General features: G+C 44.1%; 1 long non-coding RNA gene across 1 annotated transcript; it reads left to right on the top strand.

Annotated features, from left to right (window-relative positions):
- Positions 1–7935: 7935 nt before the first annotated feature.
- Positions 7936–13138, top strand: LOC144330990 (uncharacterized). Its single transcript, XR_013397779.1, has 2 exons — positions 7936–8755; positions 9363–13138. It is a non-coding gene; the product is annotated as an uncharacterized LOC144330990 (long non-coding RNA).
- The last annotated feature ends 58951 nt before the right edge of the window (positions 13139–72089 follow it).

The raw sequence follows: 72089 nt of genomic DNA on the forward strand, positions 1-72089 counted from the left end.
GTGCATTGCTCCGAGAAATGCCTGGGCGTCAGCACACCCCTTCCCTCCTGGGTGGCCAGAGCAAAAGGCTTCTCTTTTTCTATTTTCACCAAGGAAGAAGGCTCCATTCCATGTGGCACTGTGGCTCTTGGTGGCTGTTTTAAAGCCATTTCCTATCTTCCGAAGCCTAAGTAAGGAAGAGCAGGGGTTTAAGAAGACCTGAGGCTACAGCCGAGCTTGTCCCAGTTTGCTGGGTGGTGGAGGCCCATGTGGGCTGTGCTTCTGGCACGTTCTCCCGAGCCACAGTGGGAATAGGACCTGGCCACGGGAGTTGGGAGCCATGGAAGACGTATTCCACTGGTCTAGAAGCCGAATCGAATGCTGTGACATTGTATCCCGGCCCACAGCGAAACGAGTTGGCTCAAATAAGAATATGGATGCCGTATCCTAAATCTTCCCATTTCAATAGCTTAAGTTGGGCTGGTTGGGGTTGGATTGGCCAGTTCCTGATGCAGAGCAAATGACAGACCTTTCAGGACTGTTTTCTGATTCTACCAAGTGACCGTAAGAGAGGGGAGAGGAAACAGGTAAAAATCCGTTTTACGATTATAATCAACCCCTCTCCTAAAGGACAGGGCTGCTTTTCTGAGAAATACATCATCCTCTGGAACATCCAAAGATATTTTCTCAGTAAGAAAGAGAAATGGGGCCAGAGTGAATCCAAAGAAGGTGGGAAAAGCAATACCAAGATTCAGTCCTTACGACTTTGGGAATATTGCAAAGTTAAACAGAACGTGACTACCTGGGGCTGTCGGACACATTTAGTCTCTGACTCCGGTAAGTTCTCCACCTGCTTCCTCTCTCTCTTTATGGGGTAAGGGAAGGGGGTGGGAGGGTGCAGGGCACAGAGGTGGGGGTATAAGCCTCCTGCTCTCGGGAAGCACAGACAGTAACACCAAGTGACTCCAGCAGACAGCTGGAAACTCTATTAATAAATATCAGAGACCTATTCAGACGTGCCCGTGTTCTGGCCTAGGACCTTTTGGAGGGTAGACGGCTGATTCCTTGGAACCTACAAACTAAAGAAACAGAAGCTGCCTCGGAACCCAGACTCCGGGCCCTGCGGGGGTCAGCCTTCTACCTTTCCTGCTGTGCAGTTTCCTCAAAGCTGTCGGAAGCAGGGAGACTCCAAAATCACCATCGCGCTCGAGTCCAGCGCTGTAGCGGGAAGCTCTAATGGACCTACCGAGACATTTCTTTCTAACCTCTGCGAACCCTGACGCTCATTTCTCAGTGTCTTCTATTAGCATCTTTTTGCTTCATGAGAGTAAGTCATGTCCCTGCAACGTAATTACAGACTCCTTAAAGGGACAGGTGTGTCTTATATGCAAATCCTAACACATACAGGGAATTGGTTAATCACTCAGATAACGTTGCTATCATATATTATTATAGATTAATATTATAGTGATACTAATATTATTATATGTTAATAATTATATTATATGATCTGAATGATTAATTCCTCATATGTGTTAGGATTAGCATATAAGACAAATTAACAGTGGCCAGTTAATCTAAGTAATTAGTTAAATTATTAATGAATGAATGAATTATTATATATTACTATTAAACAATGAATAATTATTTATTATTTATAAATAGTAAATATTTGTACATTATTCATTGGTATTAACGATATAAATTATTGTTTATTAAATTATTAATCAAAATAATTAAATATTTAATGCTATAAATATTTTCTTCATACTTTGTAAAGGAGTAGCTAATCAGATTTCTCTCACAGACTTTAAAAACAGCTGTGAAGAATAACGTGAAAAGACACGTGTGTACGCGGGGCTGTGAAGTAGGTCTCTGATATCTATTAATAGGAACACTGAATAAGGCAGTCTGAGGAGAAATGGGAACCCATGCATTAGAAGCGAAAGAGCTGGGCTGGAGAGAGATTGTGGAGGTAGAGACAAATGGCTTTGCGCTACGGAGGGCAAGGAAGAAAAGAGGGAATTAGGAATGACTCCCGTGCTCACGGTTTGAGCTGGCGGCGCCATGGGGATGGATTTTGTCATGATAAGGCCACTTTTCCCGAGAGCGTCGTTCAGTTCAGTTTCTGGGGAATGGAAAGCCAGAGTGGAGATGTCAAATTACAAAACAAATGCTCTCCTCTTCCCCACCCAGGCGAATATCTACTTTACATTTAACAGGCTTTTGAAAACTTCATCTATGTCGATTCTGAGTAGCTGAGCAAAGGAATTTCTTCTGAAATCCCGCTTGTTCTTACGGCCTTCACTTCTAATGAAGTCTATGCAGTCCATTTCAGTAACTTATAAAGCTATTGAAAATTCCCCTAGCTTTAATAGTAAAAACCAAGATACGAGTAAAAAAAGCAAGATAAGACTTGATGGATAGTTTAGGCATGAAGTCAACAGGTATTCATTCCATTTAATCTTTTCTCTCTTGTTCCCTGGAACTTAAAAAGCTAATAATTTACTTGCGCAGTCTCTCCTCCTGCAAGAACGCCATCCCAGCCAAGCAAAACATATGGCAGGTCAGGATGACTGGCACATAAATCAGAGTCAAACAGAGTTTCACTTCAATTCAGCAAAAACTGTGGAATTTGCTTTTTCTGACTTCTTTCTTTCTCTCCCTTCCTTCCTTCCTTCCTTCCTTCCTTCCTTCCTTCCTTCCTTCCTTCCTTCCTTCCTTCCTTTCTTTCTTTCTTTCTTTCTTTCTTTCTTTCTTTCTTTCTTTCTTTCTTTCTTTCTTTCTTTCTTTCTTTCTTTCCTTTTTTGCACTAAGTCTTCTCCAAAATGATGCTCAAAAAAACTGGTACTATCATTATTACACTTTACTGTGTCTATTTTTTGGCATTTTTTCAGGAATGGATCTAAAACTATTTTTGGCCTGAGCCATGCCTTGTTAAGATGCAGATCCTGAGCTGGTGGGTCTGCAGTGAGGCCTGAGGTTTGCATTTGTAAGGAGCTCATGGACGCTGCCCTTGCTGCTGGTCTGCGGGAACACTTTGGGTAGCCATATCCAGGGGCACCTGGGGGGCCGGGAAGCCCTGCACAGCTGTTCCACTGAGGCAGGGCTGGTTTTGTGCCCCCTCAACCCACATCAAGGGATAACTGGGTAACTGGATGGGGGCTGCCCTGGCGAGGCTGCTCCTCAATTCTGTATGCCACCCAACTGGGCACGGCCAGTTAATTCCATTCAAATCCATTCAGAGCGCAGCTGAGGCGAGGCCTGGTGTGGTGGAAGGAGAATGGCATTTGGAGCCAACAGACAGGAGTTTGGGTCCCAACTCTACCACTTAGAGGCAGCAGCACCATTTGTTCAACTTTACATTTCTTATGCGAAATCCACAGTATATATCACCTCAACCATATAATTTTCGAAACAGCAAGTGAGATATTATGTTTGCAAAGATTTTGCCAAGAATTCTTAGTTGGTTCTCATGACCTTAAGTTGTGATCAAATTCAAAACTCATACTATATTTTGTATAGTTCTATTTTTGTAACACAGCTATTACATAAATGCAAAATGCTGTTGAATGTACGTATATGTGTAGATAGAGGATAGATGATAGATAATTAGACGATAGGTAATAGATAACACATAGATGATAGATGAAATAGTTATAGGTTAGGTAGATGATGGCGAAATTGATGATAGATCATTCAGATTGATAACACATATATAGATAATAGATATAGATAATCGATAAATGACAGATTTGGAAAGATAATAGATAGCTAATAGATAGATGATAGATAAAGATAAATGGATGATAACTAATCAGGGGTAATTTCCTTATTCCCTTCTACAGTTTGGCCTATCCATCTGGGCTGTGGGTGTGGTCCAAGCCACGTACCTGTGCTGAGTCAGCGTCTCTCACTGTACAAGCTCAAGGGGAGCTGGTGACCTGGGCAGGTGGCCCTGAAGGTGAGCGGGTCTCCATGCTGCAGCCCACTCTCTCTGCCTCTCCTTTTCACTCGCTCTGCTTATTCTGGCTGAGGAAGGAACAGGAAGGGACAGGAAGGGCTGATAGGTTAACCACACAAGTGAAGTTTGATGGGTACTCTTGTGGTTGGGTTTCCTGGAAAAAGACCAAGGCAGAGGTTCTGGGGAGTCTCTTGTAGAGGGGAGACAATGCCCACAAGGGAGCCCCGACAGCTTCGCATGAAGGCTCAGGACCAGAAGAGCCCTTCAGAGAAGCCCTCACTGAAGCAGAGGAGGGGGGCTTGTGCCCCCAGACTCAGTGGTAGCAGGGCAGGGCTCCCCTGCAGGGCTACCCCCACGCACTGCATGGAGGCACTTGCCATCAGCCTCAGCAGCCCACAGTCCTGGGAGTTGGACGCCAGGACCTTGGTCCTGAATGGGCACCACCTTACATGGCACAGGAGGAGACAAAATCTCCAGGCATTGATGGGCATCATGCTGCAGCTGCTGCAGAAAGCACAGAGTCCTCAAAATCTCTAGGCACTGATGGGCATCACGCTGCGGCTGCTGCAGAAGACATGGCCTCCTCAGAGCTCCACGGCAAGGCAGGGGACCCAGCTCCTCGGCACTGTCATCCGGGACTGAGCGGTGTGCGTCAGGACTACAGGAGCTTCTCTTGAGTGGGCACTGCTGGTCTCTAGGTACCATGGAATCTTGCTCTTGAATTAGCTCTTACCAGGCGTGAGGCAGGAAGAGGTGTCTGCAGGCAGTCAGTGTGATTGGTGTGATTGGCGCATTTTGTGTGATTGGTGTGTTCAGTGTGATTGGCATAGCTGTTGTCCATTCTAGGAGAGAACCACAGGGGAGTCCCAGGGCCACATCCTGTTGTGCAAGGATGGCGTCCTGCAGCACAGCACAGAGCCACAGTTAGGATGTAGGTGGGACACAGGTAGGATGCAAGTGGCATCCAAGTGGGACGCAGGTGGGATGCAGGTGGGGTGCAGGTAGGACTTAGGTAGGACACAGGTAGGACTCAGGTGGGACGCAGGTAGGACTCAGGTGGGACACAGGTAGGACTCAGGTGGGACGCAGGTGGGACGCAGGTGGGACTCAGGTGGGACACAGGTGGGACGCAGGTGGGACGCAGGTGGGACGCAGGTAGGACTCAGGTGGGACGCAGGTGGGACACAGGTGGGACGTAGGTGGGATGCAGGTGGGACTCAGGTGGGATGCAGGTAGGACTCAGGTGGGATGCAGGTAGGACTCAGGTGGGACGCAGGTGGGATGCAGGTGGTACGCAGGTGGGACGCAGGTGGGATGCAGGTGGTACGCAGGTGGAATGCAAGTGGGATGCAGGTGGTACGCAGGTGGGATGCAGGTGGGATGCAGGTAGGACTCAGGTGGGATGCAGGTAGGACTCAGGTGGGACGCAGGTGGGATGCAGGTGGGACGCAGGTGGGATGCAAGTGGGCTGCAGGTAGGGTGCAGCTGGGATGCTGGTAGGACTCAGGTGGGACGCAGGTGGGACGCAGGTGGAATGCAAGTGGGATGCAGGTGGTACGCAGGTGGGATGCAGGTGGGATGCAGGTAGGACTCAGGTGGGATGCAGGTAGGACTCAGGTGGGATGCAGGTAGGGTGCAGGTGGGATGCAGGTAGGATGCAAGTGGAATCCAGGAGGGATGCAGGTGGGAATGCAAGTGGGGTGCAGGTACGACTCAGGTGGGACACAGGTGAGATGCAGGTGGGATGCAGGTGAGACGCAGGTGGGACTTAGGTGGGACACAGGTGAGATGCAGGTGAGATGCAGGTGAGATGCAGGTGAGACGCAGGTGGGACGCAGGTGGGATGCACATGGGATGCAGGTAGATGTTGAGATAGTTGGGTGCACTCAGCTGTGTCAATAGCTCTGGACCTCAGTGCTGTGCCTGGAGTGCCAGAATATGATGGGTCCCAGAGGGAGGGCCGCGTTCAGATGAAGACTGTGAATGTCCACATGTGCATAGCCCCAGGGCTGTGGCCCTGTAAGGACCAGGGATGCCACCTGGAAAATCCTGTAGTGTCCTGTGTCAGCTGGTCTGTGAGGGTGTGAACGTGCAGCCCTACAGGGCATGCTCCCGGGACAGATGCACCTGTGAATGAATCCACGTGGATGTCAGAGGGGCTGAGCCCTGAGCCCAAAGCCCAGCTCCTTCACTGAACTGTTGGGCAGCTTTGTGCCCTTCCTCAATCTCTCTGAGCCTTAGTTCTCTCCTTGTAGGCAAAATATCTGTGCAATAATAATTCCTGACTTGATGGTCATGGAAAGATTGAATAAGATCTAGCTCCCAACATCACCCAATTAGGTTCCTTTCCTTCCTTTTCCTTTCTAATCTTAGAGAGAAAGAGATAGGAAAAGCAAGAGGGAGAAAAATGCTGGCAAAGCAGACAATAGTGTGTAGCACCTGGTGCCCTCACAGCGAGCGTGACCATGGCCTGCAGCAGCAGGGAGCCATATAGCTATGCCCAGCTCCCGGAGAGGGGCCAGCATGGGCCCTGGGCTCTGAGCCCCTGTGGCTAGCATAGCACTTACATCTCTTGGTATAATCAGGACACCTTGGCATGGAGGGAGGCCACACTGTGCCCCCAACCTCTGCCATCTTTCCACCCCAGCAGACTCCAGGGACTGGGCCTGACTTTGCTCAGAAGCCTGAAAAACCCAGAGGCAGCCTCCTCCTCCCAGGTATGATGCCTGCACACAAGGGACTTGGGTCCAGGCTGTGGACGTGGCCACCGCGGTCCCCTGCAGCAGTGGAGAAGGGCAGCAGCTACCTGGTGGCCTCTTAGTCTCTCTGAAGCCAACTCTTGCAGCTTCCTCTTGTTCAACTTCCTGCCCGGAAGCTTGTGGGGCAGGTGGTTATTACCCATAACGAAAAGGTGTGAAAAGGAGTGACTTGGTTCTCAGTCCCGCCCCAAATGAGTCACCTTTTTTTTTTTTTTTTTCCTCCTTTAAAATTGAAAGTCAATGGATGGCTTTGGTGTTATAAGGGCCGTTCTTACCTGATTGTTGCATTAATATGATCCTCAAAATCGACTAAAGGAGGATTAGGATAAATATTTTGTATTAAAAAAGGCACTCATTTCAGTTGAGATAGGGTTTTAAGTTTTAGAGCAGAGGGAAGAGAAAAATGGTAATACAAAAATGAAAATGTAAATAAAGATTTTAATCCCAGCGAGCCTGGAATATGCAGGTCTTGCCCTTGGAAGGGGCTGAGCCATGTACTGCCTCAGCGGAGCGGCGTGCAGATCCCCCCAACCCCCCATCCCCGGGCCGCTCTCGAGGAGTGTTCTGGGTAGATGCTCTACTCTTGCGGGGTTCCTGTGTTTGCCTTCCTTGCTGTCAGCGTGGCCTCACGTCCCTGAAGAAGCAGGGCTCCCAGGGCCCCCCAACCAGCGTAAATGTTAGCACCGTTGCAGGGATGATAGCTGCTGGTTTTCAATCGTGCCTTTACACACACTCCAGATCTGTTTGAGTCTTATTTTAACTATATTGCCTAGATAAAGGGACTCTCCTAAGAAATAGGGTGTCCTAGGTTCACTACCAACCCCACACTCCTTGGGTTTCTGTTGTTTGTTTGTTTTTGAGACGGAGTCTCTTGCCCAGGCTGGAGTGCAGTGGGGTGACCTGGCTCACTGCAACCTCTGCCTCCCAGGTTCAAGCAATTCTCCTGCCTCAGCCTCCCAAGTAGCAGAGATTACAGGCATGCGCCACCACACCCGGCTAATTTTGTATTTTCAGTAGAGACAGGGTTTCACCATATTGGCCAGGCTGGTCTCGAACTCCTGACCTTGCGATCCACCTGCCTTGGCCTCCCAAAGTGCTGGAATTACAGGCGTGAGCCACCCCGCCCAGCCTATTTGTTTTAATATTTACCTAAGGTCACAGTCACATTTTATAATTTATTGTATCTGAATTTAGAGTGATTATGCACTGTGGATCTCAAGGCCTAATGTGAATTAACACTTCGGGGAAATGGAGAGTATGATAAATTCAGGCCGATGCAGGCACCTCCCTGCTTTTATGCATGGTTTGAGAATTGACCCAGCAGTTCAGTCCAGTTTTGTGTAAGGAAAGCTCACAGTGGCCAGGTGAGGAAGCCAGGGGCTGAACACTGAAACTACACAAAGCGTGGACTCAGTCTCTCCGCAGGAGACAAAAGATGGATATGGTGGACGAGAGGTGGCCTTGACATCGTTCAGTGAGTGGTTAGCGCTTTAGTGGCAGCAAAGCCCGCAGCTCTGCAGAGCTGCAGAGGGGAGGCAGATCCCAGCGATTCTGAGAAAGCCCGGCTTCAGGAGGAAGAGTGAGAGAGCAGGGACTCGAGTGGACCAGGGAGTGCAGAGGATGGGAAAGGAGGTGACTCCAGGGGAAGCGTGGGACCAGCTGGTTGTGGTGGGGGTGTAGTGTCCCATGTGTCCGTGCCCTGGCCAGGCGTGGCTCACCGTGTACCGTGTCCTCAGTGCTGGCGGTGGCTCACTCTGTGTGTCAGCTTTGTGTGTGTCTTCCTTTTTGAGCAACTGTTGAGCCTGGGATCTCCAGCCCCTTTGCATTCGTGGTTCTGGCCCTGACTGCCATCCTGCTGTTCCTGTTTGAAACTGTGTGTGGGTTTCCTGATGAACTCCCCATCCCAAGCAGACACCCATAGGAAACCAGCTCTGCTCAGGGCTCGTGGCCCTGAAGAAGGCGGCGAGGAGGCTGTGTTACAACCCTGGACCCCGTCACAAATTAAATGAGCTCCCTTAAGCTGCTTCATCCGCTGTGGCCTCTGTGCTGTGAGGTAAGAAGAGCAGAGTTTGATCGAGGGCTGCTTGAGATGGCTTAACTCTCCAGAGTGATGAATGCTTTCTTATTGCCCCCAGATGGGCAGTTTTCTCTGACTGCCAACAAAATGTAGGAAGGTAAAGGAGAATTAGCAGACAAAGGAAGCACCTCCAAAAGCTGCCCTAGGACACAGAAACCCCGTGCTGGACCCACAGGCTTTCTGGGAGAGCAGGACCCTGAGGGCTTTGAAATGAGCGGCCTCATTGTTCCTGCGGGGTGGGGTAGGGGGAGGGGGGGCGTGCTCCACCTGCACTACCGCTTCCCCCCACACTCCTGTCTATCACCCATATAGACTGACAGCTACAGCCTATTTTCCTTCCCGTAATATCTGCCACACCCATGGTCACCCAAGCCAGGAGTCCTAGAGTGAGCCTTGGGGAGAAAGGCCCCACAGGTGTTGCTGAGACCCACGCACCCGCGGGGAGACACGAACCCCCGTGGACCCACTTCCTATCCTCATGACCTTCCAGGATCTCTGCCTGGTTCTTTGTACAATCACGGAGGAGGCAGCTGAAATGTTCCCTTCGGGGCATTTGTAAACCGAGGTTACTTCCTGTTTTCAGGAGGAAATGCGCCTGGAGCTGGGAGGGCTGTGCTGCCAGGCGAGGCTCCCATCCTCTGAGTCACCCGCCCGCTGTCTCCCCTGGGGACCACACGCTGTGCAAATCCGCCATCCATCCATTACCGTCCATTATCAGATGGAAACCTTCCAGCCCCTAGTGAGAAGCCGGAGAGCACTAATGTCCACATGGGGACAAAGTTATTGACCATGAACTGAGGAAATGTATTTTTTTTTTCCTCCTTTCCCCTGTGATTGGAATTACTAATTAGAACAACATGAAACTAAAATGGTTCCAAGGCTGAAACACTTGGAGAAGAATCTCTTGAAGTCCGTTTTTTTAATCACTGGGCTGAGACTAAAGTATGCTGCCAACATGCCAGATTATTGCAAATTAGCCAAATTAATTAATCTAACTCAGTCCTTGGCTCTATTAATCATGTGTTTTAGGTTTTTATGACAGAAAGAATATGTGACTGTTTCAGCATAGTGCATAGCGATGAAGTTCACAGGCAGGTGGCTTTTCTTCGGCTCAAAGCTGGTATCTTGAAATCTAAGCAGTAAATAGGGTTCCCTCAAATACACTCAGTAAATTTCAGTTTCTTATTTTATTTTGTTTGCGTTTGAAAATATCTACCTTTCTGCTGTTAAGATTGTAAGAAGTGAGTGTTATTTTTTCCTTGAGTACTGAAATGTGTTAAAAGACTGGCTCATATGGAACCCATTTTTTTTTTTTTTTTTTTTTTTTTTTTGAGACGGAGTCTCGCTCTGTCGCCCAGGCTGGAGTGCAGTGGCGCGATCTCAGCTCACTGCAAGCTCCGCCTCCCGGGTTGACGCCTTTCTCCTGCCTCAGCCTCCCGAGTAGCTGGGACCACAGGCGCCCGCCACCTCGCCCGGCTAGTTTTTTGTATTTTTTAGTAGAGATGGGGTTTCACCGTGTTAGTCAGGATGGTCTCGATCTCCTGACCTCGTGATCCGCCCGTCTCGGCCTCCCAAAGTGCTGGGATTACAGGCTTGAGCCACCGCGCCCGGCCTGGAACCCATTTTTATGATCATTCTCTTTTAAATGCCAGAAATCCAGAAGTATATACCTAAGAAGAGATTTCTGTTGAAGTCATTTATGGGCTAGAGTAATTCTAGATTCTCCGGAAACGTCCCAAGCCGAGCCGTTGGTGAGGAAGTGATGTGAATCACACCCAGTCCACCTACCAACGCCTCACTCATTGTCTGGAATGAATCCGAGACCATGGGCTCTTCCTGCGCCGTGAGTGATGATGCACATTGAACTTGCATTCTCGATGTGTTCCTCACAATTTATCAGGAAATGCTTTGCGTGGAAAAACAATGATGGTGGAGAGATCAGGCACCGTGGTAGGACATGCAGCCTGTGTGACGTAGGGCCCATTGTTTACACCATCCTACAGATAAGAAAATTAAGGCGAGGTGTCCCAGTTCACAGTCATCTCATCATGATGGAGCAGTGGGGTGCTCACAGGGAAACACGTTGCTGCCCCGGAACGCTGAATTTCTACGAGACCGGGTAAAGGGGAGGAGCCATGCAGAGGGGCAAGAGCTGCTGGAGCGCAGCTGCGTCTGGTCCTCAGTCCTGGGCTCCTGGCAGAGTCTGAGCTGGGCGCTAAGTGCAGTCGTGGAAAATGGCCTGGACTCTGAGCCAGGAGCTCTGACCTCTTCCCTGGCCTGGTTACCATCTTGAGTCAACATCTCTGGGCCTCTGTGTTCTCAGAATGAGTGATGTGGACTCCGCCACCCGCAAAGCCCCGGATGCCGGGCGTGCAGTTTGCTGGAGCAAGTGAAAGAGGCACTTTTTTTTTTTTTTGCACTTTTCCCAGCCATCCTGGTTCATAGGACACTGGCAATGAAAGCCATTATTACCATTCCTGTTAGTGATGCTAATGAGAATAATTTGAATTCATTTGACACGTTTCCTGGAAGGGGCCCAGATTTTATGATTATTGCTCATCTCTGCACTTCGAGAATCTGGCTGAGTCCCAGAGAAGTGGAAAAATACTGTGAGAAAGGTTGAACTTGTATTATTTCTGGGTTGACTGGATACAGGAAGTACAGCAATCTTAGGAAAAACATGTTTACATATTTCTCTGGATATGTATCTATATATCCTTTTTAGGGCTGGGAGGGTTGATGTTTACCGAAAGGTTTGAACTTCAGCCTCAACTAGCTGATCCCTGACCCACATTAGGTTTTGCAAAATTGGTTCAGCGCCCCGCCCCCAAGCAGTTCCTGTAACAATTTGGGAGCCGGAGAAGGTAAGGTAGCCTCCACTTCAGTCCCCAGGGACCATGAAGAAGGCATTTCTGGGAGGCAATGGACTAGAACAGGGACTTTGCAAAGTCCTGTAGAGAAGCAATGCTCACATGTTTCCCACTGCTTGTCAATATTTGTCTCGGCAACGACTAGACAATGAAATGCACAAATATTATGAAGTATTTGGGGATTTTGTTTAAATTACTTCAGGAAGAGAAGTTGGCTTTTCAGGACATTGGCAGATGGGATTTAGAATGGTCCCAGATGGAATTATCCCAGCTCAGAGGTGCCTCTCCAAACCCTCAACCTCAATTTTCTTTTAATTAGTGACCACCATTTTTTATCATATCTAGCTCAAAAACTTTTTGGTTATTCTTGTATTTATCCTGACCTCAGCATGTGCTTGACTTTCTGTGTTATGTTATCTTGTACTTAATTCAGTCCTGCTTCGTGTACATTTTTTTTGACAAAGAATTGATTGCAGGCATGGACTTAGCGTTAGTTCCTGCTTTCTAATAAAAGCCTCCCTTTGTAACCCAGGTCAGGCATTTCAGAGATGTGCACAAAATCAACACTTCCTATAGAGATTACGTGCACATTTTCTTTTGGTGGAATAATGCTTTCACTGGAATAATAACGTTATCTTTTTTAAAAGTATGTTAAAAAGTTTAAAACGTTAGGAATCTAGGTTCTCCCTTTAGACTGCACAGCTGATGCTGAGATTGGAAGTAATATGAGAGACATAAATAGGGCCTCAATATGCCTTTGTTTAAAGATATTAGGATCATTTTGGCCACCTACAGCAATCACAAAAAATCACAGGACATCTGTGAAGCATCCCTACAGTTGGCTCACACTTCACAGCCAAGCACACATTTTTATTAGATGACTTTGCTTTATTCCATCTATTTGAACAGCTATATGCTCCATGGCTTCATAAATCTTATTCCTGTGAAACACACAGGTTTTACCAGCTGGTGTATTCATGACCAAGATTTTTACCTTAAAGCAATCTTCTTTTACATGGCAATGGATTTAAATGCTAGGCTGGCTTCTGTAATGTATACACTAATGCACACACTACATACACTGACACACACAAACAAACATGTATGGACAATTCTGACTACTAATGTCCTGGGTAAAATTGGTTCCCCACTAAAATCCATGTGTTGACATCCTAGTCTCCAGTCCCTGAGAATGTGACCTTATTTGGGACAGGATCATTATGGAGGTAATCCATTTAAAATGTGGTCTTTAAAGTGGGTCCTAACTCCCTATGGCTGGTGTCCTTATAAAAAGAAAAAGTTTGGGCACAGAGACAAGAGGGAAAATAATGTGAAGAGACACAGGGAGAAGACAGCCATCTACCAGCCACAGGAGAGGCCTGGAACAGATTCCTCCTCACAGCTGGGAAGGAGCCAATGCTGCCGGCACCTTGGTCTCTGCCTTCCAGGCTCCAGAGTTTTGAGAAAATAAATTGCTGCTGTGAACGCCTGCCAGTCTGTGGTACTTTGTTCTAGAAGCCTGAGCCGACTCACAACTAGTGGCACAAAGCTGCCAGCCGGTGGAGAATGGCTTTCAGCAGTTGCAGAGGCCGAGGTGGGGATGGTCAGTGCCAGGGTCTCTTACCCCAGCAGCCGGGTGTGACCTGCCTCTGGTGCTGGACACATAGGATTTGGACTCCGGGCAGCCATGGTGTCAGCAGAATCTCTGTAAACCTGCCTGTGGGGTGATTCATCTCTGTTTGTCTTTACCCATTTTGGTTTTTTTTTATTTTTTATTTTTGAGATGAAGTCTCACTGTTGCCCAGGCTGGAGTGCATTGGCATGATCTCAGCTCACTGCAACCTCCGCCTCCCAAGTTCAAGTGATTCTCCTGCCTCAGCCTTTCAAGCAGCTGGGATTACAGGCATGCACCACCATGCCTGGCTAATTTTTCTATTTTTAGTAGAGATGCCGTTTCACCATGTTGGATAGGTTGCTTTCGAACTCCTGACCTCAGGTGATCTGCCCACCTCGGCCTCCCAAAGTGCTGGGATTACAGGTGTGAGCCACTGCACCTGGCCTGTCTTTACCCATTTTCTAAGCCAAGCAATGGCTCTTCACAGATATATTTTCTTCTTAGATCATTTGAAGTTACTGTGGGTTGCAACTGACAATCTTGACTGATACAGAAATTGGTACCAAGATTGGTTGTAGCCAGGAGGCTCTGGAAATTTGAGATGGTTCTAAGAATTTTCTAAATGTTAAGTACCTAATTTAAGTTTTAAGTACCTAAATTGTAGGAACAACAAAGAACCATACAAAATAAATTTCAATCGCCAGGAAGTTCTTCATATTGAAGCCGTCCTCACAGAGTTAGCAAGAATTCTGGACAGAAATGTAGTTATAGTTAAGTATTAATCACGCTGCACTGTGGCCCAGTTTCTTGTAAAGAGAAGTCACTGAGCACTAGGTACTGACCGTTCACATTCCTATAGATAGGAGTCCTATAAATAGGATTTCTGTAAGGCTTTTGTTTCAGAATTGCTTCAGATGTTTTTCAGATCTCAAATTCCAGAAAAATAGCTGAGCCCACCAATCTGAAATCTCCAAAGAGCAATGGAATCAGTCTGAGAATACAGCTTCTTCCTCTCTCTGTCTCATGATGTCACCCTGCACTCTTCAACCAATGGAATCCACACCTCGACCCACTCCAAAACCCTTAAAAACCCAGGCCGGGCATAGTGGTTCACACCTGTAATCCCAGCACTTTGGGAGGCCAAGGCGGGTGGATCACAAGGTCAAGAGATCGAGACCATCCTGGCTAACATGGGGAAACCCCGTCTCTACTAAAGATACAAAAAAAAAAAAAAAAAATTAGCTGGGCGTGGTGGTGCCTGTGGTCCCAGCTACTCAGGAAGCTGAGGCAGGAGAATGGCGTGAACCCAGGAGGTGGAGCTTGCAGTGAGCTGGGATCGCGCCACTGCAGTCCAGGCTGGGCAACGCAGTCAGACTCCCTCCGTCTCGAAGCAAAAACAAGCAAACAACAAAAAAACAAAAACCCTAACCTTGGCTGGGCTCGGTGGTTCACACCTGTAATCCCAGCACTTTGGGAGGCTGAGAAGGGTTGATCACCTGAGGTCAGGAGTTTGAGAGCAACTTGGCCAACATGGTGAAACCCTGTCTCTACTAAAAATATAAAAATTAGCCGGCCATGGTGGTGGGCACCTGTAATCCCAGCTACTTGGTAAACTGAGGCACGAGAATACCTTCAGCCAGGGAGGCAGAGGTTGCAGTGAGCCGAGATCATGCCGCTGCACTCCAGCCTGGGCGATACAGGGAGACTCTGCCTTAAACAAACAAACAAACAAAGAAACAAACAAACAAACAGAAAAACCTAACCCCAAACCCCTCTGAGAGACAGATTTTAGGTTCCTCCTGCCTCCTTGTCTGTGTCCCTGAGACAAAACCTCTTTCTCTGCTGCAAGTTGGTGTCTTGGCATATGGACTTGCTGTGTGGTACGTGTTGGGCTTGCAATGAGCCTATTACTGTTACGATAAGATACGGGGGAATAGTGAGATGCAGGGCTGCGCTGCACAGCGGACACCAGCTGCTGTGAGTTTCACTCTGATGAAGGGAGGGGTTGGGAAGATGAGCTGCTGTCATTTTTCTTCTGCTTGGCAGGTATTCACAGGACTTGACTTGGATTTCAACGTCTCTTTTGGTTCTTACTTTTTTGTTCTGTTTTTATCTGGGATTTGTTAGGAGAAAGACAGTGAAATCTAAACAGCTGACAGAAATAATTTTTAAGGCTCAGAACAGAAAACCAACTATTAAAGAAGGCATTGAGCTGAGTGAGGTCTCTAGGATCAGACAAAACCCTAAATGGTAAAATAGGAGAGATTGAGGAGGTGATGGTGTTTTCCTGTTTCCTCCTTAATTTAGAGGAAAAGGAAGAAGTAATAAACCAGTATGCTCCGCAGTTTCAAAATACATAAATAAAAGTATAACTCTGCAATGCTAAATCTGAAATGCTGCTCAAAACTGGAAGCTTCCATCATAAGAAGGGCATGCAATTGTCTACCTAAACATTTCAGGAAAATCAAGATTTTTTTAAGGTTGAGATATGGAAATAAAGTTTCCACAGAGTGTATAGGTTGGTATTTGTATTTTAAAAGATTATTTTAAGGTTTTGTGTCTTAAATGAGTTGTGCAAAGTCTAGTAATTACAGCTTGAAGATATTCATGGTCTTCTTGTCTCTAGCCTTGCTGTCAAATAATCTAGCATCCATATTCCAATCAAAGTGGCTATTCTCAATCACATATCTGCTTCTGGATATCACTTAATGTGACCCAGCCTCCCACTAGCTCTCGACACCCAGAGTCCTTGTGCCTTCACCCATCTGTCTTGAGTTCCCTTCTGCACACGCCATCAACCCGTCCAATGCACAAGATGTGGAAACCAGTAAACCTGGCTTTCTCATCCTTCCTGTGCCTCCTAGCTGTGCAAATTGGGTCAAATTAACTTCTCTCTACTTAGTCTTCTTTGTACAAGATGCAGATAACCATACTGTCTAATAAGATTCATGGGAGAGGAAGTAAAAACAAAAATATATAATTCACCTGCAAAATGCCTGACTCAGAGCAGATGTGCCTTTTCCTGTTCCCACTCTGCACCCATGAACACCCCACCATTACTTGTAAATAGGCCGAGTAAAGGGAGGCTTAATAGAGGTAGACCTGGTGGAAGTAGGCCTAGTAGAGGTAGCCCTGGTAGAGTTAGGTCTAGTAAAGATAGGCCTAGTAGAGGTAGGTCTAGTAGAGTTAGATCTGGTGGAGTTAGGACTAGTAGAGGTGGATCAAGTAGAGATGGATGTAGTGGAGGTAGATCTCGTGGGGGTGGATCTCATGGGGGTGGATCTCATGGAGGTGGATCTCATGGGGATGGATCTCATGGGGGTGGATCTTGGGGTGGATCTAGTGGAGGTGGATCTGGTGGAGGTGGATCTCCTGAGGGTGGATCTCTTGGGGGTGGATCTTGTGGAGGTGGATCTCAGGGTGGATCTCATGGGGGTGGATCTCATGGAGGTGGATCTTATGGAGGTGGATCTCGTGGGGGTGAATCTCGTGGAGGTGGATCTGGTGGAGGTGGATCTCATGGGGTGGATCTCATGGGGTGGATCTCATGGGGGTGGATCCTGTGGGGGTGGACCTCATGGGGGTGGATCTCATGGAGGTGGATCTCGTGGAGGTGAATCTCATGGAGGCGGATCTCATGGAGGCAGATCTCATGGAGGTAGATCTTATGGAGGTGGATCTAGTAGAGGTGGATCTAGTGGAGGTGGGTCTAGTGGGGTTGGATCTAGTGGGGGTAAATCTAGTGGAGTTGGCCTAGTAGAGGTAAGTTTTATAGAGATAGGTCTGGTAGAGAAAAGTCTAGTAGAGGTGGATCTAGTGGAAGTAGGACTAATAGAGTTAGGCCTAGTAGAGGTGAATCTAGAGGAAGCAGATCTATTCATAGCAGAGGTGGCTGTCGTTGAGGTACAGCTGCACAGCAAATTCTCATGAGGGCTCATCTCCTTGTCTCATTCAGGTCTTCATCCATCGGCCTCCTCAGTGGAGAATGAGTCTGCAGTAGACAGTGACTATGGGCATCTCGCTGTGGCATTCCCAGGGTCTGCCCTAACCCTCATCCATTTGGCCCCCCGCCAAGGGGATGGATTCCCTGGAAACGTGCATGTGTGGGTTTCGCTGCCCACCTCCCTTCCCTGTGCTCCTGGGAATGGCACGGACATTTGACCTGCAGGAAGTGGAGACATCCCATGTTTGCCTGTGGAATTTGGGGACCCTGACCCAGCCCAGCTCCAGGACTCAACTGGAGTCAACAGTCAGTCAGTTACCAAAGCCACATGGCAGCCTCAGGGATTAATCCGTGCATGAGAACATAGTGCCCAGAGAGTCATGAGGGGAGTGTTGGATTCTCTGGAGAGAGAGACCTCCCTCTTATCTCTGGGGATAGGTAGTGGGGAGAGAACAGGAGATCCTACAGAATGGGGCACCTGGACAGGCCAGAAGGACGCTGGAGGGCAGCTGCCACCACAGATGCTGATACACTTGCCCTTCGATGGCTTCTGAACCTAGGTCTAGCTATGGAGTGGTTTATGAAAGCCCCTAATTCCCTCTTTTTAATTTTAGCTTGCATTGGGTGGTCTGTCACTTGCAACAGAAAATCCCCAGCTCACAGCTCCCGTGTGAGTAAAGGCACTTGAATGCTGTTTCCTTGGAGGTTGGCCCTGAGATGGTTTCATGCCACTGCCACTAGGGACCCTGGGACCATTGCTCGTGGAATCACTGAAAGAAGCAGACGCATAACAGTTAGCATGGCAGTGGGTTTGGGAAAACAGATTGAATTTTTATTCACTGTGGCCTGTCCCAGCCTTGCCTTCTCCTTGTCATAATTTTGTCCAATATTTTTAGTATTTTAACATCAAATGTCCAAGTTAGTGAAGATGTTTTACTTCAAAATGTAGACCCCAGAGAACAAAATGAGATACAAAACCTTTTTGGAACATGTGTTTAATGACATACTTTAATGGAACTTTTAGCTGCTGTGGAGAGGTTTTTGGCATGAGTTGTATAGCTTCTTTTAGCAAATTTCCTAAAAATCAGATGCATTTTACACTTGGCTGCATAGTAAACCCTAAAAGAGGTTCCTGGAATGGACTGAAGTCTAAGAAGCCCAACACAAATAAGACATTCATCTGCATGTTCTCACAGCAGCATCCCCAGCTGAACTGGGCTCTGTGGGGACTCAGCATGGCGTCTCCCTACGGGCATTTTCCCCTTTAATTTGTCAGGGTTCCCCAAGGGTTATCTTGCATCACATTCTACCTCGAAGTCCAAAATCAATTTGTATAAGCAGTATGCATGTGGGGAAACTGAGATCAAGTCTCTGTTATCAGATGGATGTCATATTCTCTCTCTCTCTCTCTCTCTCTCTCACACGCACACACACACACACTTTTAATGAATGAGAAATGCATTCACATCACATTTTAATAGGATTGCTCTCAGGAATGATGGAGGCCATATTTATGAAAGGATTCCAGCACACTTCTTCGCACATAGTAAACCCTTAGATATACCTGTATATGCATACGTGTGTGTGTGTGTATGTGTGTGTGTGTATTTTAAATGCTCATCTTATATCAAGAACAAGTGACAATAAACATTTCAAGACAAGCAACTGTATTTCAAATACTGACAGACCAGGGAGAATTTTACATTAGTCACTCAGACCTGGCGGATCGTAGGATACTGTGTTCCAGAAAAGCTGTCACGGCTAGAATGGAGCACGTAGGACAGCGATGCCAAGTTGCTGTGTTCAGCGAGTAGCGGAAGCAGGGAGGAAACAGGGCTTGTTAGAGTGGATAAGGTCATGGAAATGCTGGGAAAGGGAGCAGAAAGGGTTGCCAATGAGATTCAAACATTATCTTCAATCCCTCAAGAATGAGGAAACATCCCAATTTATGAAAGCTTTTTTTTTTTTTTTTTTTTTTTTTTTTTTTTTAATTGTGACAGGGTCTCACTCTATCCCCCAGGCTGGAGTGCAGTGGCATGATCTTGGCTCACTGCAACCTCTGCCTCCTGGGTTCAAAGCCATTCCCATGCCTCAGCCTCCCGAGTAGCTGTAGGCGCCTACCACCAAGCCCGGCTAATTTTTATATCTTTAGTAGAGACGGGGTTTTACCATGTTGGCCAGGCTTGTCTTGAACTCCTGACCTTAGGTCATCTGCCCGCCTCGGCCTCCCAAAGTGCTGGAAATACAGGCATGAGCCACTGCGCCCGGCCTTATGGTGAAAACTTTACGAGAATTGAGGCTCCCAGCAGAAAGTATTGAGTGTGTCTGGCCTAAGTGGGGTTTCGGATTTTGGGTGAAGAGAGGCCTAGTGCCTGCTCTACACTCCATGCTTCTCTCCTAATCTCACAGCCTCAAAAACTTCCTCTCCACAATGTCTCCGCCCTGATGGCCTGACGGAACATCAGGTCCTGGCTTCCTGCTGCTCAATATTGACTTGGCGGTATCCACTAGCACCTGAAGCGTAAGAGCTCCCCACTAAACTCACCCTCTCTTCTGGCTTTTTCAAATCCCTGCTCATGGCACCTTCCTGTGTAAACACAATGGCACTTTCAGTTTCTCATCAACAGCCCAACACCCAGGGACCTTTGGCTTTGCCATCACTTGTCTCCACATGAAATAATCGCTGAGTCCTGATGGTTTAACAGCTGCAGCCTCCATCCCATTTGTGTCTTCATCCCGGCTGTCAGAGGCTGTGCCTTCCTTTCTTTTCCTTCCCCAGTCTTACTTATCTGTCAATTCTAGAAAATGGTTCAAAAAATAACGCAAATTAACGATGACGCTTAATTACTGAAGGTCTTTGATTGGCTCTCCTTTCTTGATGGTAAAATAGCTACTTCTCCGTGTGACATTTCAAGTACTATACTCCCATTCTGTCCACTTTTCTTTTTTTTCCTTTCTTGTTTTTTCTTTTTTTTGAGACAGAGTCTCCCTCTGTGGCCCAGGCTGGAGCGGTGCTGTGGCGCCGTCTCAGCTCACTGCAACCTCCACCTCCAAGGTCCAGGTTCAAGCAATTCTCCTGCCTCAGCCTCCCAAGTATCTGGGATTACGGCGTGCACCACCTTGCCCAACTAATTTTTGTATTTTTAGTAGAGACAGGGTTTCGCCATGTTGGCCAGGCTGGTATTGAACTCCTGACCTCGTGATCCGCCTGCCTCGGCCTCCCAAAGTCTGCCCAGCTTTCTCACGACTGCCCTCTTTCGCTCGGCTGGATTATTCATTGTTCTTTTGACATGCACAGTGGCTTCTCCTTTTGTCACTTGTTCAGCCTCAGATGCACTTTCCCTCCATCTCTCTTCCCGTATGTCTGAACGCCTAACCTCTCTACAAATAAATCCCAAGCCCTGCCTCTTCCATTAGCCTTTCTGGATACCTCCCTCCTATCAAGAGAAAAGCTTGTTTTCTGCCTTTGAGTGAGCAAAATGCTGTCTAATTATCTGTGATAGTGTTCAACATGAATGAATGATCTATGTTATAATGTGGTTATTTCTGTAAAGTCTGCAAGAGCTTCAAGATTTTGTTTTGGTTTGTAACAAAGCAACTAGCTCAATACATTGCACATAGAAGATGCTCATTTAATGTTATAAAGCGAATAGCCAAGCACATTGCACATAGCAAATGTTCTTCAGATATAATCAAATGCATTTTCAAAAGCTGTTCTGTATCAGATGATGTTAACGTAGGGTGCATCTAATACTATGTAAATATAATTGAGTGCACATTTCACCAAAGAAGACATACAAATGGCTAATAAGCACATGGAGAGATGCTTAACGTTATTAGTCATCAGGGAAATAAAAATGAACACCACAATGAGATACCACTACATACCCACTAGAATGATTGTAATAAAAAGACAGACAATAGCAAACAAACAGTGGCGAGGATGCGGAGAAACGCAAGCCCTTCCTACATTACTGATGAGAATATAAATTGTACTGCCGCTTTGGAAAACGGTTTTGCCGCACAATGTACATTTCCATCAGTATGTAAATTATTCACAAAATGTTAAACATAAACTTACTAGAAAACCCACAAGTTCTAAAGCAAGGAATCTTCTCACACAAAGACTTACATGCAAATGGTTATAACAGTTTTCTTCATAATAGCCAAAAAGTGGAAACAATCCAAATATTCATCAACTGGTGATGGGAAAAATGAAATGGGCCAGGTCCGTACAATGGAAAGTGATTCAGCAGTGCGAAAATAAACACTGATACAACTACAATAGCTACAACGTGCAGGACACTTGAAAACATTAAGCTAAGTGAAGGTAGCCAGTCACAAAACCACATAGTATATGATTTCCTTTATATGAAATATCCCAGAACAGGCAAATCCAAAGAGACAGAAAATAGATACCTGGTTGCCTGAGCTTCTGGTAGGAATAAGAAATGACTGCAAATGGGCAATTGGGATTCTTTTGTGATTGTAAAATTGGATTGTGGTAATGGTATCACAACTTTGTAAATTTACCAAAAAATCATTGAACCGTACAATTAAAATGGGAGAGTTTTATGGTATATAAATGAGACCTCCACAAAGCTGTTAGAGGAAATCACTGGACTTCCAGGACATGCACTTTTATCTACTAGAAGAAGCAAGTGAAACGTAGCTTCTTTTAAATAGTTTTCTAGTAGAAACATGCTCAAGTACCACAAAAGGATAAAATACATTATCTGTTTAGTTCTAACTTGCTTATTATGTTTTGACAGAATAGTCATTTGGACTAAGACAACAAAATAGTTCTTTATGCAAGCTATTGAAATGGAAATAAATATTTAGAGAACAATTACACAATTTTTTTAAGCAACAGTTTCATAGAGATCTTAAATTTTCAACAATTAGGTTAGAAAGGAATACTTTCACTAAGCCTTTATTGAATCTGATCCACTAGTTTGTTCACATAAATTGTCAGTACATAGCAGTCTTTTACTGATTAATTATTCACCCCAAAGTCTATTAGCAAATATTTACCGCTTATAGCCTAATTGAAATTGAACCAAGGCTACTATTAAATAGAGGTCATTCTGAAGCTCTTCTCAAGAGAAATATAGACTTGGTTAGAGGAGAATTGCCAAGGAAATCCTTCTCCGAGGATAGTTATTTCAAAACTGATGAGAAATTTAAGGATATTGGTGGCATTTAACACTCTGAGTTCTACTGTTTATTTAAATCAAGCATCAGATTCGTTTAAGCTGGGTGATGAAGTAATCAGTAATGAGTAAAGAGCATTTTCATAAGAAAACAGTAGCACCCTGGGCATAAATGGCGCTCTCCCTGCCCCACGAGCCTGTGTCCCTGACAACATAACAGGCGGGTAGGAGACCCCACCTTTTGAGTTTGCAATGCCGGGTCTCTCCCCCCTGGGACTGTGAGCAGGTGCCTCTGGGATGAGCTCAGGGATTCTCAGAGGAGACCATCAGGCCCCCTCTTCTGTGTCTCAAGGAGATAAGAGAAGTGTAATTGTTCTTTTTTCCACTTTACTGTATAAATTTGAATGCAATTCTGTCCCAAGTTAGTTGTCATCACTTCTACGTTACCTTCTACGCATGTAAATTTGATAAATTGTTCCATAATAAATCGTTTCTCCCCTTCTCATCCCCCCATCTCTCTATTTCTCTCTCTCTCTCTCTCTCTCTCTCTCTCTCTCTCTCTCTTTCTCTTTCTCCTCTATTGGTGCAGAGAGGTCTTTTATTGGCAGGATTGTTTCATTTCTCCAACACTGCATACCAGTATTAGAGAAAGAATGTTAAAGTTTCAGCAAAAGAGACTCTTAATGCTTTTCCGGACAAACATTGCACTTCCTTTTAATTGTACAGTCTCAGTTTCCTTCAAGCAGCCCTTTGGATGGCTACAGGGTTTTCTTCTCTGCCCTGCTGGGGACCAGGAGCTCCCATCTCCCTGTTTCTTCCCTGCTGACCTCGGGGCAATCTTGGAGGAGGCCTCAGGCTGTGCTCAAATATAAAACAAAGCTTGTAAAGTGGATGCGTGAAGAGAGGAACGCAGAGGTTTCCAAACCTGTTACTTTCCTTCTCTTGCTGCATGCAGTTTTATAAAACGTGAAGTCTCATTTGAAACTCTGTCTTATTTTTTACAACAGCCGCTCACTGAAAAGGAGCTTTAGAATTATAAATAACCTTCAAAAACAATAACAACAAATAGCAAAAACTTTACTAAGGTCACAGACATGTTACTGTAGACCACGGGCACTGTTGAGAGGGGACTATTACCATGTTAGGTGCGGGACAGAAGGATGTCTACAGAGCTTCGTGGAAGAAGTTTCCAGGAATTTAGCAACCAAGACAGTTTGTCGTTCAAGATATGGTGAACGGTCTTCTCTTTGCTTATTAAAGTTGAACATTAAAAACCAAAAAACTGGAGACCCGTTAGTGAGTGTATTCGGTACATTAATTTTCTATGGTTGCTATGTCAAATTATCTCAAATGTACTGACTTAAAACAGCAAACATCTACAGCACCATATAATCAAAAGCACTGCATTCATTTAAATCATGTTGCAAAATGCATCAAAAAAGTTATCCATCATATAATGTAGTTACAAACACACATTACAAAACAGGATGTATGGTGAAATAAATCTATCTGTCTCTATCTGTTTAGCATGTAGTAGCCAAGAGCTTGGAGCTCTGTTGTTAGCGTATTTTATGTACAAGCCCCTCCAAGAGGAAATAACTTAGGAATTACATACTCCAAAATATTAACAGTGATTTTACTTGAGTGTGTATGATTTGTGATGCTCTTACGTGGCACTTTAGCACTTTGTATGTTCTGATTTTCCTACAGTGAGTGTGCGCAAGTGACAGTGTGACATTGAAGTAAAGAACACAGGTTCTGGAGTTAGATCTTCTGAATCTGAACCCCGGTTATACCACTTACATGCTACGTGGCCTTGGAAAAGTTAACCATCCTCTCCGTGCCTGAGTTTTCGCATCTGTAAAATAAGGGTGATAATAATAAAATCTTTAGGAGCTGCTAAAGCCTGACATCTACCTCCACACATTTCAATTCAATTGGTCTAGGTGGCAACCTTTGCTTTCAGAAGCTCCCAGGAGATTTGAACTTGCTGTGGAGTTTGTGAACCACTGAGATGGAGTTTCCACCCCTCCCCCATTGCTGGATTTCTTTACATAGGTCACATTTTCACGTCTGTGCCAAATACACTAAATATGAGTTAGATGATTTTGAGTGGTCCCTTCTTGCTAAATTTACAGAGAGGAAAAAAATATTGAGAACAAAAGTTAAATACAAATTTGCTATTGCAAAATGTTACCATTTATGTCTAACATTATTAATGGACTCTAGTAAGACTTTAGCTGTTAGAAAAGAGTTCAACATTTGAACGTTGCATTTTTTTGACTAGCTCCTTAGAACAGATGAATACAATGTCAGATACCTACAATGCTATTGTAAAGTGGTGTCCTGTATGCTAATTTTAGGTATACATGTGTGTATATGTTTGTGTGTGTATGTATATTATATGTATAAAATTATATATAGTAGAATATGTGTGTGTATATATATGTGTGTGTGTGTGTGTGTGTGTATATATATATATATATATATATAAATAAATGAGAATTTGTTGCTGTTGTCCTGACATGGAAATAAATTGCAAATAAGATTTCTTTATTTTCAAATGGATAAGCACAAAATTCAACACTGAGACTGGCTTTGGGCATTCCTAATTATTTTGAGTTCTACTGAGCTACGTTTTCTTAACTTAGGTTTTGCAGAAAGTTATCTGGCTGAATGAAATGTTGGGTAAATTGGCCATGGAATAAATGAAGCTGAGTGCTGGGCTTGGCTTGGATACTACAGAATACCCTTTTCTTGTGACAAGTCACATGGATGCCAGATAATCTGTATTGGTATTGAGCAAAATGTAATTGAAAACCTCAACACCACATCATAAAATCATGGAACTGCACCACTTTAGAGCTGACAAATCCCTTAGAGATGATCTAGTCTAACCACCTAATTTTATGGATGAAGAATCCAGTAAAATACAGTATGAGTTTGTCAGAAAATATATTTAACTGAGTAGAGCTGCCAGGAATCCTTCTCCCAGCTCAGCCCCATCATGGGGAGATAAAAACCAAGCAAATACTCATTTCTAAGTCTTGTATGTTGCACAGGACATGTGTCTGAAACCCTTCTCTACTTATTTTTCTCTCAGGTAAGATAAAGCGAGGTGAACCTGAGATGCTTCCAGGGCAGGAGATGTTGGTGGCCTGTGGCCTGAGCAGGATGTGTCTTCCCTGAATGAAAGGCCTATGATCCCATTAAGATAGAAGCAGAAAATAAAAAATTAAGACTCCTTACAAAGTAAATATGAAGTCAGAATTTGAAGAATATGTTAGAGTTTTCCTTTCTTGTCTTTTTTCCTTTTTTTTTTTTTTGTGACAAGGTCTCACTCTGTCCCCCCAGGCTTGAGCGCAGTAGCATGATCTTGGCTCACTGTAGCCTCCGCCTCCCAGGTTCAAGTGAGCTGCCCGCTCAGCCACCGGCATAGCTGGGATTACAGGAGTGTGCTACAATGACTGGTTATTATTATTATTATTTTTGTATTTTTAGTAGTGACGGGGTTTCACCATGTTGCCTAGGCTGTTCTTGAACTCCTGAGCTCAAGCAATCCACCTGCCTCGGCCTCTGAACGACAGATGTGAGCCACCATGACTGGCCTTTTGTACTTAAAAAAAATTGTTAAAAAAATATGGTTTTAGGTTCACAGAAAAGTTGAGTGGAAGGTACAGAGGCTTCCCCTATACCTGCTGTCCCCACAGAGGCCCAGTCACAGCCTCCTTAGCTATCAATTCCCCCACCAGAGAGTGCCTTTATTCCAACCAGTGAGCACACATGGACACATCAGCCCCTCCCAGAGTCCACAGCCTACATGACGCTCACTCTTGGTGTTGTACATTCTATTAGCTTGGGCAGTTGTATAATGACATGGATCCACCATGTCATTGTATAGTTGTATAATGACAAGTCTCACTACGTGAGACTTCAGTAGCCTAAAGAGAAGTCTCACGGCCCTGAAAACCCTGTGTTCTCTACTTATTCATCTATTCTTCCTTCAACCCCTGGAAACCAGTGACCTTTTACTGTCTCTACAGTTTTGCCTTTTCCAGAATGTCCTAGTGTTAGAATCATACAGAAGGCACCTGTATCAGATTGGTTTTCCCTTGGGAATGTGCGTCTCAGGATCCTCCACTCTTTTTCACGGCTTCACAGCTCATTTTTTTTCATCATATTCCATTGTCTGGATGTTCCACAGTTTATTTATTCACTCACCCACTGAAGGACGTCTTGGTTTTCTCCATATTTTGGCAATTGTAAGGTTGCTGTAAACATCCCTGTGCAGGTCTTCGTGTGGACACAAGTTTTCAATTCATTGGAGAAATGCCAGTAAGGGCAGTAGCTGGATCATAGCACCAGCGTATGTTTAGTTTTATGAGAAACCACCCCACTGGCTTCCACAGTGGCTGCACTATTTTGTATACCCACCAGCAACAGATGAGAGTTCCTGTTGCTCCACCTCCCCGGCAGCATTTGCTGTTGTCAATGTTCTGGAATTGGCCGTAGCAATAGGTGCGCAGCAGTCCTCTCTTGTACTTTTTGGTAGTATCTGACAGCTTGGAATTTAAAAATCAATTCATATTCTCTGTGTGTTCTGGATTCTTTTTCTAAGACTTGGAAACACATAATTTGTGATTGTTCTCTGAGAGGTAAGATTTGGAAATCAACCCCTCACTGATGAGTCACCTCAAAGACACAGAGCGGATCCTAAAAACTGTGGTCCATAATCATGGCCTAAGAATGGCATAACAATAGGAAGTTTGATGGGTCCATGTTGGTGGCATTTGAGGAAAGGGAAGTCACCATTGGGAAGCTGGCCATCACCTCTAGGGCAGAGGGCATGGTTCTGCTGGAGGGTGTGTTTCCATCATCCTCCTGGCTTCAGGTTACTCCCAGCTGAGCCTAGTTACTGTTTAGCCAACAATTCCCATTTCTTGCGCAAACTATCCACTAAACAACTATTGAGTAGCGTCTGTCTCCACGCTCCAGGCTAACGGGACCTCACGTCTGGTTCCAAAGAGGAAATTTATGGCAGTAAGACAAGGATCCACCTAGTGAACCCAAGTATCTGTAACAGGTCCAACCCTGTGAACCCAAAAGTATCTGAGACAGGTTCCAGTCAATATAGAAAGGTTATTTTGCCAAGGTTAAGGACATGCTGATGACACAGCCTCAGGGGTTCCTGAGGACGTGTGCCCAAGGTGGTTGGGGCACTGTTTGGTTTTATAGGTTTTAGGGAGACATGAGACATCAATAAATATGTGTGAGATGTACATTGGTTTGGCTCAGAAAAGTGGGACAACTCAAAGTAGGGTCTTTCAGGTCATAGGTAGATAAGAGACAAAAGGTTGCATTATTTTGGGTCTTCTCTCAGCCTTTTAGTGAACACGCACTTTACACGTGAGAGTGGCATAGAGGAATAGTCACTGATGCCTTATCCTGGCTCAGTGAATCTGCACTTTTGTATAAACAGTAGATCAGAAGAAGCCATCAGATGTGCATTTGTCTCAGGTGAGCAGAGGGATGACTTTGACTTCTGCTTGTCCTTTGTCCCACGCCTGTGAAGACAGCTATCGACTTACACTGCCAGGTTGAAATTCAACAGAACTGTTTTTAGGGTAAAGATCTTGAGGCCCACAAGGAATTTCTTTGTGGGTAAATTGTGAGGGAGGTGGGTAGCTTTTAAAAAAATATTTGTAACAATTTCATTTAGGAGTAAAATGGGAGACAGGTTTGATCTATGCAGTTCCCAGCTTGACTTTTCCTTTTGGCTTAGTGATTTTGGGGTTCCTGAGATTTACTTATTTTTTCACAACCACAGTGTGTTTGGTTGATGTGAGGCTGCCCGTCAAAAGAGCTCCCTTCTGACCAGTCAGGTACTGGATCCCACACGGTGGAAGAGTAGCCCCAAGCATGGATTCATCATGTCAGTGATGTGCCGTGGGATTTTGGGGGACCAGTTCCTATCTTCACCCTATATGCACCTATTTCCATTTTAACTTCCACAGTTTCTAGGTAGCATTGGAAGGCAGGGATACCTCTTTAGGTGAAGAAAATATAGGTTGATTTAATGAAAATTTTGAGACTTCTGAGAGGACGTGTTGAAAGACAGAGCATAAACAGTTTACATTTATGGATGCTTTTGATTTTTCAAAGCATTCATGTATACATTTTTGCATTTGCTCTTCACAACTATCCTGGAAGATTGACTAGGGAGGTATTATTATTTCTATTCCACAGCTCAGAAAAGTAAGGCTTGCAGAGGTCAGAAAGTGGAGCTAGATTTAGAGCCCAAGGATCTTCAACTCTAAGCCAGTGCTCTCCCTACAATATATTTTTAAAATTACTTAAAAATATGCTAAAAGAGAATATAAAAATGACTTCAGAAGAGTCTGTAATATGGCTCCCTGAATTGCACCAGTTGGGGGAAATAAAGGGTGAAGATAACAGGCGTCCTTAATCCTTTGGGATTTTTAGCACTGAAAATCTGCCACAGTCTTGCTAATGCAATATGAGGATGTTGGCACTGCGGGTTCCCACGGAGATGCTCGTTCATTCTAGAGGAAGACCTTTTTAGGGGATGGGCGAGCTGAGCAGAGGGCTAGGAGCCTCCAGGTTCCACACAGACCCAGAAGCATGAGGTGGTTGTGGAGGCTTTGTCATTATTTACAGATGACATCTGCTCTCTGAAAACCCTGATGCAGCCCAGGTCGCCTCTGGGTCTTCTCACTTCTCTGTCCTTTAAGGAGATTAAGTTCTAAAGGAGAGGAGAGGACATGGCCACTTGGCTACAAAGGATGAGAGAAATGAAGAACCCGGTGTGGCAGCTCTCCAGGAGGTGAAGTGAACGCACGTTAACCTCAGACTTCCCCACCACCCTCTTTACCAGGGTAAGTGGAAGTGGTAATTATTTTTAAGTAGCCAAAATATATGAGGCTACTTTTGTTCTATCAATAAATAAGCATAAAGCTCCTCAAACCCAAGATGTTCTCTGTGCATAAAGCGCAACATACCAATTTTAAACCTGCACTGGTAGCATTTTTCATAATGGCCATTCCCATACACGCCATGAGAGGGATGATCTGTAGTTTATTCGAGGTATTCCATTAATTGGTGGCTGTCAACAGGAACCCAGCTGGTGAACTGCTAATGCACTGTGAGACGAGGCTTTGAACATTTCATAAACATTGTAAATAGCCTCTGTATAACTGATCATTGTTCATAATGGCATTATTAAAATTGAAAAAAAAAAGGACTCCAATGAAGTAGGCTAATAGAGTGCATTTGATGGAAAATGTTTGCTTGTAGATTTGTGTTTTGGACTGCATAATTGGCAATTTCAGGCAGGAACTGCAGTGGAACCCATAATGCGCTGAGCATTCTGTAGCTCAAATGTTACCATCTGGGGTAAAATATCTTTGGGGTGCACTGCTGAGAAAAGCTGTGGTCCCGGGGTCAAAGGATGTTTCTGCGTGAGAGGGAGCACCAAGTTCCCATCCTCTACTCTAGCAGCTGGAGAAAGGGAGTTACTTAAAATGTATTAAATGAGTCACTCCTCCGCATCTGAAGTTTCTTTGTGTGCAGATGCTTCAGTTAATCCATTTCTTAAGCCGCTGACTGTATTTCTCCTTTGAGTCTGATAGGATGCCTTTCATTAATGCTTAAACTAAAGCAGCAGACGGATGCAAAGAAAGAGGAGGGAAATCAATGCAGGACGACCCCTTCCCCTGTCTGCAGAGATCCTGGGCTAATGGGGCTCTAGATGTGGGCAGTTTGGGCTTTTAGGGGAGTAAAAATTGCTTCTTCTTACCATTCTAGGTCCTGTGGCTAGTTTAATAATTAGATGGATATAAAATAGGTTAACAAGGGGAAACAATTTTAATGATGAACATATGCATGGACATCCCACAAAAATAGGAGACAGAAAGAAGCAGCCACATGATTGGGATTTATCTATGACCCTGAGCCACAGATGCAGATGGGGATTGAGGGCTTCCGGGGAGTGGCAGGGGCGAATTATGGGGGGGTGAGAGGGGATTTCCGGTGAAGAAAGGTTGCCTGGTGATGCAGATAAGAGTCTCTCAGGTGCTCAAAGTGGTCTCAGAGCAGTTCTCTTCCTGGTACATATACCTCAGCTACTGGGAATTTCCTTTATAAATGTAAATTTCCTTTAAAAAAGGGGAAGTTTATTCTTCATTTTAGACAGCTGAAAGGGAGGTAAAGAACTTTTTCTGTATCAGCTGGTTCAATTTCTTCTAGCTCAAAATAATGAACATGCCAACGTGGTGTATTTTAAGGTGGCATGTTCTGAACTCCGGGATGCATTAGCCCTGCATGGACAACTTTTCAGGAAGAACGCACACCATTGAGGCAACAGGATTTGCTGTGTTTAAAACACAGATGAGCCCGGCGCGGTGGTTTGCACCTGTAATCCCAGCACTTTGGAAGGCTGAGGTGGGTGGATCACCTGAGGTCAGGAGTTCAAGACCAGCCTGGCTAACCCTGTCTCTACTAAATATACAAAAAACTAGCCGGGCGTGGTGGCTCATGCCTGTAGTCCCAGCTACTCGGGAGGCTGAAGCAGGAAAATGACAGGAACCCAGGAGGCGGAGCTTGCAGTGAGCTGAGATTCCCTCCACTGCACTCCAGCCTGGGTGTCAGAGTGAGACCCTGTCTCAAAGAAAACCAAAAAACACACACAAAAAATAGATGAATGATAACTGGGAAGAAAAGTAAAGAAAACAGAAAATGAATTATTTTTATTCCGTGAAAGCCTTGTAGTAAGAGACCAGAAGTTACAACACTGAGGACATTTAGAACTCTAGGTAATTTTCAACATTACCAATTAATATACATGAAGCAACTCCTGAAGCACTTTCTGGGTTCTGAGATCCAGGGTGATAGAAAGTTATACAATATCTACCCACAATCACAGAATTACCTTTTCGTCAATAATGTGAAGTGTCAGCTCCTCAAATCTTTGGCTGCAGCTGTTAAGTACAGCACATTTGACTCGTTTAATGCTATTTTTCTTCTCAGGGATGACCTCCTTATATCTCCCTGGAGTTGAAGGAGGCGAGAGAAAAGTCTTCTTCAATCAATCAAAATTATTTTCCCATTTACCTGCTTCTCTACTTTACTAAAAGTCCACCTTGAGACATTTATTTCTTTTTCACTGTTGTAGGACTGTACTGTTAAAAAAGTATTCTTCTGGAAAATATGCATTCTAAGACAACAATAATTAATTCATTTATTCTTCTTCTTCATACGAATAGAAGCAAGAGTTACAAATTATTGTGTGCCAATCAGCAAGGCCAAGAATTGTGTACTATCCCATGAAATCTTTCAAAGAATATTGAAATAAAGATATGTCTATAATCTTCATTTTACTGGTGAAGAAATGGAAACTTAGAGAAAGGCTCTGTAAGTTGGTTACTTAGGAAGTGGTAGAGCCAGCTCACTGGGTTTCTGTAATTTTTAATTTTAATTTTTATTTTTTACTTCCCTAATATCTTTCTTTTTAAAAATGGCTTGATTGGGGTACCATTGACATGCAATCATAAAATTAAACTTGTCCAAGTTTAGTGTCTGCACTTGATGCGTTTGAGGATAAGTATCCACTGGTGAAACCAGCACTGTCATCAGGGTGGCAAACACGTCCCTTACCTCCAAGAGTTTTCTTCCACCCCGTTATTATTATTGTTAAGTAGTTGTTGTTTCTTGTTGTATGAAGCATTAACATAAGATCCACTGTCTTAGCGATTTTAAGTACACAATACAGTCTTGTTAGCTATGGGCGCTATGCTGTAGAGTGGAGCTTATACCACACCCACCTGGCATAACTGAAACTTTGTTCCCTTTGACCACCAATGCCCCATTCCTCCCTTTTCCCAGCCCCAGTAATCATCACTCTCCTTTCTGCTTCTATGAATTTAACAATTTTAGGTTCCATATATAAACGAAGTCATGTGGTATTTTTTGTGCCTGGATTATTTCACTTAGCATAATGTCCTCCAGGTTCATCCACGTCATTGCAAATAACAACATTTCCTTCTTTTTAAAGGCTGAATAATATTCCCTTGTACATACATGCCCCATTTTCTTTATCCATTCATCCACCAATGAGCATTGAGGCAGTTTCCATGTCACGGCTGTAGCGAATAACTCTGCAACAAACACAGGGTTCAGAGATCTCTTACAGATACTAATTTTATTTCCTTTGGGTATACACTCAGAAGTGCGATTGCTGGACCATTTGATATTTCTGTTTACTTTTTTTGGGAAACCTCCAACTGTTTTCTACAATGCCTATACCAGTATTTCCACCAGCAATGTACATGGGTTTCTTTTTCTCTACATCTTCAGTGACTAACACTTGTTATCTTTTTTTATTTTTCCCAATAATAGCTATTCTCACAGGTGTGAGGTGATATCTCATTGTGTTTTTGATTTATGGATAATTAGTGATGTTGAGCACTTTTTCATATACCTGCTTATCTTTCGTGTGTCTTCCTTGGAGAAACGCCTTTTCAGGTCTTTTATCCCTTTTATAATCAGGTTATTTGATTTTTTTTGCTATTTGTATAAATTCTTTATATATTTTGGATGCTAATCCCTTATCAGATATAAGACTTGCACATTTTTTTTTCATTCTCTAGGTTGCCTTTCCGTTTTGTAGATTGTTTCCTCTGCTATGCAGAGCTTTATAGTTAGGTATATTTCTGCTTGTTTATTTTGACATTTTTTGTCTGTGCTTTTGGTGTCATATCCAGAAAAACGCTGCCAAGACCTATCAATGCCAACAAACTTTTCCCCAATGTTTTCTTCTGGGAGTCTTATAGTTTCAGGCTGTATAATTAAATCTTAAGTCCATTTTGAGCTGATTTTTCTATATGGCATCAGGATCCAATTTCACTCTTCCATATGTGGATATTCAGTTCTCCCTGCACCATTTATTGAAGAGTCTATCATTTCCCCATTGTGTATTCTTGGCACCCTGTCAAAAATTAATTGACTGTATATATGTGTACATTTATTTCTGGGCTCTCTATTCTATTTTATCAGTTTGTGGGTCTGTTTTTTTATGCCAGTACAATACTGTTTTCATTATCATAGCACGTAATGAAATTTGAAATCAAGAGGTAGAGTGCCTCTATCTTTGTTCTTTTTGCTCAACATTGCTTTGGCTATTAGAATTCTTTGTGATTTCTTATGAATTTTAGGATTGTTTTTTCTATTTCTTTGAAAAAATACCTCTGAAATTTTGATAGGAATTGTGTTGAATCTGTAGATCCTTTTGAGTGGTGTGGATGCTAAACAATATTAATTTTTCTAATCCATGAACATGAAATACTTTTCCACTTATTTGTATGTAATTTTTCTCATCATTGTTGTTTAACCTTTAGTACATAGAGCTTTTACCACCTCAGTTAGGTTTATACCTAAGTCTTTTATCCTTTATGATGCTATTACAACAGGATTGTTTTCTTAATTTCTTTTTTGGGTAGTTCATTTTTGATGTAGAGAATGCTACTGATTTTTGAATGCTGATTTTCTATCTTGCAACTCTGCTAAATTGACTCATCAGTTCAAACAAATTTTTGGTGGAGTCTTCTGGGTTTTCTATATATAAGATCATGCTATCTACAAACAAAGATGATTTTACTTCTTCCTCTCTAATGTGAATGCCTTTTACTTTTTTTTTTCTCACCTAATTGCTCTGTCTAGGACTCAAGCATTATGTTGAATAGAAGTGGAGAAAGTAGGAATCCCTGTCTTGTTCCTGATCTTAGAGGAAAAGCTTTCAGCTTTTTACCATCGAGTATGATGCTAGCTGTGGGCTTGCCAGGTATGGTTTGTACGATGTTGAGGTATGTTCCTTTAGTACCTAATGTGTTGACAGTTTTCATCATGAGATGATGTTGAATGTTACCAAATGCCTTTTCTGAATCTATTGAGATGATGGTGTAATTTTTATCCTTCATTCTCTTCATGTGGTATATTGCATTTATTGATTCATCTATGTTAAACTATTCTTACCTCTCAGGGATCATTCCCAACTTTGCCCAACTGGGCTTCTTAAACACTCTGTCTCTATACTTCTATTCATCTACCTTTCTTTCTTCATTTCCTTTCTTCTCTCCGTTCTGTCTTCCTTCCTTTTCTCCCTCCTCCCTCCCTTCGTTCCTTTCTTCCTTTTATTCAACTTACATTTACTAACCTTCTACCAAAATCTAGGCTTTACCAAAAATTCAAAGTTAATCCCAAACTTAGGGTGAATGACTTTAACTTCCATCCTAGTACGCCATCTAATATTAGCAACACAGGCTAAAAAGATGGCAGGGCTGCAGGATTGGAGAAGGAAGAGAGCAGTGCCACGTGAAGTCACCTTGGGAAGCACGGGGCCACCTAGAGTGTTAACTCAGAGCAGGGGCCTAGAATTAGGGTGCTTTGAGCACTTGATTCCTAGGAACATAAATATATCATGAGATGAAGTGTGCAGAATCACATTACTTTCCAAACCTCACCGAGGATAAGTCCCGCTTCTCTTTTCTCCCTCCTTCAAGTTATGTTTTCCTTCAGTTTATCCTTGTTTCTCTCTTTCCTCATTTGAGATGGACAAAACTCAACGAATCATCTTTATCTAAGTATGTTAGTAGAATATGGTTTCAAAAACAGAATTAAAATAACACCGTTTAACACAGGCTAGAATAGGGACTAGACATGGATGTTCTCCAGTTCTTCATGGTGTGCCACCAGCCATTATGTGGCCCCATGTAAATCATTAAGATTCAGGTAGTTCAAGGTTGATTGTGCCTAATTTATTCAATTGCAAAGACCACATAGTGGTATGGCTAATGATTGTTTAGAAGGTGCTTGAAGCTTCTCAGATGAAAGCCGCCGTGGGGGAGCAAGAGGTCATTACGGTAATCACTGCTGAAAAATACTCATGTCCATAGAAGGTCACTTATGAGGTCATTACGGTAATCACTGCTGCAAAATGAACTCATTTCCATAGAAGGTCACTTATGAGTTGAGTCACATTGTAGAGAAAGAGCTTAACCTTCCAAGGTTGAATGGAGGACATGGTTACATACCATAACTAGCCGTGATCTGCAGGAATGAAGAGCTGTGGGCAGGTTGCAGCAGGATCTCAGAAATTCTCTTCCTCCCTGCACCTCCCTGCAAAGCCCCACTGGGCGTGAAGAACCTGTCCATCCATCTTGATAAAGCCTTCAGCTTGAAGGCACCTGCAGTCCGGCCAAGGGTGCCACACAGCACTGCGTAGGACACCCTTTCAATACTCATGGGTCATTGCTAAGCCAGTTCCTCCTCCCTCCTGCTCTTTCCTCTGAATGCCATGTTCTGGTTCTGCCTGTTTCTAGGTGGTCATTTCTAGGTCAGAACTATCTTGATGCCCAAAGAGAAGAGGGCTTGTCTGGGATTGCAGCAAAGACGCCAGCACTTATAGAGGCTTCACTAGGCAAAGCAAAGACACCAGCACTTATAGAAGCTTCATTAGGCAAAGCGCGATAAATGATGGATTCTGTGTTTCGCCCACACTGCTTTGTTTTCATTGCTGTTTTGCAATGGGTTGTAAATATAACAGAGTCACTGCCAGTGCTAATGATCTGTGATTTTCTAGCAAGGAGGTCAATTGCACCAGGCACCTACCCACACTGCCTACTACCCATAAAGCAGCAGATCCCACTTATTTTGGGAATGTGAACATCTCCTTACAAACTCACACATTCCACATCGTTCTTCCCTGCCTCCCATGCCTTCATATAAACACAGCATCCCAAGGGAAAGAAAAACTGCCTTTTCACAAATCAGAGAGGATGCTTAACATACTTGACTTAAAAAATTACTTTTAAAGACACAAAATCCCAAAGTAAGCAGCTTTTACGTCAAAAAGAAGCCCACTTCGATGGGAGATCAAAGGGATGGAACTTTCCAAGTTGCAGTTGAATTTAACATTCCAAGAGTCGGGAGGGCAGATTAAAATAGGATTTTGCTTGCAATAACATTTGGGGTCTGTTCAGCGTTGTTGAGTGCTTAATCTAGCCAGGAAGTCTGGTTTACAGGGAGCTACAGCAGGCCTTCAGCTCCCGGAATTCATCCCAAAAGCAACACGACTTTCGTTTTGAGGAAAGGCTTTGACACAGGGACTACTGCTTTCTTCCAGTAGGGGATACCAGCCTATTTCAAATCAGGGCCTTTTTTTTTCTATAGCAGCAATTGTAAGACAATGAAAACATCCTGTTTCAGAAAAGAATTTGCAAACAAGTACAACAGGATATTCTCAAATCTGGTGCAAAGTGAATCATCTTATCAAACACAAACTACCTGAGATAGATTGGTATTGTTTAATTGACAACTCAATTCTATGAGGTAGGTTTTTGTTTTATTATTATTGTTGTTATATTACTATCATTATTATTATTAATTTGCCATCTTCCTCTCCAGAGAGAACTGTGAATTCTTAAGAATACAGGAAAAGAAGGGGCCTCAGGGCTATTATTGCCAAGGCCTTCTGCTAGGCAGGACGACTGAGGCTGGAAGAGGCTAATTCCACGCTCTTCTGAAAACGCTGCACAAGTGAATTCTAGGGCTTCCTTCCAGAGAAGCCTTCAGAATGACTCAAGAGTCTTTTCATCTCTTCACCGAATTTCTCTTTCCTCACTGTAATTCAATTTAATTTTAGAAAATTAGAGTATAGAGTACTGGCTGCAAACACAAAAACATACAAATGCTACTTCAAAGAACTTTTACTCTAGGAAGGAGGGCACGCATCTGCTAGTAAGCTCTGATGTTTTTTTTTCTGACCTCAGTGAAAATACAACGCGTTTTGTTTCTAGTCACAGGTTTGGAATGTGCTATCACACAGGGACATGCCACTCAGTCTTTTCCAATGCCCTTCTTACCATCCTAAAGAGAAACTGGTGAAATGGTTTGCTCAAGGATACATCTTTTAGCAGATGCGACCAGAGTTAAACCTTGGTAATGGCTGATTCTAAAATCTGAGATATGATTTCTCATGTGCAAATTCTAAAATCAGAAAATGTCTAGAAACAAAGTCATATTTGTAGAACTGACACCAAAATATATATGGCAGCAAAAATGGAGCAGATTCATACACTATTAATGATAATCTTTCCAAATCCTTTATTCCGAACATGTATACAACTAGTACAGAAATGTTAATGTATTTTAAAAGTAGATGACTGCTCTAGCTCTGCTTAGGGTCCTTTGGAAAAATACGGTAAATATACCATAGTTTGAAGATTGAATAAAAAAAAAGAAGAACTTTGAAGCCTGTATCTCCTGAAGGGTTTTTGTTGGGAATAGTGGACCATGATGTAATGCCTTCCAAGGAGAATGTAGACAGCAGTACCTCTTACCGTAGAAGACGCTATTTTGTAAAACAGGTATCAAAATATCACAACCGAATATAACCTTTAAGTGAATGTGATTTAACTTCCTCCTCAATTAAAAAATTTCTTCCTGCTGTTGACAGCTCTCTATCCAGCTAATCTGATGTTCTCTATTACTGGTGGCCTATTTATTGCTGCTCAGTCAAGGTTATTAGAAAATTCAGCTGAGCGCAGTGGTTCACGCCTGTAATCCCAGCCCTTTGGGAGGCCGAGGCGGGCAGGTCATGAGGTCAGGAGTTGAAGATCAGCCTGACCAACATAGTGAAATGCTGTCTTTACTAAAAATACCAAAATTAGCCAGGCATGGTGGCGGGCACCCATAATCCCAGCTACTTGGGAGGCTGAGGCAGGAGAATCGCTTGAACCCGGGAGGCAGAGGTTGTGGTGAGCTGAGATCGCGCCGTTGCATTCCAGCCTGGGCAACAAGAGCGAAATTCCATCTCCAAAAAAAAAAAAAGAAAAGAAAGAAGGAGCCTTCTGTTTAGCCACTTTGTTCTTCTCCATAACATCCCCAGTGGATTCTGTTCTATCTCACGACCAAGCGGCCGGCAGAAACACGCCCAAGTGTGGTCCTGGCAACAACAGTGCCACTCACAGCACCAGGCCTTCCAGTGGTTGTTTTATTTTATTTTATTTTATTTTTTTTTGAGACAGAGTCTCACTCTGTTGCCCAGGCTGGAGTGCAGTGGCACTACCTCGGCTCACTGCAACCTCCGTCTCCCAGGTTGAAGCAATTCTCAAGCCTCAGCCTCCCGAGTATCTGGGACAACAGATGCGAGCTACCATGTCCAGCTACTTTTTTAGTAGAGATGGGGTTCCGCCATGTTTCCCAGGCTGGGCTCAAACTCCTGAGCTCAGGCAATCCACCCACCTCGGCCTCCCAAAGTGCTAGATTACAGGCGTGAGCGACCACGCCTGGCACAGTGGTTGCTTTAAAATTTAATTATTCACTTAAAACATTTCAAAGTGACTTGAGAGCTTTCATTCAAAGTTTACACCCATAAATATTTGATGCTGTTGGATGGATGCTTTTAACTTTTTGTAGCTGTGATTTTTACCCCCTAATTTTGTAGATGAAGCTTTTAAAACACTCCACTCATTTAAAATAAAAATAACAAAGTAAAGGCTGAACAAATTCAAGTGTCTTTCCTCTTTTCTGTCTCCTTGCAGGAAAAAAATTACATTTCTTGGGCAGAGCGTATATACTGTATCTTTTTCAATGATTGGTTTGAGAATGGAGTTTATGATTCAGGGACCTCAGCGAGGCCGTTGTCCAGGAATAAATTAGATGTAGCTGCAAGTCTGAAGGTGTATGTTTCCAAAATAGTCTTAGGATAAATTAAGCCATTTACATCTGAACTGGACATTTTTTTTTTAATTTAAAAAAATGGATTTTAGGAAACCAAGAAAGCAACATTAACAAAGACCCTGTGAAGTCTGAGAATCATTTCCTGATTTCACAGCGTCTTCTAAGTGGCTGCTGGCGGCTAAGGCAGGCCTCATGTTGGGAAATGTTTCTTTCGGTCATATGTGTAGATCTGTGGAGACCTGGAGATGGTGCAAGGTCGAATGGATGGAATCCATCCTGTTACTGGGAAATGCGGTCCAGGGGGGTGGGGAGGATTCCACACACCCACATTCCCCAGGTCACCACTTACTCTGAGATTTGAAAGCCCTAACAGGGAAAGGCACAAGTCTCTGTCCACCGTGCCCCTCGGCAACTGTAACATGCATTTGCGTTACCTGTGAGCCGGATCCTCATGGCCCCAGCCTCACACTGAGACTCCACGACTCTAGACAGAAAGCATGCATTTTCCCATAGGCAAATTTTCCTGCACCAGCAGACACAAGGCTTTTCCCTGGCGTGATGTAGCCTTCCGGCCACAGTTCCTGCTCTTCCTTCCCCTCACCCCTTCCTGCCTGTGGGTCCCGCTCAAGCTTTACAGAGCAGCTGTGCTGAGCACCACGTTGCTTTATGGTAAATTTCAAAGCCTCAGGGTACAAATTATTTATTGGTAGTTAATTTCCAATTAGTTTTATTAAATTACAGCTGATGACCTCATTCTACCTGGATTAATTTAACAAAATGCTCATATTTTTCAAATTACCTTCTCATTTCCACTCTAGATGAGAAATGTACTTTTCAGCTCTGGTTCAAGAAACTTGCATTGTATCCTGTCTGCTTTAAGTTTTTTGGCAGGTTCAGAATCCACACACACACACACACACGCACACAGGTAAACATACACACACGCACACATGGTTCTACACACTTTTGTTCTGAATGGTCTGGCCAGTTGTGCACTTAATCTTCCTTCTCTTTGTCACTAACCATGCTGTGCATTACTGGGCCATACCCAGCAGCCCTCCACATTGTGGGTTCTTGATCTGTGAGACTGAATCACATAGCTTCACTATGTCTGCAGCATTCACACTGGGGTACTCATGCATTCATGCTGGGGTACTCATGCACTCACACACTGGGGTACTCACGCATTCCTGCTGGGGTACTCACACTCTCACACACTGAGATACACACGCATTACCACTGGGGTGCTCATGCACTCACACACTGAGATACTCATGAATTCACACTTCAATACTCATGCGCTCACACACTGGGATACTCATGCTTTCATGCTGGGGTACTCACACTCTCACACACCGGGATACGCATGCATTCCCACTGGGGTGCTCACACTCTCACACACTGAGATGCACACACATTCCTGCTGGGGTACTCATGTGCTCACACACTGGGATACTCATGCTCTTTTCTGGCTGAACCGACACCCATCCGGACAGGGCTACCTGCACCCACCTGGGGGGTGACAGCCGTTCCTGTGGCTTTCTCTGCTCCATCCTGCACTCCTGTGGACATTTGGCTTCCAGCTGTCCTGCATGCTGAGGAAACCGTCCTCCCTTGACCTGACTTCCAGACAGAACCACTTCTACCATTCCCATCTGATTTATGTCAAGAGTTCACACTTGTACTCCCAGTACTTTAGGAGGCAGAGGCAGGCAGATCACTTGAGGCCAGAAGTTCAAGATTAGCCTGGCCAACATGCTGAGAACCCATCTCCTCTAAAAATAAAAATAAAAAAATTAGCAGGACATGGTGGCACGTGCCTGTAGTCCCAGCTACTCAGACAGAGGTGGAGGCATGAGAATCCCTTGAACCCAGGAGGCAGAGGTTGCAGGGAGCTTAGACTGTACCACTGCACTCCAGCCTGGGCAACAGAGCAAGACTCTGTTTCAAAAAAAAAAAAAGTTCATGTCCATGCCAACTTGTTTGCTACTCTTCTGTCTATAGAAATGCTCAAAGAATGCCCTGAATGAGGACATGGACCAGAAACATCCCCAGAGAACAATCTTCTTTTCTTTTTTTCCTTTCTCACTCTTTCTCTCTCTCTTTATTATTATTTTTTTTTGTAGACATGGGGGTCTCACTATGTTGCCTAGGCTGGTCTTGAACTCCTGGGCTCAATGGTTCTCCCACCTCAGCCTCCCAAAGTGCTGGGATTACAGGCGTGAGTCACCATGCCCGGCCTAACTGTGGTAATTTTTAATGGACGAACAGGAGGGATCTGTCTAGTACAGAGAAATCAAATGGCGACATGTTTAAATTTCTGACACATGAAAAACGGGAAAAGATTTTCCTATGCTCTTGTCATTTCTTCTGGCGTCTTCTCAGATGATGCATTCTCATTTTCCTACAGCTGTCTCCTCCTCTTTCCTGCCCCGATCCCAGTTTGACCCAGGAGTCAGAAACACTTGGATGTGTATCTCATTTCTGACGTTCAGAAATCCTTCTGTTTCCCAGTCGCCCTTCGTCACAGGGGGTGATTGTAGTATTTATTTTATAGAGATGTTGAGAATCTTCTACTTCATGGTGATAGACTATCTGATCAAGTGGAGATATTGCATTAGGCTTAATAAAAATTAGGCAGGAGACTTAGAAAACTTTAACCTTGCTCTTCTGGTTCTAATTTCCCATTCTATTGGACATTGATAGACATCTGTTGTAGTGCATACTCATTATTTCCGGAGACAATAAAGAAATGTTCCCTGAAAGGGAGGTAGATGGTGAGGTCTTGGTTATTCCCAGGTAATAGCTTCAGATTCACAAACACTCAAGCCCTGACTCTGCTTACTTAGCTGATAATAAGTTCACTGTTGTTTTATCCAGTGATTACATAAACTGGAAAGGGCCCTATTATAATCAAATATACCCAGAGACATGAGTTGAATATGATTTTAATATTCTGGCATAATATTATATTTCTGACTTTGAAAGTACCCTGCATGATTACACCACTTCACTTTTATTGAAGAAGGATAATTTGCTTCAGATTAAAGTAAAAACAATGAAATTGCTTATGGAAAAATGACCTTTCTCGTCCTTACATGTACCAAGTAGATTCTCAGGGAAGCCAGCCCAGCGGGGATTCCATTTAACTGACTGAATCCTCAAGACACGCAGAAACCATTATTTACTTATATTACTCTAAACCAACTGATTTCTTCGCTAGAAGCCCATGAGTTTTCATAAAGTCACCTTGTTGAGATGCTATTTATTGTACCCACACTGGCAACGTTAGCTTTTTGACTTTTTTCAACTCTAAGGTTATATATTTTCACTTTAAAAATTCATAGCAAGATCCTTGTTGTGATATAATCTCATCAACATCTGATACAATCAGGATGGAGAACCTGGTTTAAAATCTTGTTCCCACACCTCAGAGAAGGCTGAACATTCATGGTGTGTGATGATATATTTTGGTTTGTTATTTGCTTCTTTCTGTAGTGAGGGGGTCCTATGTATGTTTATATATTCTTAAATATACCTATTAAGGTGCATCATTGTTAGGACAGTGTCATTAACTTCTAAAGAATCATCTGGAATAATATGTATAGTTAATATGCATAAATAGCATAACAGAGGAATATAAAGATGAAAATAATAGAATTTGTCTAAATGAGTATTCTACAATTGGCTGCCTCCAAAGCAAGAATATATAGCAAGAAACATGCTTGCAACATCTTTTGCTTCTATGAGCTTATGTATCTAGGGTCTTAAACAAGACTTGGGTCATGGGTACCTTTATTCTACAAATGGTGCATAACAAGCCTGGCTGTAGGTGAAGATGAAAGCACATACCTCCTCTGTTATTTTTTTAAATTATATGACAATTTCTTCTTGTCAAGAGCTGTGAAGGATCTGAGATTTTGCCCCACTTGTACACTAACTTGTTAGCCTGATGCCATTTCATGGTTTCTGGTAGAGGATGTGAGGTTCCCAGGTTGCAGGTAAAGGACAATTTATTATCACAGCAATTACTGTTGTCTAGATATCATCATTTCTATTACGCCAGTTCCCAAAACTCAATTCCCACAAGCAGCACAAAGGGCCAAGTGATACTTGCATACCCACTGGGCTACGTCACAAGGATGGAACCCAAAGATGATGGGTCCTAGATCTTTTATGGCACGATCCTCTAGGGGTAGGCACGATCCATATTCCTAGGCTGCAAGTGGATTGCTCCTTTTTTCTAAAGGAGACATGATCACTGTCCCCCAAGTTGTTCACTCTAGAAACTTCCTTGAAAAGATTGTCCAAACCAAAGGTAACCTGTGCCTCTGCTCATAGGACAGGCAGAAACCCAAGAGACCCATGAACAATGGTCTCCCAACACTGTACCACATCACAACCTGTAGGTACAATAAGAAACCCAAGACACCCATGAACAGTGGTCTCCCAACACTGTACCACATCACAACCTGTAGGTACAATAAGAAACCCAAGACACCCATGAACAATGGTCTCCCAACACTGTACCACATCACGACCTGTAGGTACAGTAAGAAACCCAAGAGACCCATGAACAATGGTCTCCCAACACTGTACCACATCACAACCTGTAGGTACAATAAGAAACCCAAGACACCCATGAACAATGGTCTCGCAGCACCATATCACATCGCAACTTGTAGCTACAATAAGAAACCCAAGAGACCCAAGAACAATGGTCTCCCAAACCATACCACATCACAATGTGTAGCTACAATAAGCTACTCGCACCATAATAAGAGAGGTTGTGTTGTTGCAGAAATCTCAAGCTTTAGTGAATAAGTTAATACTGAATCTGGAGGTCAGAAGGACTTGCCTGTTTATGCTTCCCATATTAGGAAATTGCTGCAGGCAGAGGCCACATTTTCCAGCCTGCCTTGCTGTCAGAAGCATCCACACCAGTGAGTTTTGGTAATGAATGAAAGCAGAAGGGAAGTGAGTTACTTCCAAGCTGGATCCATCAGGACTTTCCATGAGTCTCTCCTCCATATTCTTTAGATGATTATAGAGTGAACTTAGAAGGTAAACGGGGAAGATTGCAGGGTCTTTGTGTAGATGTTGTTCATTCAGTAATTTGTTCACTTACATAATTCTGTTATGTTACTTTGTCGTGTTTAAGCTATCATACATTTTTGGGTCTCCCCATTGTAGGAAACCGCCTGCCCTAACATATATATATATATATGATGCACTGGTTAGGAGTGATCCTGGAGGTATGGGGCCCAGTCTCCCAGCCACCCAGCATCTTCATTTAGACCTTCATAATCTAGGTAACGTCTTTTATTAGAGATTTCAGAATCCTTTTTTAAAAAAATATATATAGCAGAGTGTAAAGTAAATTAAAATAAAACATATAACAGGGTAAAGGGAACAGAAATGCTAAGTTGCTCAAATACCTTCCATATGCTTGGAGATATATAATTTATGCCATCCTAAGATTGATGACTTGCCTAGATATGCCTATTGTTAAAGAAAATGTTATGCTTTGACCCTTGTTTAAGACGGCACAGAAGATCTTATTCAATGGGACTACTGCAGTGAGCAGGAAAGACACATTGGGCTCAGTTTCAAATACAACAACGAAAAGTGAGAATTCACAACCTTGGAGCAGGGCGTGGGGTCAGTGAATGGAAAATTACTAAGAGGGAACATCGGGGAAAAAAATTCTGGATAAATGGATTGTACAGGAGTCTTGTTGAAGGCAGGTCAAAGTGCACAGATGTCAACTGAGGGATGGTGAGGAGTGAGGGATGTGATCAGCTATGAAAAGTGATTGGAATCAAGGGTAGGGGACTCCCATTAAACTGACTTGAGTTAGATTCTTGTTCTTAAGAAATAGGCCCAAGGACAGGCCTTGAAAGACAGCTTAGGGGAGGTTGACCAAGGTCGGGCCAGGGAGAGAGCCTTTTCAGTATTCAGGGTCTAGATTCCACAGTTGGATGGGCATTTTCATTGTTCAGACAGCATTATCTTTGTTTGCTAGTTTATTAAAAATAAAACATTTAACAAAACTCAAAATAATAATTTAAAAAGTTGGTAACCACTTGGTTTGTGTAGTATTTTATGTTTAGTGATGATCCTAAGTCTTAGCTTACAAATGTCCATGGCTAAGAAGAATTCCACTAAGGTGGAGATGCCAGTGCACCCACTGGGCACTCATTAATCAAGAAATATGTGCATAACTAACTAAATATGCTTTGCAATGCCATATATTGATACAAATAGGGGTTGGCAAACTTTATCTATAAAGAGCCAAAAAGTAAATCCTCCAAAGGCTGGGTGGTCTCCACGGTAACTGCTCAATGGTGCTGTGTAGACTGGAGCAGCCACTGAGACAAGAGCGCGTGGCTGTCTTCCCATAAAACATGACCAATTATGAATCTAAAGAGTCTATATGCTTGGGTGTGTAGGAGTCTTGTGTTTCTCTAGAAAACTGCGTGATCTAGAGCACACCCTTCAGCGTTATCAGAATTCAACCCTGTGCATGAATTTTGCATTCCTATGCAATTCTTTGTAAATTGTAGGCAACTTACAGAAGCAACAGGACAGATATGCAAATTCTGTACTTGCTGATAGTGGTTTCATTGACCTCTCCCTCCAGTTTCGTGCTTATTTGCAGCTGATCTCAATGTTCCTTTCCTGCATATATTTTATGTGTCGTTTTGATTTTTCCTTTGAATAGGTTATAACATCTATTTAATTCCCTCACATCCTACGAGTTAAATATATTCTTAAACACCTATTTATTTATATGTGTATGAGAATGATAATTTTACCTTTTTCTAAAAACTATTTTTTAACTGTGTATATCTGCGTGTGTTTAATGATCAGAAGTCATCTGTAGCTTTGGAACGAAGCCTTCCATTCAGATTAAATCAGTCTGGTATTTCGCAGGTGTGTGTAAGGCAGTTGTTCCTGTCCACAGTTTCGCAAGTGGACGGTGACAGCATTGTGTTTGCATAGCATTTTCAAAAGTGCTTTCCTAACCATAACCTCATGTGCTTCTTTCAACGCCTCTCTGGGCTTTGTTTGGACAAATGATTATCAAAATTTTATCGAGAAGGAAAGGGTGACACATAGAAACTTAAGTGGTTAGAGGAAGAAAAAAAAACAGGTTATAAAAGGATTTCTGCATCTTGTTGGAGAAAAAGCCTTATTGAAGATATTAAGCCTGGTAATCACTCACTCCCCTTCCTGTGTCTGAATTCTGACTGGGCAAGACAAACACTCTTCCCCACTTCTCTCTGAGAGCCTGGGATTAGCTCGGCTGCGCTGCCTTTTCCGGCGCAGCCTGAAGAGCACGTCACAGTTGAACTCTGGAGTTTACTTGGGTTGTTCTGTGTTTATGACAAGTATAGAACTCGTTCAAAAGTTACCAAAGCTGTACTTTTCTCATTCTCTGAGTCTCTCTCATCAGCAGGGTGAAGCTCTCATATTATCGTCTTTTAACTGTCAACCTGATGAGCATTTCTTAAACTGATCTCCTCTGGACACACGTTTTCCTGGCTGTGAGGACACAAGGCAACATGACTCTGACAAGCTGCAGCTCGGACCCGGCTCCTGTGGCAGCAAGAATGTGGCCACTGGCCCCAGAGTTTGGCTTAACATGGCTCTTCCTCTTCCTGAAAGTTATAGCAGGAAGCCGTTTTCCATGGTGCTTGTAAAACTGTAACTTCAGCATTACACAAACTTCAGGAATGAAAGCTCACCTGCGGGAACATGAGTTAATATAAACAGGGGTGCCTGGAACCACTGCTCACAGCTTACTCTCAGCAGCCTGCACGGGAGACAGGATAGGAACAGGGCGGCTCAGGCCCCAGCCACGGCACCGTCACAGAGCACGTGCCTCTTTCCTGTTTTCATGCATATGGCACATGCCAGAGGCAGCCTGGTCATTGAGTAGTCAGAGCTCCCCTCTGCTTTACACAACGTACGACACATCTGCACATTTTCTGGAATAATTATAGGGTGATTTTTCAGGGAACGTGGGTAGTGTTTCTATTTTCAACTTTAAGTTTCATGGAGGAAATTTTTAGAGTAAATGATGTGATGTATACGGCTATATTTCAGCTAAAATCTGTATTAAGTCGGTTTAAGATTTGAAGGAAGGAATAAGGAGATTATAGATTGGAGAATGATTTCTTAGGAAGTTTCTACAGAATCTAATCTTATCTCATTGACTGCTTGTACTTCTTTATTCAGAAACAACTAACAATATAGAGTTTTTCATCTTTTAGGAACCATTAGACTTTGTTCTTTTTTTTTTTTTTTTTTTTTGAGATGGAGTCTCATTCTGTCACCCAGGCTGGAATGCAGTGGCCTGATATCGGCTCCCTGCAAGCTCCGCCTCCTGGGTTCATGCCATTCTCCTGCCTCAGCCTCCCAAGTAGCTGGGACTACAGGCGCCCACCACCACGCTCGGCTAATTTTTTGTATTTTCAGTAGAGACAGGATTTCACTGTGTTAGCCGGGATGGTCTCAATCTCCTGACATTGTGATCCGCCCTCCTCGGCCTCCCAAAGTGCTGGGATTACAGGTGTGAGCCACCGCACCTGGCCTAGACTTTGTTCTTAAAAATGTAAAAACATCTATTTTTTTGCAGTTTTGCCTTTTGGCAATAAAAGTATCATTATATATAATATATCTTTAATACATATAATGCCATTAATAGATATAGACTGTACTAATGACTGTTAGAATATATAATATGTGTGTATATTATATATTCTATATTCTATAATATATAATATATAATATATAATATAATATATAATATATTATATTATATTATATATAATATGTGTGTATATTATATATTCTAACATTCAGTGTGTGTGTATATATATACACACATATTATATATTCTAACATTCAGTGTATGTGTATAAACATATACACACATTATATACTCTGATATTCATTAATAAAGTCTATATAGAGTGAAAATTGTGACATTTAGGTTCTTACTGGCTGAAGTCATTTTAAATATTCCATGTTAGTGTAACTTTTTGATTGTTCACAGACTATTCAGTGTCTGAAGTTGTTTTACTATCTTCAAGGGCAAAATGAAATTCTTTGTACACTTGTTGGGTTTTCTTTGTTTACCTTGAGGGCGAGCTGGTGAGGACTTAAAGGCAAGTTGAATGCGTCTGGTTTCAAATCCAATGAATGCAGCTCCCGGAGGCTGTGATTAAAAGGCGTTTGTGTGTTTTTTAGAAGCACATTGGAGATCTTTCACAAGCCCTTAAAGAAGTCAGGAATAAAACGTTGCAGCTTCCCAGGGAGAGAGCAACTCTGACCCTAAAAGTTAAAGTTACACCCCAGACGTGGAAAACAGGAAATTTCAGATGGTTTTTGGCAAAACACACAGCTCCACTCCTTCTCTTGGTGTGCTGAGTTTTCCCAAGTCTGTGTACTCCTTATAGTGCAGGGATTCTCCAAAGGCCAACATTTCAGTTCCAGAAAGAGCAAGAGCATCAACAGCAACAACCACAAAACAACTTTACCAAGAGCAAGCAAATTACAGCGTCTTGGGGGTTCCTCTGCAAATTCCACACCCATGCGGCGGGGCAGGACATCTGCCGGGCAGCTGGGGAATATCCTTCCCAGGGGTCGCGGGAGGCGCTGTTGTTCAGGAAAACAAGTTGTGTGTTTGTGAATGAGCGCACTTTGTGGTTCGTGTATTCAGGCAGGACAAACTACACCACGGGGTTGGGCAGGGCTGTGTGTGCTGGAAGTGTATGCTTCTTTGTTTTGTCAGCTTCCCGAGAGATCAGGGAGAGCACAGATATATCCCTTTTTCAGTTCAGAGGAAAACACCCAACGACAACCTCAACAAACACAACAACAACAGCGAGGACGAAGAGTGAGCCAGAAATTCCATCTGCATGAAGTGTGCTGGGAAAAGCCTGGCGAGAAATCCTGGTTGGTGAAAAACAGATTCGGTGCTTATTGTTTTGCTCTGTGAGTAAGTCACCAAAGAAATGTGGGCATGTGCCGTTGGAAAGAAAATAGACTTCCACAAAATGTATGAATCACTTTTGTTAATTGTCAAAGAAAATATGTATTAAGTGATTACTTAGCCCCCTGGAATTAAAACAAAATGAAAACAAACAAGCATCCTATGTCTCTCAATACTTTTAAAACTGAAGATGGCAAAATAATGCAAACCAAAGCCACCAGTGCATCTTGGCATGGTCAGCTGAGGAGGGCAAGTTTTCTGAAACCTTAAAAAGTATCTTGGTGTCATGAGCCTTAGAATTATTTGAAAGGCAGCCAACTCCCCTCTATCTTTCATTAAGCCTCAGAAAGGAATCCAGGGAGCTGGGGTTTGTGGAAGTTAGAATTTAACTGATGAGCCAGAGCTGCTTCTCCCCCGTGATAGGTCACCGTGAATCAGAGTATTTTGTGGTTGGCCTATTCAAACAGGCAAGCACTTGGTGGTTTGTCTTTTGTTTAATTTGTTACCAGATCCCACAAGATATTTTTCAACAGAATTTCAGAAAGCATCTTGGGAAATCCACAAAAATGGCCTGAGTCATCTAACCAGAAACAGTCCACACCACATCTGACTCTGAATGCCTGGCTTTTCTTTCTTTGGGGAGAAAGTTCTCAGCCTCAGTTGGATGAAAGGGCAGGGAAGTAGAGATTGATGTGGGGTTTACAGGGACATAAAGAGAAATTACGAGCCCAGACTCTGAAAATTTTTAAGGTATCAGGAAAGTGCTCATGATAGAAACTGACAGTTGCTTTGGTGCCTGGGATGGTTATTAAGGATCAAAAGAACGTGGAGATGCTGTTATGGAAAAGTGACTGTGTTATGAATCTGTTGCTAAAAATGATGATTTCAAGGAGGAGAACGACATTCCATCCACCTATGACATGCATTTCACATTCGGTCAAGGGTTAGGCCAAGAATTTTTTTTCTTTCTTTCTTTCTTTTTCTCTTTGTCTCTTTTTCTTTCTTTCTTTCCTTCTTTCTTTCTTCTTTCTTCTTTCTGTCTTTCTGTCTTTCTCTTTCTTTCTTCTCTCTCTCTTTCTCTTTCTTCTCTCTCTCTTTCTCTTTCTTTCTCTTTCTTCTCTTTCTTTCCCTCCCTTCCTTCCTTCCTTCCTTCCTTCCTTCCTTCCTTCCTTCCTTCCTTCCTTCCTTCCTTCCTTCCTTCCTTCTTTCTTCTCTCTCTCCCTCTGTCTCTCTTTCTTCTGCACAGCACTTTCAGCTGTAAACCCACAAAGCAGGTTAGGTTTCCTCTGGCCTGTGACCTAATCTTTAGTATTAGAGGAAGCACTGATTTGTTTGCTCCGACGTAAGCCCAAAGGGAATTTGGCTTCTTGATTTATAACAGGATTGGGTTTCAGGCTTCTAACAGTTAAAACCGGTCTTCAGCAGAGACTCAAGCAGAGGGAATGAAAGTTACACAGTGCGTGGATTAGTCCTTTGGTGTTTTTGACACAGTTTCTTTTCATAGGAGAATCTTATTTCAAATAGGGAGGCGTTTCCCCTTTTTAGAAAATGCTTGTGAAATGCATGACTCATTACGCCCTTGCAAACAGCCAAAAAAGTTCTGCAGACTCTAGGACAGGACTAAACCGCAGCGAAGTCTAATATTTCAGAGTCTTGCTGAAACAGCTGTTCCCATTCGGGTCTGAGAGCGGGTGGGAGTAGAGATGGTGTGTGTGGGGGGGCGCCCACTTCAGTTCCCCAAAGCATCAGCTGCTCCCTGTCTTGAACAGAATCAGCTCCAACAGGGAGAGGCTTGGACATGCCCGCCACTGACGCTGCCAGGCCTCGAACTCTACTGAGAGTTGGATTTTTCCCAGTGTGTGCTATCTCACTCTTATTTGAGGAATTTGAGTTAGAGCAAAATGTGGCCAGAGAAGGAGAAGGAACACCAACACCTCAATTATTGAGGGAAAAGATGTGCAGGTTTTCTGTAGCAGTGAACCTGAAGGAGACACTGCTTTGTGTCTGGCTCCCAGAGGAAAAGCCCAAGTTGATCTTTCCTGTGAAACAGCTGAAGGTACCACCTTGAAAACTGGACATTTTCCCAAGCGTAGGCCAAGTTTCAGCTTGAATGCAGTCATCCTCGGTATCCCTGGGGAACTGACTCCAGCACACCCTCCCCACAACATCAGTGACTACCGAAATCTACAAAATGGTGTAGTGTTTGCCTATAACCGACATACATCCTCCCATTTGCTTTAAATCATCTCTAGAATCCTTATGGATATCTAATACAATATAAATGCCATTGAAATAGTTGTTGTGCTGTGTTTTTTGTTTGTATTATTGTTATTGTCTTTTTTTCTTTTTTTGAGATGCAGTCTCACTCTGTCACCCAGGCTGGAGTGCAGCGGTGCTATCTCAGCTTACTACAGCTTCTGCCTCCTGTGTTCAAGCAATTCTTGAGCCTCAGCCTCCCAAGTAGCTGGGACTACAGGCATGCACAACCATGCCAGGTTAATTTTTGTACTTTTAGTAGAGACAGGGTTTTACCATATTGGCCAGGCTGGTGTCAAACTCCTGACGTCAAGTGATCCACCTCCCTTTGCATCCCAAAGTGCTGGGATTACAGATGTGAGTCATCGCCCCAGGCCATGTTATTTTGTATTGTTTGTTCCATCTGCGGTTGGTTGAATCCGCTGATGTGGGACTCCGGTATATCGGCAGTGGGCTGTGTGTTGCTGGCCCCGTGTTAATAGGTACCTGTGTTTTCCTATTTGCTGTTATGTCAACAAAGACACGAGAACAATCCCTTCTAAGGGTGACTGCTTTTAGCTTCAAAATCAAGAACACTAAAACTCCAGCATCCATAGGAATGTATCACACGGGCTTAACCATATCATCTTCCTGAGAAATTGATGAAGGCCGGGTGTGCTACGTGTCACTGAACTTTATCCGGGGAGAGAGAACCGGATGACTATTGCCAGGTGGTGTTGGAAAGCAACAGTAGCCATCGCCATACCCAGGACAGGGTCCCAACCACATGTGGGGAGTTTTCCCTGGATGAGCTCATGCCTCCTGGGAGCAAAGGGCAAGAGAGAGAGGCCCCGTGCTCAGCCCCACAACAAGACTTCAGCATCTCAAGAGCAGCAGGCAGTGGAACCTAGCATTACTTTTATTTTCCCGGTACGAACTATGCACTGAGTTTCAAAAGGGAATTTTTGGCTAGGTGTGGTAGCTCCCTCTTGTAATCCCAGCACTTTGGGAGGCTGAGGTGGGTGGATCACCTGAGTTCAGGAGTTCCAGACGAGCCTGGCCAACATGGTGAAACCCAGTCTCTACTAAAAATACAAAAATTAGCTGGGCAGGGTGGCAAGCATCTGTAATCCAAGCTACTTGGGAATCTGAGGCAGAAGAATCACTTGAACCTGGGAGGCGGAGGTTGCAGTGAGCCGAGATCGCACCACCGCACTCTAGCCTGGGCAACACGCTTTGTCTCCAAAAAAAAAAAAGGTTGGGGGGGGGATTTTCTAATTTATTTTTTACTAAGAAACACCATAAAATATTTTCGGAGTTTCTGTGTGTGCGTGTGTGTGTGTGTGTGTGTGTGTGTGTGTGTGTAGTCAAAAACCACAGAATAATTGACACATGCCTTTTTGACAATCTCGTATCTTAGGACCGACTTCAAAACACCCTGACGCTGTCCTGAGAGGCCTGAGAGAAGCAGGGCCCCTCTATAGAAGCCCTTTCTTAACCCCCTGACGCTGTCCCGAGAGGCCTCCGACAGAGAGAAGCCGGGCCCCCTCTATAGAAACCCTTTCTTGGGAAGAGTCCAGATTTCTCCCAGCACTTCCTCCTCTATTCTCTCTGTTATTCATGCTACATCGGACGTCCCATGCTGCGACTTCCCCCTCTTCAAATGGATTTTCAACAAAGTCTCTCTTTGCTGATCAAAACTTTTTTGGTTACTTTCTTGGTCACTTTTTTTTGAATCCAAAAGTATCTCAGCGGCTAGGCTCCCCGCCGTCTCTTGAAACTGTAGTGAGGTGTGAGGAGGTCAGGAGCTGACCCCGGCCTGCATCTGCACAGACCATCCTTCTGTGGATATCAAAGCCGCCATGTCCCTCCCAAGAGACACAGCAACATTTTGTGCTACAGTAATTTACCGCATTTAACATCCATTTGTCATTGAAAAGTAGCATTTTTTTCTCATAGCCTTGGACCCACCACTCCTAGGAGAACAATTTTCTGCCTAAAGCTGTGGCTTATCTTTGATGTGGACAGAAGTCACTGGGCATCTCTGTTTGGGGCATTTCTTCTCTCCAACCTGCAAGTGTGAAATCCTGAGCTAAGGGCAGCGGGTCCCTCCAGAGAGGACACAGCAGTCATGACGAGACTAAATCGGTGTTTGGGTTTTCGAGGCCATCCATACACTTGGCCCAAGCAGATTTACTAACCCTTCACCGTCACTGAAAATCTTCAACAGCACATTTTTGCTGGGGACAGCGAGGGGGAAGGATGGTCTGAATAAGGAAATGGCATGTGTGCTCACTGTGCTTACGCTTGGTAGAACAAGAATGTCAAGAAAGGGAGGCCTGGCGAGTGAGAACAGGACCCATTGTGCTGGAATCCTGTTGGCGGCAAACAGAGAGTTTCAGTCTGTGGTGAATTCACACTGTTACTAGGCATGGAAAACAATGAGAGTTTTATGAGACTTGTTTATACATCTAGAAAATACATCTAGCTCCTTGAAGCAGAGTGTGGTGGCAAACGTCTGACATTCAGTTACTATGCACAAAAGAGTTCCCTTCCCACAGGGCCAGCAGGTTCGGGAAGTCCTCCCGTATTCGAGGTACCAGGAGCCATAAATCCATATTTAATTAGCTTTGAACAAAATGTCAGAGGTGATAGGCTCTTTGTGCTAAAAATGAAACCAAAACCGACCGGGTTGATTTATGCCTAATTCCGAATTGTAATTTAATTGAAACGACATCCTGAATTTTAAAAATCTCTCTGGCAAAGCCCTTCCCACGTGAAATTCAAATTCAGAGTCTTAGGACTTAGGAATCTCCATGTTCTGATTCTCTGCCACATTGCTTAAGATGTTTACTCAACCCTCTTCAACAGCTTACTTCCTTAACTGGCTTGCTTCTCATTAAATCACTGCATTTCTTAGTGACTCAAAGTTATGAAGCTCAAGTTTGAATACAAACACATTGGGATTTCTTAATGGATAACTTATTTGATAGTCCTTAGCTCTCCTCTTCACCAGGCTCATGTCTATGGGAAGAGGCTGACGCTGAGTTTAAATGTAGGCTGCTGAGGCAAAGGTAGAAATGAAAAGGTAAAGAAAACAATGAATTTAGAAACTTGTGCTAGATGGCGAAATAGAGATCTCAATAGAATGTGAAATCTTAATAGTACACCTGGAAAATATAGATCCGCCATCCAAACCTTAGCTGTTATGCAAGTTTTACAAAGAAAAAAAGAGGAATTCCTGTAAATTAAAGCTTCTATCTTCTTTTACTCTAGTAAGAGCAAAAAATGAACATAAAAGTTATAAAATAATACAATTTCAAAAGCAGGTTAATGAATTATTTTTAAATAACTTGAAATATATGCATGCACTCATACATGATAAACTTCCTTTGGGCAGGATGCCCAAATGCTTTGTTCTTGCTAAGGTGTTGGTTACACACACCACAACACCGTGTGGCCATCCTGGGCGTGGGCATCTCTGCAGACCACAGCACAAGGTTCTCTGGGCCCCTTAGCAGTTGCCCTCAAAGCAGCCACTCCTGGTGTTCTTTACATCGACTTTCTTTTGCACGGCACGATGTCTTGAGGGTCCCCAGGTCATTGTGTGCATGGAGTGTGCTCGACCCTCTGCGGGTGACACCCCGGCTTGTGGTGAAACCCCGACTGGTAGATAAGCCGGCATTGCCTGGGATTCCAGTCCATCAAGGTGGCCACCGGCCACCAGGGCTTGTAAGAAATCCTGTGGGGGCTTCCCACCTCCTCACCGCCTACTCACTCCACCAGGCGTGGGAAGCAGCTTGCGTCTTCTCCTTTGGGGCAGGCTCCTTACCTTCTAGACTGTGACCCATTTAGGTTCTTCTGGATCCTCAGCATTCCCACAGGCTATAGGAGCCTATCATGTTAGAGATGATCTGATTATTCCTCACTGTTAGGCTACGTATGTCTCTCTCTATGATGTTTTATATCCTAACCAGAAGGAAAAATCTCCAAATACCTGAATATATACATTTTATATGTCTCCTTTGAAAAAGAAAAAACAAAAGCAATAATCAGGTGAGGTGACTCATGCCTGTAATGCCAGCACTTTGCGAGGTCAAGGCGGGTGGATCAGTTGAGTTCTGGAGTTCAAGACCAGCCTGGCCAACATGGTGAAACCTCATCTCAAAAAAAAAAAAAAAAAAAAAAAAAAAAAAAAAAAATTAGCCAGGTGTTGTGGCAAGTACCTGTAGTCCCTGATACTTAAAAGGCTGAGGTGAGACGATCGCTTGATTTTGGGAGGCAGAGGTTGCAGTGAGCACTCCAGGCTGGGTGACAGAGCGAGACTCCATCTCAAGAAAAAAAAAAGAAAATCAGAGAATTTATTTATTTCCCTCCCAGATATTAAAGGTGCGCAGACCTGCAGGTGGGCCCTTGGGGTGAGGGTCCCCTGCAGTCTGCCCCTCCCCAGCTTCGGTCCAGCTTTCTTCACTGAGCTCTGTCCGCTGTCCCCAGCACACGGGTTCCCCCACTTGCTGTGTGTTACCTTCTGAAGGTAAATATTTTGTACCACCCTGGAGTAGGTTGACTCTTGTTTTGTAGAATCAGGAAGATTCAGCGATAACTGGAGATTGTCTGATATAAATAACATTTTACCGTATACGTGAGAAATGGAAGTCTCAGTATTTTTAACCTATAGAGAGTATAGTGTAACTATTTTAATTGGGACTGAAGTGTTTTTAGCACTCTCTGGCAACTTTTAGAAATATTCATTTAGCCCTTTCTTTGTCAAGCAAGAAAACTAACTGCTGCTATGACAACAATCTTATTAACTGACCACAGAATAGACAAAAGAAGAACCAGACAAACATCACCCACGTTTTCTGCTTTTTACAAATTCTATTTAGGAAGCATGCGTTACCTCTATTATTAAACACCGTGAGCGTTGACAACAAAACAATTAGAATTTTAAGACAAAATTTTAGGAGAAGCAAAGTTTGGGTTCCTAAGCGATTTAGTTTTTAACACTGGGGTCATCGTCATTTAGGTAAGTATTTTGAAGGTACAGTCTGAGGTGTCTACATGAGTGTGAATGTGCACACCACACCTAAAATACAGAGAGACGCCTGTTCTACAAACTTCAGTTTATCAAACTGAAAGTTCTTCTCAAATAATCTGAGAATCAACCAGTGAGGAAAAAAAGTTTTTATTTAGTACTGGTGGCCAGTTGGAATATTCTTAACAGTAAAACTCAGTTTTACAAAACTATTAAATTCTTCCTCTTGGACTAATTTTTTTATGTTTAATTTCTGACCCAAGAGAATTTTCAGCTTCATATAGCATTTTTATTTCCTCCACCCCCAGCTGTAAAGAAAAAAAAAACAAACAAATTGGAATTGGAAGCAGTTGAGGCAGGAATCCAAGCGGTCTTTTCCTGCGACTCCAGTCCCGCCCTTTCTCCTTCAGGCATCTTGTTCTGTCTTCTGTGAACCTGCTGCCCACACGGGAACGCTGTTCCTCATACTCTGGGCTCTGGAGGCTTTCACGTCCATCCAACTGTGTCCATTCTGGGCACAGGCTGGGCACATATGCCTTAAACATCACTTAAAGGGTTGCCAAACAAGTCAGTAATCAAGACAGATAATATCTTAATGCAACTTTAAAGTCAAAACGAATGCAAAAACATCCACCATGAATAAAGTATTAAAACCTTAACTCAAGACGAGGTTACTGCCCCTATTCTATTTGTGCTTCCTGAGTCACTAACTCTGATAAATGCCAATATCGAAAGATATATTATTCTGTATTCCATTTCTAAATTATGTGTAAATGCCAATCTTCTGTGCTTAAGTTATTCCTTTTATTTCCAGTATTTTATTCTTGTGTTTGGCGTATGATGGTGGGAGGGTCCTTTTTACGCTTTTCATCTTTTGCTACTAGTTGTATGACATTCAGCAAGTCACATAGTCTTTATTTTTCTCAATTTCTTCCTCCATAAGATGAGAATGAGTATCTACCACATAAGGCTGTTGGAAGGCTCGGTGAATTGACACCTGTTAAGAACTGAGAGCAACACCTTGCAAAAGTGACTACTGTATGTGCTGACTTTTATTATTGCTGTTTTGGTTGCTGCGGCTGCTGCTGCTGTCTTGACTGTTCTATTACACGTCAGATTCCTTTGTGTATCACCCATGGTGTCTGCGGTGAGGACCGAAAGACTCTCCCACGTGGTTGCCATATTTCTCAGCATCCATTCTCCTTCCACGCTTGGAATCATTTCGCTTTCCATTCCTGTAGCAGCTGTACTGGAAGCTGTGTGTTGTCTGCTTTGATAAACATAGCCTAGGATGCTGTGGGGTGTGGGGGCCAAGGCGGAAGGAAGCAGCTCCCGCCAGCAGGAGGGCCCCGCTGCACTCTCAAGCCTCCAAACCGCAGCACCTTTAAAGAATCCCCTCAGCTGTGTCACTTGAAGAATTCCAGAAAGCAGCCCCCAGGGTGGTGCTGACCTAAAATTCCACCACTTACCTTAGGCTAAGCACTACATTTTGTATTCGACCCTCTTTTCAAATGCCAAAACCTTTACTATTTTAACCTTGGCATAAAATAATTTAACAGGTACCTTGGAGATGGGGGAGTAGTGGGGATGAGATACCCAGGAGTTCAAGAGAGTAATTACCCAGCTCTTCAAGGAATATTTATTATACATCCTGTAAGCATTCAGCTTGTACAGGGATCTGAAGATACAAGGAAATGAGCAATACGGTTCTTTCCCTCAAAAGTTAATGCGTAAAAAGATACATGAGAGAAATGACAAAGTGTACTTGGGCTGAATTGGTCACTTCACTTCTTTGTGCTGTGGTTTCCGTACTCCGAGGACTTAGTGTAGAGAAATGCATAAAGACATTTATTCATTCCACGTACTGGCATGTAGCAAGTCCTCGGGAAGTGTAAGCTATTGTTCTTATCAACCATAGTAGTAGAAAGTTCTTAAAAGATCAATGAGCAAAAAGGATGGGTGAGTGGGCATTGAGGAATGAGTAGGAGTTTGTCAGGCAAACAGGAGATAGAAGAGAAGAAGAGGGTTCAGGCATAGAAAACAGCAATAGCAGTAGCAGAGACAGGGGTAGAATAGGGCTGATAGGAGCCGCAGAGAGAGTGAGCCCAGGTTCACAGTAGGATTTACCCCACACAGACCCTCTGGTGACCACAGGGCCCCATGACAGGCACTTTGGGACGGCTGGTGAGCAGCTCAGTTCGTGGGGATTTGGAAGCATCACACATACACTGCAGAGCCTTCTTTTCTTTCTCCTTTTCTTCCCCCCCGCTCCAAGGGGCACATTTCTCTGTTTATATTTTCTCTCATTCTAAAACAATGTTGACAGATATGATTATTTATGAGTTCATTAATAAACATTAATGGCAGTTGATATGGAAAACAAAGATCCATGATGAATCAGAAAAAAACGTGCTGACAATATATGTAACAGAGTGATACATAAATATAATGGAAATCTTTACTTTTATAAATGGATGTGAACATATTACAAAATAACAATGATGCATGTGTATTTCACAGGAAGAGAGTTCAAATGCCCAATACCTACAGGATAATACGGTAACTCTTTGTAATTTATTTTCTCTCCTCTTCTGATGTTTCTCTCACCTCTTTTTTCTTGTAGGAGCTAGAGGATAATTCAGAGTAAAGTCCCTGCTCCTCTCTGCTGTGCTAGACTACAAGTGTTTCAAAGGTGGAGGCTATGATTTCTCACAGTAACACCCACTGCATTTAGGGCAATGTCTCAAGTGGCGTCAACACTGAAACCTTTCCCTTGTGTAACACATTTTTATTGCTCACTTCTATGAGTCAGCTGCTGTTCCGGTTCTTTGAGATACATTATTAAACAAAGGAGTCAAAAATACCTGTCTTCCCGTAGCATAGATTTCATCAGGTAGAATGAGGAAGTGGTGGTAAGGGACACAGTAGATATACGAGTAAGCCACACAGAATAGAGCAGGAGAGAAATTCTATTTATGTCCAACAGCAACTATTTTGTAAAATAATATTTCAAAGGCTTGACGTGGGAGGGAGGCACAAGGTTGAATCAGAAATGCTGTGACCGGATCTGAAGGCTAAAACCAACATGCATTGACGATGTGAATTTGCTCTCCTTGAAAAACATTTCTTAAAATCAAATGATTCTAAACTTCTGGATTTGGAGGAGGCTGGGAGCATTCAATGAGCATCATAATTTATACTTCTGGGAAAGAGGATGTAGAGGTGAGAAAAGATACAGACCCAGAGAAGAGGATTTAGCTCCTAGTCTCAGAGGCAGCCTGGTAGCCTCATGTTCCTCATGCAGTTGGAGGCATGGCCTTCATAAATTGCACTCATCCAGGGTGACTTCCGCCCCCATGGAAGCGGGAAAACGTGGACAAACTACTGTTCTTTCAGAAGCCCTCACAAAATACCCAACACTTTCTTTTTTTAACTCAAAGACATGTTAAATGTTTAATTAATTAATTCACTAATGAAGCCCGTAAGCTGTGCCAGGCATTGCTGGAATTGATGGGGGTTCATCCTTGAGTAACACGACAGCAGCCAGTCTCCCTGGAGCTGATATTCCAAAAGGAACTTTTCCTAAGTCAAGGTTACAGCTGAGCAAACTCAACATCTGATGATTCCTTTCCCCAGGGCCCAACCTTCTGCCAGCTGGTTATACTGAGAATCAACAGGTGTTGGGTTTTTCCCACTCCGTCCCCGGCCTCTCACCCATTCTCCATGATTGACGTCCTGATCTTGTCCTGGGAGACTGACCCTAAAGGATGGTACTAACCAGCTCCCTGGCTGGCTGTCTTCCTGTGGGGGTGGCCAATGGAAGTCACTGGCCGGAGACAGGAGGACGGAGAAGAGGAAGGATGTGGTATTTTCTCTTTGCTCTCAGAGCATTAATGCACGGGCAGCCCCTGTGTCCATCCAGGGTGTTAGTGGCCACTGCCGGGTGGCTGCTTCTCTGTGGCTCCGTGTCCCACCGAGTGCTGGCAGCTCCATTTCCTTCCTTGCTCACCCCAGCCTTCCTGCTATTGCTGGGCTCAAGTGGCCTCAGCACCCCTTCTGAGACCCTTCGCTCTGCCCCAAAGTCTGTAAAGAGTCTTTCCATCAGTGTCTCTCCTCTGAACAGTGAGAGTGCAATTCTGCTGCCTGCCGGGCCGCCCCCTGATAATCCAGCTTTGCACCAAGCATGTGAATCTTGGTGAGGAGCAAGGGGATGAATGCATGCTCTAAGTATTACAATCTCAGGCAGGGCCATGCTGATGTACAGCTCATGCGGACAAGTAAACACAGAAACGAGTGTGTATATGGAATCCACCACCCTGCGTCCGCAGCCTGTGGTGAGCAGCTCCCCCGCAGGAGAGCGAGCTGGGGATCCTATGTGGAAGGATCCTATGTGTGTGGAACGCACTGTGTCTTTTGCGCACATCCAAGAAGGCTCTCCTGAGAAATGGGCTTTTAGGAATTACTTGAGTCAATAAAGTGTTGGGCCCAATGACCTAGTACCCCCCCGAAACTGTGAAGGTCCAGAGATAGGAAAGAGTGAGGATATCTAGTCCAAGCTCGAGCTGAGCCAGTTCCCCAGAGTGGAGAGGACTGAGAACCTATAGAACTAAGACCCTGGAGGGAAGGTGAAGATTTATGTCATTGTGGGGACGGATGTGAGCTGTTGAGTACTTGGGGCTTTATGGAGAGTGTAACGAAACACCATCAAAAGGCCAACTGAGGGGGCATCACACTCACATTTGTGGCTGTTGTGGATGAGTCTATCATCTGGGAGGGGCTGGAGGGGTAGTGGAGGAATTAGCACAGCCTCCAGGCCATGGGGGCAAGGTCTTGAATGAATCCATCACAGGCCTCCCTGTGAGGAACTAGATTGGAGAGACAAGTAAAAGAGGATTGAGTGCGGCACCCAAAGGTGCCTGCAGAACAAGAGATAAAGTCACGCTGAGCAGAACCTGGAGCATCGTGTTGAGGAGGTTCCTGATCACTTTAACAGGACCCTCAGGATCACAGCACATCCCGGAAGGCAGGAGATGACGTCTGCCTCCAGCCTGTTGGGGCTCAGTCTGTGCTGAGGCTGTTCGGAAAGCTTTGTGGGTAAATCGTTAGAAGGAATGGGCCACAGAGACAGGCACATGCGCTTGCATGGACGTATCCTTTGTGTTCGATGTTGTTCTTTGGAGGCTTCTAGAACTGGCTATAATTGACCAAGTCTTATGATTGAAAGAGTGAGGCTTTGAAGCGACTCAGACCCAAGGTCAAGGGCAACTCTGCCCTCCTTGGCCATGTGGCTCTGGGAAAGTGACATGGCCTTCGTTTACTAGCCTATGAGGTGGGGATAAGAACAGTAAGAGTACAGCACTGTGGTAAAAACAGATGGCTTCAGGCGAACCTGCTGACTCACAGCGGGTTCCCTGTGACTTCCGTTCTCCCTCGGAAGACATAATCCAAACTGTCTCATGCTTTATGGGTATGTTTTCTCTCCCTGTCTGCTTCAACCCCCTGGACTTGCCCCTGAGCCTCCTCCATGCCCCCCAAAACTGTAAACACCTTGAGTTTGGGGAGGTACTTTATACGTAAGTATTCCTGCATGAACTGTCCATCACCACAGGCTCTTAGTAGAGGCTTCTTGGATTGCATCGGATTGCTATCCACACTCAGCAGCCTGACCCTCAGCAAAGCTCGAGCATTCAAGATGATGGACAAGGCAGGCGGCTTTGAGTCCTGCTGGGAAGCTGGAGTGGGCTGGGAATGCCGGAACCTCACTCAGCATGTTCCAAAGCAGAAGCTCTTGGTCTTGACTGAGCCTTAGAACCACCTGGGGTGGGCTGGGGGAGGTTTAAACATCTCTGATGCCCAGGCCTCACTCCAGATCTGCCACGTCAGACTCTTTGGGGGCAGGACCCAGGCATCAGCATTTCACAGCTCCCTGGCTGCCTTCTATGCGGAACCAAGGCTGAGAACCTCTGTTCTCGTCCACAGTATCAGCAGCAGACATGGGGAATTACGGCCATGTCATAAGTAACCCTTGGGCTGCACTGCCTCTAATAAGATCTACAAGGTCATTGCCTTTCTACAAGTCATTGATGAAGGGAAGCCCCGATCATTTTCAAGGTCTCAGTCATGAATATTGTGGGTTGAAAAAGAAACATGTAGAAGACAGGAAGAAAATACTTTCATTATTTCTTATCCTCTGGCATATATTGAATTAGAAAACAAACCATCTAAATACTTGCACTTCAAGTTTAAATTTTTGTGAACTCTGGAAAAAGTTTATGTATTAATTCATGTATACACTCACTCACTCGTTCAATTACGATCTTCAGCAAGTTGTAGGCGCATTTTCCACCAGAACATAAGACAAGAGGGCATTGCCTGGTGTTCATTCACCGACATGTCTCCTTCACCTGTAAGGACGCCGGGGACACCTGGAGTGCTTGTATGATTCTAGTCAGGCTGCCATAACAAGTGCTACACACCGGGCAGGTGAAACCCGGAAATCTATTTTCTCACAGCTCTGGAGGCTGGAAGTCGAGATCAAGGCGTGGGCAGGGTCGGTTTCTCCCGAGGCCTCTCTCATGGCTTCTAGATGTGATCTTTCACTGTGTCCTCACGGGGTCATCCCTCTGCGTGTCTGTGCGTATCCAAATGTCCTCTTCTTCTAAGGACACCAGTGTCACACAGGATTAGGGTTCATCCTAAAATAACCATTTTAACTTAGTCACGTTTTAAAACGTCCAGTCTGAAAATACAGTCACATTCTGAGGTCGTGGGGGCTGAGGGCTTCAGCATGCAAATTTATGGGGCAGAGCAAAGTTTTGTTTTTAATAGTGCTCGATGCATAAAAAGTTAAATGAATAGATGAAAACATTTGTAACAACGGAATTGGGGAAAAATGTGAAAATTCATTGGGGGTGCTTGTTAGATCCCCAAAAGAGTAGGTTTGGGGTAGAAATGCTGGAAATTCAGTGGTGGTCTGGGGTGAGCTACCTTGATACTTGATCTGTCTTCCTTGGAAGGCATGCATCAGCCTATTCCGTAGAATTTGACAGGAGACAGTATCAAGGAAAACTTTCTCATCTCACAAGGATGGGAAAGAGGAAAAGTGATCTGCCACCTCCCTGTGTGTAGAGGAGGGCAGCGGTGCACGGAACAGGAGAGCCAGCGGACGCGGCCACTCGCCCTGCAAAGTTCCCATGGGCCTTTGGCGAGGGCTGCAGATGCTGCTGTGACAGCGGCTGAGGCACAACCTGTGGTCCTGAGACAGGCAGAGAACGTTGCACACTTGGGAGCTGCTTCTTAGTCGCCACAAAACATCCGTCAGAAAAAAATGTGCTCATGTCTTGCCTGTGTGCTTCTGCAACCTGTTGTAACCTGCCACTGTTTCTGCATAAAGTTTGTAGTTGGACCACTGAGCCAAAGAAACCTGAAAAGCCTGCCGTGAATCACCAGGCACAGGAAGAAAGAGTGATGTCACGAAAACCTTGTTAAAGGGTCCCCATGCACATTGGAGAGTTTTCGTTCTGTGCCACAGTCAGGAGAGGGAAGAAAACCTTTCCCAGGTGATGCTCCCTTGGAGGCTAAGTCTGAGTGTTTTAGGTCTTTCCTTTTAAAGAAATCGTGCACTATGACCAATGAAAGTGTGTAAGATTGCATTGTTACTTTCCGGTGCATAGCTGGACACACACTGGTGTCAGTCCTTGCCTGGGAAACAGTGGCATTCTGTACTTTATCGGAGTGCATTCTTGGGAAGCATTTGTTTGAGATCCTCTGGGGTCATCTAAGAGGCTCCCATGGCAAAGTGGCTGAAGATAAAAGTCAAGGTGAATCTAGCAGCTCAGAGTTTTCATGGGTCATTTATGATGGGTGTTAGGTCATCAATCCTTGCCTATAAGACCGGAAATCAGGAGGCAGACTGATGTTTAAGCAAATAATTAGTAGTGTAAGTAAAGTTAATATAAAGAATAAGTCAGCTGGACATGGTGGCTCACACCTATAATCCCAGCACTTTGGGAGGCCAAGGCAGGAGGATCACTGGAGCACAGGAGTTTAAGACTAGCCCAGGCATCATAGTGAGACCCAGGTTAAGATCTCATCTCTACTAAAATTTGAAAAAATTAGGCAGATGTAGTGGTGCCGGCCTGTGGTCCCAGCTACTCGGGAGGCTGAGGTGAAGGATTGCTTGAGCCCAGAAGGTTGAGGAGCAGTGAGCCATGATCATGTCACTGTGCTCCAGCCTGGGTGACAGAGCAAGACCCTCTCTCAAAAAAAAGTCAATTTGAATGTTCTGTGTGTATATGTCTACATGCCCGTGTGGCATGTGTACACATGTGTACGTGGATGCCTGTATAGTACATGTGCCTGTGCCTATGTTTGCATATATGTATATGCATGTACACATGTGTAAGTCTTTATGTGTATGTAGGTATGTGTGCAAGAATGTACATGTCTATATGTGTGTTAACATGTGCATGTATGTGTGCACACATCTGTATGAGTGTACATGCGTACAATGTGTGCATGCATGTGCACACCTATGTGTGTGTGCATGCTTGCATGTGTATGTACACATGTGTGCATATGTGCATGTCTGCGAGAGAACATGTGCGTGCATATGTGTACTTGTCTGTATGTGTACATATCTGTGTACACATACATGTGTGTACAGGCATGCATGCACGTGTACACCTGCCTGTATGTGTATGTCTGCATGTGTCCACCTACGTGTGTATAGGCATGTATGCATGTGCATATGGTTTGAACAGGGAGCTGCAGCATGACAGGCATAGCATTGTTCAGAGAAGAGAAGTGAGAGAAAGCTCCTGAACTCCTCCTCGGGAAGGCACCAGGAAGCGTGGCCTCTGCCTATTAGGATCTCACCACAGGGCTCTCCTCCCTACCCTCACCGCTGTGAGTAGAAGGGGGACGTTGTCCTCACCAAGCCCCCGCATCCAGTTCTTTCCCAGTTGCTTACCCTCTGTCCGATGTACAGAGCCTCTTCAAGGGTAGCCCCTGTGACTTCCATGATGGGGTGGAGCATGCAGACTGAGTTTTATGGAAATATCTAACGTGGTTCCACTTTCTCTGTTGGGGCCACTGAGCAATGCATTCCTTCTGTGCCCTTGTGACCTTATTTTTCTGTTTGTTCCTTCATGCCCTGTTACTGAAGGTTCTATGGTTTCATGTACTTTATCCCAATAGCGTGTTGTCCACTGATGGTAGCTCGTTATTTGATTTGGCCCTGATGACATGGAGCTGGGGTTCCCATTCCGGCTCCAGCCCCGGGCTATTTGAAATTCACCCTGCACTGCCTCTGGTTTCCTCTCCCTCTGGTTTCTAGTAAGGGAGCGCCAGTCCAGTTTGAGCTTCACTGTCACCTCCATTGTCACCTCCACTGTCACCTCCACTGTCACCTCCACTCTCACCTCCACTGTCACTGCTGTCACCTTCTGATGGAAACCTGCTGGTTGTAAAGTCGCCTCCCTCCATCCTCCATGGGAACACCTGATGACTCCAGATAGCCTATAATTAACTGCAGGGCTTGACGAGGGACAGAGAAACTCCACTGCATGTTTAGTTTTATAAAGAGGCAGCTACACGGAGGTTGCTGAGCACAAGTTTATGCTGAAACACTCGCCTAGGCAGCCCTCTCCATGGCCTGTAGGATGAGAGTGAGGGCACTGCTGCGTTCAGGAATTGCCACAGGCAACGACTTTATGCAAATAATCCCAGGGGAGATGCTGTAGGCTCTGAGAAAGCCGTAATTACAGCTTCCACCCGGGCATTTTCAGTGATCAAGTCTTTGGAATGTAATCTTTCCAGGCCTTCTCGGAACTGGGAGTGATAAACAATCATTTGGGATAATTGCCCGAGAGCAGCCTCCACTCTCCCAGAGGCCACGGGGCAGAGATTCCAAGTCCCTGCCTCTGAGAAGGGGGTTCTTTGGCCACCTCCTTCTGCGGTCCTGGCCAACATGTCTGCATCCCTGAAATAGAGCTTTCCTCTCTCCTGGGCTGTTCGGAAACCGCCTTCTGGGATAGACATCTCCAAGGAAGAGCCGTGTCTACTTTGTTTCTTCCCTGCCTCTCACACCCGGTTCAATGTGATACCACAAATATGGCGAGCTGTTTGAAATAATTTACAGAACCCAACACTGAAGACAAGCTCCAACCTTCCAGGGTGTATTTTGAGTATTTTATCACAAGTGTCAAGATTTTATGCGTTACAGTATGCTCATGATATCCTCCCTGCGGTTTATTTTGGGCGAGATAAAATCTGTAGCAATTAGTTTCTCACAAGTCTATTTTATGCAGAGGAATCTGTTATTTCCTAGGCGTGTGATTTCTTTGGTTTTACCTTTACCATGAGTGTCTTCCTTCCCAGACCCCTGCTCCCACTTGGGGCTTGGCAGTTGTCCTTCGCTTCTGCCTTCTGGGCTGTGCTCCGTCCCTTAAATGCTGTTTGGGAAGACGTCAGGTGCAAATGAGGAAGCTGCTGTAGGTTAGTGAGCCATACCCAGCACTGAAATAGAAAAGTGCTGGTACCAACAGGAAATGAGAGAGTGTGTGCAAAGATGAGGCTATGGTTGGGATTTTGTATTTTAATCTTGTCTGAAATGTGTGTATTTCTGTCATGGGAACCAGCAAAGAACATAGAAACAGGTAGCGTAAGACCCCTTAAGAAAGGGAAGGAGTCCATTATTTGCAGAGAGCAGGTGTCTATGGGAGGTTCACTTTCTCTCTTTGCGTTGCTTTGAATTCTTCATTTTTACGACATTCAACCACTTGTAAACCCTTGGTCAAGCTGTTAATCGAGGCATAAATTCCATTGTAGGTATCCCTGCTATCGAAGGAAATAAAAATTCTGTCTCTCTGGAATTAGGAAGAGCATGCAGAATGTTGAAAGGGTTTAAGATAGACGAATGTGTGTGAGAATGCCCTTCTCAGAAAACCAGAAAAGACAGCCTGCACTAATTAAATGACTGTGCTTTCTTTTTAAAAAAGTTTCCAATTTTACTTAAATAGGAGAGAAACCACAGCAGAGGAGGCACTCAGGGCCTTTTTCTTTTTTTCAGCAGTGGAGTAGCAGACATCATGGATCACAGGTGTCCCTAATCAGGCTGCAAGGAGATGTTTCTCGGCATTTCTGATGTTTCAACCCTACCGCACCTGCGAGGGGGAGGCTCCAGCCAGCCAGGCAGGCAGGAGGCCATGCTGCTGCCACTCCAGAACCTCATAAGGGTTTATTGTCTGCCCACAGCGTATGTGTCCAGGTGGGCACCTTGCATCATGGGGCACTCTGCTTCTCTCTCTCTCGCTATATATATATATACACGCACATATATATACACACACACATACACACATACAAACACACACAGTCACTGCAGTTTACAAAGCAAAGAAAAGAAAAAAAGAAAAGAAAAGAAAAGAAAAAAGGCAAACCAATCCCCTCTGTCTGGGACCCAGATCGGAGCCAGCCTGCCATGACCAGTCTGGAAGAAGGGGGCGGAGAGGTGCGGCAGCTTCCCGAGGCCTGGGATGTGCATCTCCATGGCAACAGCGGGGCTTTCCCAGGTGATGTCACACATCACATAGGATTCCTGAGATCCACCTGGAGATTGGCCGGTGAAGGATCACTGCCTTTTATCTTGTTCCAACTCTTTATTTGCGCTAAAGACACACACACTGCTTCTTACTTTAGCTCTGAGAGCAGTTTCTTTGGGATACCTAAACTGCTGGGCTGACCTCATGTCTCCTAGATCTTTTTACAAGGGGTAAAAATGTATGTTTAAACAAATGTGTTACCAGGGTGAAGTCTGAGGAGTTGGAAGGGAGGGAGGCAGGCTTTGCTGTCCTGGAGTGATGCCTTTGCTGTGGCCTGACAGCTCAGACTGAGTTAGACAGAACAGGGTGGCGGTGGTCAGGGGGTGTCACACAGGAGTCGGGCCCCAGGGAAGGCGACTAAGGGAGGTGTCTGTTGCTTTTCCAGCTTCCCTACTAACCAATCAGCTCTTGTCCCAGGTGGACCTCCTGATCCTCCAGAACCTGCTGGGTCCCATCCCAGCAGCTGTCAGGAGGGAGATACCGTGGCCTCACTCGCAGCTGCAGCCTCTTTGCCTGTTTGTGGTGTCAATGTTTGAGTCTCCCCCTAATTCACATGCTGAAATTCTCACCCCCAAAGTGATGGTGTTAGGAGTTGGGGGCTTTAGGAGATGATGAACTCATAAAGGTGGACCCCCATGAATGGGATTCACGCCCTTTTGAAAGAGATCATGGAGAGCTCCCTCACTCCTTCCACCATGTGGGGACACAGTGAGAAGCTGCCATCTATGACGAAGGAAACAGATACTCACCGGATACCAGATCTGCCAGCACCTTGATCTGGGACTTCTGACCTCTAGCACTGTGAGAAGTGACTGTGTTGTTTGAAGGTCACGGTCTATGGTGACAGAACGCCACGGGGGGCCCAGACATGGCCCCCATGCTCGCTACAGGAAGCCCGTGGTGGACCCCTCTTCCCTCCTTGAAGTCTGGATGTGACCGAAAAACTGTGGGTTCAAATGTAAACAGGCTTGTTCTGTGAAGATGGACCTTTATTCTGGCAGATTTCAGCGTGACTTGCTTGAATTCTCAATTGTGACTTAAGATGGGTGTCGCCAGTCCAGGGTGAGACAATGGGAACTGGCGTGGATGCAGCGGGGGGTCCGCACCCTTCTTAGGTGGTAGCAGCTGACGTTCATGGAGTGCACAGTCTGAGCCAAGCATTATTTTATCATTTTTCTTATTAATTCTCTTTATAAGTCTATGAGAAAAGTGCTCTTATTAGCCCAATTTTAAAGATGCAGAGGTGGAGACACAGGGAAGTTGCATGATCTGAGTACCTTATGGCGGGTGCTGGCAGAGCTAGGAGAGGAGCCAGGAGGTCCCCGTCCAATGCCTGCTGCTGCCAAGCTCTCCTCATTGCCAGGTCGCCCCCTGAGAGCAGGAGCTGAGAGAAACTTGCTCTCTGCCCTGGTGGAGGCTGCAGGCCTTAGGAGGGAGGTTGACTCTTGCCCCACCAGCTCCATGTTTCTGTTTTGCACGGGCTCCACATAGCACATCCATCTGCCCTGGGCTGAGAGAAGAGGCATCAGGACTTTGCAGTCAATCAGTTCCAGTGGCTGACTAGGACTAAAGTGTGTTCATCACCAGTACTACTTGAGGCAATATAGAACATGTACTTTGAGACAATCAGGGAACTGTGCAGTCAACACTCATGTAGAAAAACAGAAAAAAAAAAATCAAGGTACAAGAATACACAGCAACTAAAAGGGCACTCATGCAGAAATGAATGCCAGGTATTCTCCATCACTGATAAATGTAAGTTGCTGGCACATGGCTAGAAGAAAAAGAACAATGAAGCATTTAGATAATTCAACTATTCACAAAAGTATATGTTAATTCCACATCTTGGCAGTTGTGATCAGTGCTGCAATAAACATGGGGTGCAGGTGTTTCTTTGGCACACTGATTTCCTTTCCTTGGGGTGCATACTCAGAAGTGGGATTGCTGGATCAGAATTCTACTTTTGGTTTCTTGAGGAACCCCTATACTGTTCTTCACAGTGGCTATTCCAGCTTACATTTCTGTCAACAGTGTACAAGAGTTTTCTTTTCTTGGCATCTTTGCCAGCATTGATTGTTTTGTCCTTTTGAAAATAGCTGTTGTAACTGGGGTGAGATGATAGCTCATTGTGGTTTTGATTTGTATCTGATGATTAGTGATGTTGAACATTTTAAATATATTCTTATTGGCCATGTGTATGTCTCCTTTTGAGAAATATTTATTTTATCACAGCACTATTCACAATAGCTAAGATGTGGAATCAACCTAAGTGTCCATCAACAGATGACTGGAGAAAGAAAATGTGGTGCGTAGACACAGTGGAATACTATTCAGCCGTAAAAAGAAGGGAATCTTGTCATTTGCAGTAATGAGGATGGAACTGAAGGACATATGTTAAGTGGAATAAGCCAGGCTCAGAAAGACAGGTCATGCATGTTCTCACTCATATGTGGAATCTACAGAAGTGAATTTCATGAAGGCAGAGCATAGATGATGGTAACCGAAGGCTGGGAAGGGTGGACAGAGAAGGAGAGGTTGGTTAATGGGTACATACAGTTAGATGAAGAAATAGGTTCTAGTGTTTGATGGCACAGTAGGATAACTATAGTTAGCAATAATGTATTGTATATTTCAAAATAGCTAGAAGAGATTTGAAGATGATATGGTTTGACTGTGTCCCCACCCAAATCTCATCTGGAATTATAGCTTTCATAATTGCCATGTGTTGTAGAAGGGACCCAGTGGGAGATAATTGAATCATGGGAGTGGTTTCCCCCACACTGTTCTCGTGGTAGTGAACAAGTCTCACGAGATCTGATGGTTTTTTCAGGGGAAACCCCTTTCACTTGGTTTTCAATTCTCTCTGGTCTGCCACCATGTAAGACGTGCCTTTCGCTTTCCACCCTGATTGTGAGGCCTCCTCAACTACGTGGAACTCTGAGTCCATTAAACCTCTTTCTCCTTATAAATTATCCAGTCTCAGGTAAGTCTTTATCAGCAGCATGAAAACAGACTAATACAGAAGTGCTCTCCATACAAAGAAATGACAAATGTTTGCAGTAATAGATATCCTAATTACCCTATTTGACCATTACATATTGTAAGTGTGTATCGAAATATCACAGGTTCCCCATAAATATGTATCATTGTTTTGTATCAGTAAAATGGAAGAAAGCACTGAAACATAATGACAAAAAATGACAAATGTCTGCAGTGATGGACATCCTAATTACCCTATCTGACCATTACACATTGTATGTGTGTATCGAAATATCACAGATTCCCCATAAATAGGTACCATTATGATGTATCAATAAAAAGGAAGATAACATTGAAAAATACAGGTTACATTTTTGAATGAAACTTTCTTTTCTGTTGTTTTTACCTCCCCTAATCCCCACCACCAGTTGTGAAGTATTCAGACAAAATTTCCTCTTGAGTATTATTAATAAGGAAGATACTGGGTGACGAGCAGATGACAAACCTCCTCTGATTGCCCGTCCTGGGAAACCTTTCTGTGTCATGTCGAAATGCATCCCTCTATGTAAGTCAAGAGGTCCAACACTAATGACAAGTCAGTACAAGCTCCTCCCTCTGGGGCCAGAAAGATAAAGTCCGAATTCACAGTTTGTTTCTTTTTTGCAGTGAAGAACGGAAGAATGAAATGCATATCATTTATGCAATTCCCCAGCAGTATTATTTCTCAGAATCAGGTCTTGAGATACATTGAAAGAACAAAGACTGTAAAGTTATGGTCTCAGTAATGTTGTATAAGCATATCAGCCGGCCATGACTGACATCCCCGCATGAAACGTATGGATCCCTCCAAGACTCCAATATGAATGGGAACCACCTCTCGCTCTTATGTGGAGGTAGGTGCTAGAATGCTGCAGGCAGCACCAGTAAGGCCCAGAGACTCTATCTTGGAAGCTAATCTTCCACATTGGCTTTGATGAACCCCAGTTCCAGGAAGGCCGCCAAGATTTCCAGTGTATCGATTGTTCCTTGTGTTAGAGCAGGCACTTAGCGTAAATCCTGCCCGTAGGTCAAACAACTGTGATGTTATCATACTTCAGTTGTCCTGCATGTCTCCTCTGAACC

Source organism: Macaca mulatta, chromosome 9, assembly GCF_049350105.2.
Source record: "Macaca mulatta isolate MMU2019108-1 chromosome 9, T2T-MMU8v2.0, whole genome shotgun sequence".
Lineage (NCBI taxonomy): Eukaryota > Metazoa > Chordata > Mammalia > Primates > Cercopithecidae > Macaca > Macaca mulatta.